We start from the raw sequence: 72,089 nt of genomic DNA on the forward strand, positions 1-72,089 counted from the left end.
GAGCATCTTAAATATTTTTAAGTAACTTATAGTGACCCCCCTCCCTTGCGCGCGCGCGTGCGTGCGTCCATGCGTGTGTGCTTGTACTAGTCCGGATTATTGCCGGTTTTATAGTGCTAGCCCACTGAAAACAATGCCGCAGTTTAACATGGATACCAACGCACACACATTATACTGACTTCTTGCCGCCCAGTCCTTATTTTATCCCCTCTAAATGGCCAGGTACAGAAACAACGAGTACCATCTTTTAACGTCTGTCGGTATGACGTGGTCGAGGATCGAACCACCGACCTTCCGCTCTTGGGCAGGCGCTCCCTTTCCACTAGACCATGCGCGGAGGCGGTCTAGGTTTCAGAATTTGGGTCAAGGTGACATTTATCTGCAATGCACATACACACCTACAATGATATTTTTAGCCCGAGACACATTTCCTCAAATTACCACAGCACAGATCCGAAATAAACACAAGCCCAAGCACCACGTGGACTTAGACACTTTCATGTACTTGCCATATAGTTTTTAAAATCGAGGCTCCCATGCATATGCTTGTGAAAGATCCATTCACAGTAAGTAGCATAATATCAAATAAACAAAACCCCCTTTTTGTTGTGTTAGAACGCTGCACTGTCCATGAAAACACCCCTAGGCACAAGCATTGTTTTGTACACCTAATGCGTAATTCATTGTTTTTCTAACACCAAGTCTTGCTATTTGTCACCGGACAAATGAAACAAAATTGGCTTCCAAAGCATGTTCATGGTTCGTTCCTCCCCTTAAAGTACTTAATGATAAATCTAAACTACTATTGCCATCTTAATTTTGAGTCTTCACCAGTGAACACGATGGGATGAGCCTCCCTCTTGAATTCAGCAATTTCCCCATATAAATACATAAGCTGAAAAAGTACCCTTTCCAATATTGAATTTGTTTTTTTGCTTGTTGTTTAACGCCAAACTCAGCAATAGTCCAGCTATATGACGGTCGGTAGCCTAGTGGTTAAAGCTTTCGCTCGTCACGCCGAAGACCCGGGTTCGAATCCCAACATGGGTACAAAGTGTGAAGCCCATTTCTGGTGTCCCCCGCCGTGATATTGCTGGAATATTGCTAAAAGCGGCGTAAAACCAAACTCACTCACTCACTCACTTACATTGTGGTGGTTCCGGTAGCTTTATCGACGAGGGAGAAGAAGTCTGTCAAAACCTCGATAACTATGTCAAAGACCCAGACTAGGTGCTGAATCAGACAAGGGACCCGGTCCACAAAGCGATCTCAGTGTTTCGATGACCGTCGGTTTATGTTAAAGAATGGGAGTGAAGACAGACGAAACTAAGATCGCTTTGTGGAATGGGACATCATCATTTCAGAAGCGAAACTGTAAATATTTTGTTCGTTCGTTTGTTGTTTGACGCCACACTCGACAATATTACAGCTCAGTGACGGCGGCCTGTTAATAATGGAGTCCGGACTAGACAGGCTAGTGCTTGATAATAACTATCCACGCCGTCGGGGTACGATGACACGTAACGAGGTCACCAAACCTGACCACCCGATCCACGTAGTCGTCTGTTGCTGGGATCGACCACAAGGCGCCTGGTGTATATCACGCAGACAAACGGTATCAGTTTACAGCGAGGTTGACGCCGTGCACTTTGATGACCTGTGGTTACATCAGGCAACAGCCTACACCACGTGACCCGCCCCCATAACCACAAGAGATAACGTGGGCTAACCAAAAGATTCCAGCGTCGTGCGTGTCTAAGTACACCTGGACTAACTCTAAGTCTCAGTTGCCATAATCTGATGACTGAAAGAGGCAGACAAAACCAACACGCCTAAAAAATATGTAACTTAAACAAGGTAGAAGAGAAAAAAACACTTTCTTTTGTACTGTCCGAATTATAGTTACGAAAAACAGCTGCTTCGTCAAACACTAGATTTATTATACTGTCGAAATGATAACAAAAATTTGAAGGTATCTTGAACTTAGCAAAATCTGTTATCTCTGACATGGTTATAAAAAGAACCCATCTTGTAGACAACATTTAGATATGACGTTAAATCTGTACTGCAACTATTGTGTCTTGCCAATACAGTATCCGCATTAAGTGTACGCTGCCAGTCACCTGATCTATATATATTAATCTGTACGTATCGTGAATGGAAGTAATACGTAATATCTCTTGCATTATGTAAATTATTTGTATATCTACCTTTGTCTATTATTAAATTTACTCCAAAATGTAGCTAGCTTGTACCCTCTGCTATGAGGTGTTCTGTACAATACACACTCTTGATTCTTGTTCGCAAGAATCAGATTTCAATCTAATACAAAGCTTTCAATGTAACTTAACATTTCAACGCGAAACGTTTACTCCCATGACAAAATATATAAAACCACGTTATTATAGCACAAAATATTTATGCACAAACGATTTTAAACTGGACCCATGAAGATCCGGGGTAGAATAGGTCTTCAGCAACCCATGCTTGCCGTAAAAAGCAACTATGCTTGTCGTAAGAGGCGACTAACGGGATCGGGTGGTCAGGCTCGCTGATTTGGTTGATGCATGTCATTGTATCCCAATTGCGTGGATCATGATGTCAATCACTGGATTGTGTGGTCCAGACTCGATTATTTACAGACCGCCGTCATATAGCTGGAATATTGCCGAGTGTGGCGTTAAACAACAAAACAGACAAATAAATGTTATGATTTCTCATCCATTGATTTGCCAACTAAACACGCAATGTTGCATGCATTTCCAATCACACAGATCTTGACTAACTAATGACACGTCGATGCAGCATAGTATTTGAACTTGGAGGCTATCGAGATAAAAGCTGACCTTTCGTCCAGCAGTCGGCGCCACTGTATCTGACGATTCGACCTTCACCTTCACCCACGTACCTTGGCTCGCATCAGGTGTGTACGTGATGGAGCAGGAGAAAGAACGTGCTCTATCGAATTCAGCCTTCTAGGAACAGTCATAGCATGTGTGTAGATGTTGTGTGTTGATATATGGGCGGTGGGTTAGCCTTGTGGTTATAGCGTTCTCTCCAAACGCGGAAGACCTGGGTCGTCGATTCCGCACATGAGTACAATGTGTGAAGCCCGATGTCCCCCGCCGTGACATTGTTGGAATGGTGTTAAAACGCGTAAAACCATACTCACTAACTCGTTCCAACAGGAAACGCCTTAAAACCGAAATCAAACGTATGTTGAACGTACTATGTCTTTCACCGAGGACATCATTCAGCCGCAACTCGAAGCATTAATGGTTCAGTGGTCTAATTCACTACAATTCGTTGCGTCCTTCAACCGCACCAGGATCCGCTGATTCTTGGTTCACCTGATGTAAATGCATGCGAACTTCGTCACTGGGAATTACACTCACATGAAATTGGAACGCCGTGCGAAAACTGAAAAAGAGTCTAAGACAGCTTAAGCCACTCCCACTCACTCACTCACTCACTCTCTTTATTGGACTGTACGCTCGAATGGCAAGTACGTTTGTTTATGTAAATAATCGTATACGCACACACGCACGCATGCACTCACACACGTATATGACATAAACATTAGTACTTGCAATTCGTGTATAGTCCAATATATTTATTAAATTTAATATACAAAATACAACACTGAAGCGTTATCCATCATTTCGTTCGTATCATCAGCGATCATCATTAATAATTCTCCTTGATGATACAAATGAAACTTGTCGGACATCGTATTCATAGTTGTGTTTTGTTTTTATCGGTTGTAATATTTAATTGAGACTTTGATGAGTACATTTAAATACATACAATAGTATACTATGTACATACTTTTAATATTTTATTAAAGTGAGTGAGTGAGGTTTTACACCGCTTTTAGCAATATTCCAGTAATATAAAGGCGTACCATTGTACCCATGTCGGGAATCGAACCCGGGTCTTCGGCGTGACGAGCGAACGCTTTAACCATTAGGCTACGCGACCGCCCCTGTTTTATTATATGCAATAAAACCTCATTTTAATACATCAAAAACTATTTTATAGGACTGTTACACTATACATATGACATGATAAAATAAAACCAACTGTTGAATATCACAGAGATTGATAAATATTTTTTTTCTCGACTCATGTTTTAATCAGCCTTGCACGTTCCCCGCATTAGACAGGACAATATAGCAAGGGTTACACACAGTAGACCGTACGTTCTCTTCATGGGTGGATCCAAGGGGGCGGGGGGTGGGATAGGCGGGGTCCCGGACACCACCTCACCCCCACCCCTTTTTGAAAACCAAATGCATGTTGTGACAGTAAAATTGACTGAGAGAGGATTTTGATACTTTGGACCCCTCCCTTTTAAAAATGCTGGATCGGCCCTTCGTCTTAATCGCTATTATTGGGTATTGCACGTTTGTCATTTGTCACCACTCGCCCCTTTCCGTAACCTGCAAGAAGACTCGTCCCCCTATCGATGAATGTTATGTGCGAAAATACGACAAACCAATCAGAATGCGCGTATAATTTCAAGTTCTTCGTCAAAGAATCCCTCAGAAATAATTTCTGTTTTTACATATGTCTTGCATCTAAAAATATACCCAAGACGCAGTTAAATGTGTTCAATCATACTGTATAATTTCGCATGTCCCGATGTGCTTTTAATTGCGTCTGAAATATAAATGATATATGGGGAAATGTATGTGAACCACTGCGCAACGAGTTGACAATTGTTTTAGGTATGCCCGTTTGCGCTGAGACGGAACCCGGTTGCAAAAATGGCCACGAGAGGGGCACGAATCGCTATTCGGCTTGTCCCGGAATAACACGAGTTGGTCACGAATGCACGTTTGTGTAGACTGGCTGCAGCTATACTATTCGCACGAAGTCACGGGGAATTTAAACCGTTAGTTCGTTCTAGTAACTCCGCGCGAATGCACCGAATGTTGAACTAGTAAATGCGAAAAGCAAGTCTATATCCTGTGTAATAATTGCCATACAAGAATGCACAAGCTCACCACAAACCTTGACACGCGACGTCCTTCACCTTGACATATACATCAACGGGAACATGTTGTAATGAACAGCTGTTGACCCTGAATATCATCACGTTCAGGGCCGAGCACCAAAACTAGAAACCAACACTTCTAAATAATCCGCCTGAATCTTCAGATTATAGTTCGCTCGCTGTTTCATAAAAGGCCTTCAACCGAGCTTAATAGCTTTCATTGAATGTTCAGTAATATATTGGCCCTGCCGGTGTTTACGATCAATTTTACATCGATATTCCAAATCCAGTTTTAGCACAGTTTCCGTTTTAGATAATCCTGTTTAGGCTTTCGTCTATATTTTTCAAGTGCGATGGCTTTCAATGAATATTCAGTAATAATTTGTCACAATCGGTGTTCACGATCAATTTAACATCGATATTGAAAAGTAAAAAAAAAGACAAATAATAAAACGCTATATTATCAATCATTGAGCGTTGTATTATTAACATAAATTAGTATGCAACATAAATAACTAGCGGTTTGAGATATGATGATTCATATGATTTGAATTTGAGCTTAAAGCCAATAGGATGTAAGAATGATAAATTATGCCACTGCGTAACATAAAACCCATTGGGAAGGACAACATTGTGCTGACAGTATATAATTTGGCCAGGGATAAAGCCAGGTCACTGCGATAAGCGTCATTTAAAAAAGACGGATTCAAGGTCTCTAGCAGTTTGTCTTGCAGAAAAGTATCATGGTTTTTTTCATTTACAGAGATTACTGGGCAAAACAAGTCCATATGCACTGCCAGAGGAAGAAAGCGTACAAACACCCATGTTTTTTTATTTGGGGCTTCAAATTAACAAAGAAGACATGATTTATCGATGGTGATGTATTTGAAACGGGTATCATAGGTGTTTTTGGGGGGCCGTAAGTTTGCCGTGTTTCAGTGACTGTTTTCAGCCAAATAACGTTTTGATAACGCTTGTAATCCCTTTGGTCTAATCCCATTTTCAAGTGTATTTTTTCCTGTGCTTTTACCTTTCCATTTCTTTCCTGTTAGTCCGCTATGCTTGCTGGGAGAGATATGGAAGGTGGGGTAGCCTAGAGGTTAAAGCGTTCGCTCGTCTCGATAAATGTTTGAAGCCCATTTCTGATGTCTGATGACATTGCTGGAATATTGTTAAAAACGGCGTAAAACTATACTCACTCACTAACTTGTCGAAAGAGACGGGGGCGGTGGGAAAGCCAAATGGTTAAAGCGTTGGCTCGTCACGCCGAAGGCCCGGGTTCGATTCCCCACATGGGTACAATATGTGAAGCCGATTTCTGGTGTCCCCCGCCATGATATTGCTGGAATATTGCTAAAAGCGGCGTAAAACCATACTCGCTCACTCACTCGAAAAAGACGATTAATAAGGATTGGATGTGACCTAACCGTCTGTCATCGTGCTTCGTCTGCATGGATCGTTGCCCATGTTATAAACCACCGGGCGGATGGTCGGTGATTCTGTCCCGTGGCTGCGTCATACTAAAACATAGTATTTGTTGTTATCCTGCCTGGCGCTCGGCATTAAGGGACTGGTCGGCTCGAAGTCAGTATACTATGAGGAGCGGTGGGGTAGACTTGTGGTTAAAGCGTTCGCTCTTCACGCCGGAGACCCGGGTTCGATTCCCCACATGGGCACAATGTGTGAAGCCCATTTCTGGTGTCTCCCGCCGTGATATTGCTGGAATATTGCTAAAAGCGGCGTAAAACCATACTCACTCACTCAGTATACTATGTCTTAGTGGGGTATTCATGTCAAACTGCTGCATGGTATCTCAGTGGTCTAGCTGCATAAAACCGGCAATAGTCCGAACTAGTACAAGCAGCCATCATTGAAATAGTTGGACTGAAAGCGAGGTTCAAATCCCTACATGGATGTATTGTTTGAAGCCCGGTTCTGTTGCCTCAGGTGGATTGGTGGTATATTGCTAAAAGCGGCGTAAAATCATACTCACTCACTCACTCAGAAATACCTGAAACACCGCGGACAAAAGTTAAACCGCATATATAATATTGCCTAGTAGGTATTGCCTTGTCCCGTGAGTGAGCATCTTCCCGAGTGTGTGTCTCTGCTTTGCATCCTCACTGCATTATTGTTGACTGGCGTTAACACTCTCACTCTAAATATAAGACTTTCTCCAACAACCGGCAATTTAATTAAAAGCCCTCATCAAAGTTTAATACTAATCAACAGCTCGATATTTAGAGTTGTATGACAATGCAATTCATTGATTTTGGAACCGGTTTAATTTCACATTATACTTGAAGCATTCGTCACCACTCGCCCCTTTCCGTCACCTGCAAGAAGACTCGTCCCCCTATCGATGAATGTTATGTGCGAAAATACGACAAACCAATCAGAATGCGCGTATGATTTCAAGTTCTTCGTCAAAGAATCCCTCAGAAATAATTTCTGTTTATACATATGTCTTGCATCTAAACATATACCCAAGACGCAGTTAAATGTGTTTAATCATACTGTATAATTTCGCATGTCCTGATGTGCTTTAAATTGCATCTGAAATATAAATAATATATTGGGAAATATATGTGAATCATTGCGCAACGAGTTGACACATTGTTTTAGGTATGCCCGTTTGCGCTAAGACGGAACCCGGTTGCACAAATGGCCACGAGAGGGGCACGAGTCGCCATTCGGCTTGTCCCGGAATAACACGAGTTGGTCACGAATGTACTTGAAGAAGACTGCGATGCACTTCGAGTAACTTTAAGATGTTGCTGTTAATGCTTCTCTCTGTGTGGCCAAATGCTGAAGCGGTTTTATCTGTAGTGATATGTTAATGTGCATAGCAATGCAGTTCTGGTACTCAGCTGCCCGACGTAAACAAACTAACCTTGACCTTTGTAGTTCATAGAAAAAAAGGACTGTTCTGAAGCTTATTTGTGGCAATCGACGCAAAGAGCAAGTGGTTCAAGGATTTGCAACTTGTGTTGTATTTTTGCATGCTATATCATTATTAAAGCTACGTCAAGGAATTTCACCATATGTAATGTAAAATCCACGACTAGTACTTTGATTGTCACCCAATCGCATTAAAATCAGATGTAAGTTTTTGCTATCGCGAAGCAAAGTTTATTGAAGGTAGCAAGAACTAAGATCTGATTTAAATGAGATTGGATTGTCACTTTAAGAGATCTCAAACCACATCTAGTCTCTAGAAATGAAACTGTTTTACAGAAACAAACGTTAAATTATCCGCATACAATATAATTAAGAGGAGCCAGGACACTCTCTTCATTTTCCCGAAACTACAGTAATCTAGACTTGATAACTATTATACCATTCTGGCATGGGCTGTATTGGATATAAAGTTCAGGGTCTGTATGACTGACTATCAAACCAATGGCGCCTCTTCTTTCTTGTGCATGTCTGATATATTGTTGAATAATGATACGTTTCCGTAGAGAAGGAGGGAGAGGGTGTGTATCTTGAATGTCACTGCTTAAAAACATATTCTTTCCCCTTATCGGTGCCAAACACTTTGCGGGGACACGGGTGGCCCAGTCGTCTAAGGCGCCGCGTTTGGCTGTGCAGAGTTGCGTCCCTTGGGCACGCCAGAAACCTATGATTGTGGGTTCGAATCCCGGTTCGCCCCGATTATGTTTCTAGGTTTGTCAGCAGCATACCCGTGCTCGTGGGTTTCACCTGCATCACTTCGGGCTTTCCTTCCACATTAAGCTGCCACGCCGAGATATGGATACTGGAATACTGTTAAAAGCGGCGTTAAACCCACCTTGCTTTCGGGCCCACGCATATTTCCAGGTCAAACAGTGGACCGACCCCAGGCAATTGTTTGGTTCAATGTCCTTCTTTGGAATAAGAAATAGATCACCCCTTAGTTGTTTTCTACAACTGGGAATAACATTTTATGCAGTTGTTGGTCCAAAAGATGTGAGCAGAGACCAATGCCGTCGGTCAGGACATACATTAATCCACGTGACAGCTAGTATTACGAGGTATATGACCTTGACATGACACTGGTTGACATCGTGATCAGAGACCAATGCCGTCGGTCAGGACATACATTAACCCACGTGGAAGCTAGTATTACGAGGTATTTCACCTTGACGAGACAGTGGTTGACCGCGAGCAGAGACCAATGCCGTCGACCAGGACATACATTAATCCACGAGACAGCTAGTATTACGAGGTATATGACCTACACAAGACACTGGTTGACATCGTGAGCAGAGACCAATGCCGTCGGTTAGGACATACATTAATCCACGTGGAAGCTAGTATTACGAGGTATATGACCTACACAAGACACTGGTTGATATCGTGAGCAGAGACCAATGCCGTCGGTCAGGACATACATTAATCCACGTGACAGCTAGTAGTACGAGGTATATGACCTACACAAGACACTGGTTGATATCGTGAGCAGAGACCAATGCCGTCGGTCAGGACATACATTAATCCACGTGGAAGCTAGTATTACGAGGTATATGACCTTGACGTGACACTGGTTGACATCGTGATCAGAGACTAACGCCGTCGGTCAGGACATACATTAACCCACGTGGAAGCTAGTATTACGAGGTATATGACCTTGACATGACACTGGTTGACATCGTGAGCAGAGACCAATGCCGTCGGTCAGGACATACATTAACCCACGTGGAAGCTAGTAATACGAGGTATATGACCTTGACGTGACACTGGTTGACATCGTGATCAGAGACCAACGCCGTCGGTCAGGACATACATTAACCCACGTGGAAGCTAGTATTACGAGGTATATGACCTTGACGTCACACTGGTTGACATCGTGATCAGAGACCAACGCCGTCGGTCAAGACATACATTAACCCACGTGACAGCTAGTATTACGAAGTATATGACCTTGACGAGACAGTGGTTGACATCGCGAGCAGAGACCTATGTCGTCGATCAGGACATACATTAATCCACGTGACAACTAGTATTACGAGGTGTATGACCTTGACATGACACTGGCTGACATCGTGATCAGAGACCAACGCCATCGGTCAGGACATATATTAATCCACGTGACAGCTAGCATTACGGTTATTTCACCTTGACGAGACAGTGGTTGACATCGCGAGCAGAGACCAATGTCGTCGGTCAGGACATACACTAATCCACGTGACAGCTAGTATTACGAGGTGTATGACCTTGACATGACACTGGTTGACATCGTCGGTCAGGACATACATTAACCCACGTGGAAGCTAGCATTACGGTTATTTCACCTTGACGAGACAGTGGTTGACATCGCGAGCAGAGACCAATGTCGTCGGTCAGGACATACATTAATCCACGTGACAGCTAGTATTACGAAGTATATGACCTTGACATGACACTGGTTGACATCGTGATCAGATACCAATGCCGTCGATCAGGGCATACATTAACCCACGTGGAAGCTAGTATTACGAGGTATTTCACCTTGACGAGACAGTGGTTGACATCGTGAGCAGAGACCAATGTCGTCGGTCAGGACATACATTAATCCACGTGACAGCTAGTATTACGAGGTATATGACCTTGACATGACACTGGTTGACATCGTGAGCAGAGACCAATGCCGTCGGTCAGGACATACATTAATCCACGTGACAGCTAGTATTACGAGGTATATGACCTTGACGTGACACTGGTTGACATCGTGAGCAGAGACCAATGCCGTCGGTCAGGACATACATTAATCCACGTGACAGCTAGTATTACGAGGTATATGACCTTGACATGACACTGGTTGACATCGTGAGCAGAGACCAATGCCGTCGGTCAGGACATACATTAATCCACGTGACAGCTAGTATTACGAGGTATATCACCTTGACAAGACACTGGTTGACATCGTGAGCAGAGACCAATGCCGTCGGTCAAGAAAAACAGTAATCCACGTGGCAGCTAGTATTACGAGGTATATGACTTTGACGAGACAGTGGTTGACATCGTGAGCAGAGACCAATGCCGTCGGTCAGGACATACATTAACCCACGTGGAAGCTAGTATTACGAGGTATTTCACCTTGACGAGACAGTGGTTGACCGCGAGCAGAGACCAATGCCGTCGGTCAGGACATATATTAACCCACGTGGAAGCTAGTATTACGAGGTATATGACCTACACAAGACACTGGTTAATATCGTGAGCAGAGACCGATGCCGTCGGTCAGGACATACATTAATCCACGTGACAGCTAGTAGTACGAGGTATATGACCTACACAAGACACTGGTTGATATCGTGAGCAGAGACCAATGCCGTCGGTCAGGACATACATTAACCCACGTGGAAGCTAGTATTACGAGGTATATGACCTTGACATGACACTGGTTGACATCGTGATCAGAGACCAACGCCGTCGGTCAGGACATACATTAATCCATGTGACAGCTAGTATTACGAGGTATATGACTTTGACGAGACAGTGGTTGACCGCGAGCAGAGACCAATGCCGTCGATCAGGACATACATTAATCCACGTGGAAGCTAGTATTACGAGGTATTTCACCTTGACGAGACAGTGGTTGACCGCGAGCAGAGACCAATGCCGTCGATCAGGACATACATTAATCCACGAGACAGCTAGTATTACGAGGTATATGACCTTGACATGACACTGGTTGACATCGTGATCAGAGACCAACGCCGTCGGTCAGGACATACATTAATCCACGTGGCAGCTAGTATTACGAGGTATATGACCTACACAAGACACTGGTTGATATCGTGAGCAGAGACCAATGCCGTCGGTCAGGACATACATTAATCCACGTGACAGCTAGTAGTACGAGGTATATGACCTACACAAGACACTGGTTGATATCGTGAGCAGAGACCAATGCCGTCGGTCAGGACATACATTAACCCACGTGGAAGCTAGTATTACGAGGTATATGACCTTGACATGACACTGGTTGACATCGTGATCAGAGACCAACGCCGTCGGTCAGGACATACATTAACCCACGTGACAGCTAGTATTACGAAGTATATGACCTTGACATGACAGTGGTTGACATCGCGAGCATAGACCTATGTCGTCGGTCAGGACATACATTAATCCACGTGACAGCTAGTATTACGAGGTGTATGACCTTGACATGACACTGGTTGACATCGTGATCAGATACCAACGCCGTCGGTCAGGACATACATTAACCCACGTGGAAGCTAGTATTACGAGGTATTTCACCTTGACGAGACAGTGGTTGACATCGTGAGCAGAGACCAATGCCGTCGATCAGGACATACATTAATCCACGTGACAGCTAGTATTACGAGGTATATGACCTTGACAAGACACTGGTTGACATCGTGAGCAGAGACCAATGCCGTCGATCAGGACATACATTAACCCACGTGGAAGCTAGTATTACGAAGTATTTCACCTTGACGAGACAGTGGTTGACATCGTGAGCAGAGACCAATGCCGTCGGTCAGGACATACATTAATCCACGTGACAGCTAGTATTACGAGGTATATGACCTTGACAAGACACTGGTTGACATCGTGAGCAGAGACCAATGCCGTCGATCAGGACATACATTAATCCACGTGACAGCTAGTATTACGAGGTATTTCACCTTGACGAGACAGTGGTTGACATCGCGAGCAGAGACCTATGTCGTCGGTCAGGACATACATTTATCCACGTGACGACTAGTATTACGAGGTATATGACCTTCACAAGGCACTGGTTGACATCGTGAGCAGAGACCAATGCCGTCGATCAGGACATACATTAATCCACGTGACAGCTAGCATTACGGTTATTTCACCTTGACGAGACAGTGGTTGACATCGCGAGCAGAGACCAATGTCGTCGGTCAGGACATACATTAATCCACGTGACAGCTAGTATTACGAAGCATATGACCTTGACATGACACTGGTTGACATCGTGAGCAGATACCAATGCCGTCGGTCAGGACATACATTAACCCACGTGGAAGCTAGTATTACGAGGTATTTCACCTTGACGAGACAGTGGTTAACATCGTGAGCAGAGACCAATGCCGTCGGTCAGGACATACATTAACCCACGTGGAAGCTAGTATTACGAGGTATATGACCTACACAAGACACTGGTTGATATCGTGAGCAGAGACCAATGCCGTCGGTCAGGACATACACTAATCCACGTGACAGCTAGTAGTACGAGGTATATGACCTACACAAGACACTGGTTGATATCGTGAGCAGAGACCAATGCCGTCGGTCAGGACATACATTAACCCACGTGGAAGCTAGTATTACGAGGTATATGACCTTGACGTGACACTGGTTGACATCGTGATCAGAGACCAACGCCGTCGGTCAGGACATACATTAATCCACGTGACAGCTAGTATTACGAGGTATATGACTTTGACGAGACAGTGGTTGACCGCGAGCAGAGACCAATGCCGTCGATCAGGACATACATTAATCCACGTGGAAGCTAGTATTACGAGGTATTTCACCTTGACGAGACAGTGGTTGACCGCGAGCAGAGACCAATGCCGTCGATCAGGACATACATTAATCCACGAGACAGCTAGTATTACGAGGTATATGACCTTGACATGACAGTGGTTGACATCGTGATCAGAGACCAACGCCGTCGGTCAGGACATACATTAATCCACGTGGCAGCTAGTATTACGAGGTATATGACCTACACAAGACACTGGTTGATATCGTGAGCAGAGACCAATGCCGTCGGTCAGGACATACATTAATCCACGTGACAGCTAGTAGTACGAGGTATATGACCTACACAAGACACTGGTTGATATCGTGAGCAGAGACCAATGCCGTCGGTCAGGACATACATTAACCCACGTGGAAGCTAGTATTACGAGGTATATGACCTTGACGTGACAGTGGTTGACATCGTGATCAGAGACCAACGCCGTCGGTCAGGACATACATTAACCCACGTGGAAGCTAGTATTACGAAGTATTTCACCTTGACGAGACAGTGGTTGACATCGTGAGCAGAGACCAATGCCGTCGGTCAGGACATACATTAATCCACGTGACAGCTAGTATTACGAGGTATATGACCTTGACAAGACACTGGTTGACATCGTGAGCAGAGACCAATGCCGTCGATCAGGACATACATTAATCCACGTGACAGCTAGTATTACGAGGTATTTCACCTTGACGAGACAGTGGTTGACATCGCGAGCAGAGACCTATGTCGTCGGTCAGGACATACATTTATCCACGTGACGGCTAGTATTACGAGGTATATGACCTTCACAAGGCACTGGTTGACATCGTGAGCAGAGACCAATGCCGTCGATCAGGACATACATTAATCCACGTGACAGCTAGCATTACGGTTATTTCACCTTGACGAGACAGTGGTTGACATCGCGAGCAGAGACCAATGTCGTCGGTCAGGACATACATTAATCCACGTGACAGCTAGTATTACGAAGCATATGACCTTGACATGACACTGGTTGACATCGTGAGCAGATACCAATGCCGTCGGTCAGGACATACATTAACCCACGTGGAAGCTAGTATTACGAGGTATTTCACCTTGACGAGACAGTGGTTAACATCGTGAGCAGAGACCAATGCCGTCGGTCAGGACATACATTAATCCACGTGACAGCTAGTATTACGAGGTATATGACCTTGACATGACACTGGTTGACATCGTGAGCAGAGACCAATGCCGTCGGTCAGGACATACATTAATCCACGTGACAGCTAGTATTACGAGGTATATGACCTTGACAAGACACTGGTTGACATCGTGAGCAGAGACCAATGCCGTCGGTCAAGAAAAACATTAATCCACGTGACAGCTAGTATTACGAGGTATATGACTTTGACGAGACAGTGGTTGACTTAGCGAGCAGAGACCAGTGTCGTCGGTCAGGACATACATTAATCAACGTGGCAGCTGATATTACGAGGTATATGACCTTGACAAGACAGTAGTTGACATCACGAGCAGTGACCAATGCCTTCGATCAGGACATACATTAATGCACGTGACAGCTAGCATTACGAGGTGTATGACCTTGACAAGACACTGGTTGACATCGTGAGCAGAGACCAATGCCTTCGATCAGGACATACATTAATCCACGTGGCACCTAGTATTACGAGGTATTTGACCTTGAATATGTAGTCTGGAGACCCAACTTCTGCACATTTCGCCAAATGCACAAAGTGGAAATAACAGCCCTTTAATTCGGAAGTTGGGAACACAGTTCTTTGGGCATTCTGGGTGGATGGTTCAAAGTCTGTGAAGATTGTTTCAGGCATCAGTTGCAGGGCAGTCATCTCGGTCGTCTTCTCGCTCAGTACAGTGAAGAAGCTTGTATATGTTTGTTGTTTTTTGTCTGGTAATAGGGTGTACACAAGGGGGAACATCTTGTCTTCAACAAATGCATGTATGGTGTAGATCTGACTGAAAAGTTGTGGACACGCCACGGGTCTTCGGCGTGACGAGCGAACGCTTTAACCACTAGGCTACCCGACCGCCCCAGACATAGATAAATTACCTGAAATTTCCTCTTGATAGATGGTGGGCACCGTTTTGGTCTCTTCTCTAACACGGATCTTCAGGTTGGCCATGAACTTTTCAACTTGGATCTTTGCATCGTCAGCAACGTGATTATGGATGTTCTTATAAGCTGTGATCACGCCGTTGTAGGTGTTGAGTGTGGCGTGACAGGTTTTCATACAGCATCGCCAGTAGACTCTATCTTCTTTCCTATTTTTAACCCTGAATTTATATCCACCATATACTAAATTCTCCCCGTCTTGACCGTTAGGAATGTAACTTAATGCTACTTGTGCGTTTGCAATGACTGCACTGCCAATTTGTGGGATTCATCACTAAATAGTTTCAATTATGGGAGCAAATTTCATATAATTACAAGTATTTGTCACGGAGTGACGAAATATCCCCCGCCTGTACACCATAGTCCCAAATATGAAGACAATCCAGCGATTAGTTCTTGAGATATTGTGGCAACACCGTTTTCCAACTCCAAAAACAGATTTGCCTGCTGTGACCTTGAAAATGCGGTCAAGGTCACCAAATCTGACAGGTGTATGCGGTGTCTGTATATACACTATAGTTCCAAATATGAAGACAATCCAGCGATTAGTTCTTGAGATATCGCGGCAACACCGTTTTCTAACTCCAAAAGCAGATTTGCCTGCTGTGACCTTTAAAATGGGATCAAGGTCACCAAAACCGACTGGTGTCTGCGGAGTCTGTATATACACCATAGTTCCAAATATGAAGACAATCCAGTGTTTAGTTCTTGAGATATCGCGACAACACCGTTTTCCAACTCTAAAAGCAGATTTGTTTGCTGTGACCTTGAAAATGGGATCAAGGTCACCAAAACCGACTGGTGTCTGCGGAGTCTGTATATACACCATAGTTCCAAATATGAAGACAATCCAGTGTTTAGTTCTTGAGATATCGCGGCAACACCGTTTTCCAACTCTAAAAGCAGATTTGTCTGCTGTGACCTTGAAAATGGGATCAAGGTCACCAAAACCGACTGGTGTCTGCGGAGTCTGTATATACACCATAGTTCCAAATATGAAGACAATCCAGTGTTTAGTTCTTGAGATATCGCGGCAACAAACAGGTGGGACGTACGGACGGACGTACGGACGTACGTACGGACGGTCGTGAATACTATATCCCCCGCTTCGCGCTTTCGCGCGGCGGGGGATAATAAAGTAGTGAACAAATTTCACAAGAGTGAACACTTGTGAGAACATTTCACTTATCACAAATTTATTTCAGCACATCAACTTCAAATGAAAAATTAAGTTGTTGTTTTTTTTCTGTGTGGATTATCATCAACATCTACTCTCATTTCACTGCGCAAAATATGACCATCCTTATTTAGCTGCTTCATCCCTAAATGGAAGGAGTGAGTGAGTGAGTTGGGTTTAACAACCGATTTGAACAGTATTTCAGTTTTATCATGGCATGTCAACTTATTGAGGGATGAACCCGACGTGGTGCAGGTGTTTGATGTTTACCACTTGGTGAAACCCATGAGAACAGGTATGTGGGTGAGAAACAAAGACACAAAGCCAGCGATCCGGGATTCGAACCCAGGATCAAAGGTTGTAAGGCCTATGGGACGCAACTCTGTACAGAGAAAACGCGCCTTTGATAAGTGGGCCACCCTGGCCTCCACAGACAAGAACCAAAGTAGGAAAGTACCTATTAAAACTGAAGAATCGTCGAAAAAATAATCAAGAGAAAACAAACACTTCCACACGTTTAATGTCGTTACGCAGTGTACATACGATTATACATCATTCACGCACCAGACTAACGCTCCTCCATGTCATCGGCCCTTGTGACGTCACTTCCTCTTACACTCAAGCACCATCGAAATAGGGTGTACCTAGATCATCACTAGCGGCACAAGCAATCATGTGCACGCGAGATCTCAGTCCAACAATTGGTAAATTCTATGTACAGTTAAATACAACAGAATTGAACATTTGTATAAAATACTATTGACATACATACATACATACAGTTTCAATACTGTAATCTTCCGTTAGAAAGACAACCCGCATAACAAAATGGCGACTACACAACGTTCTTTAAATGCCAAGCAACGTGCATGTGTTTTACCCGTAGATATAGTGAGACATGGATTCAAACCGCATACTGACAGAAGCATACCACAATCACAATCTCTGATCAGAGAGATGGACATTCATTGCCCATGTTCATAAAGCTCAATGAATCCGTTATTCGCTCCATGCCATCAATAGGACATCGCGTTTCATTCGTAAATATACTGAACAAAATATATTAGGGAACATAATTATCTTTAGGGTGATTTCTTTGAAGTGAAGACTGAGCACACGACAGCATTATAATATCCCCATACATATTCATGATCCCTAACTGTTTTGTTCAGTATGTTAGCTGAAAGTCAGGAATGAAACGCAACTTCTGCAGTTTTTTTACGTAATCTTCGCATCTCTACGCTGTTGTACCCAGACAAAACTGTCCCTGAACATGGATATTCTTTCAACTGTTATAACACGAATATGAGGTTAACATCCAGTCACCATACAATCATTCATAAGTACTAATACACCCAACTAACTTACCACCGAAACGTCTGATGGTTACGTTAAAACGTGTGGGTAGCCGCCATCTTGAAATACAACATATTTGTTCTCATTGTAACAAAGATTCCCGAAAGGAACGACAATCACAGATATTTGGAACAGGATTCTTGAGCTAGATCACTGGTGTACGTTAACAGAAACCCAAATATCTAAAAATAACAAATGGTGAAAAATATATCCGATTCATGTGAATGTGGGGTCGTAACATGCTGACGTGTCTTATTGGGTCATGTATCAAGACTAATCATTACACCATCTGGAATCCATATTGATAATTCCAATATCTCCCAATGTATCAAAAGTACTAAAACCTCTCTGTTCGTGCCATTCAAAAGGTAATATCACAGATGAGTTAGAGCTGTCTACAGCAATGGAAATGTACACATGGAAATGTTTCTATTCTAGATACACATAGAACGATGCTTCAACAAGGATCCACGTGTCCCTTCATGGCAGAGCTGCCTCGCAAATGAGCTGTGTGTAAAATCCTTTCTTTGGTTACGCAAATATTCCAAACCACATTAGTACTTTAAGTAGACATGCGAGAAGTCCATTTCAAATTAAGCCGAGAGACGTTACACAATGAGATCTCAGCTGTGTTTATGGCAGCTGTTCGTCGTAGCTTCTCACAAGCAGTGCTTGAATAATGGACTCTCACGGGCTTAATGCTCAAGCATCACAGCTGCGGCGCCACAAATGAAAGTTCTGGTTTATACAGAGTTATTTTTTCACCAGTATGGGGTTGTTGTATCGACATGATTCCAACAAGCGTACTCGGACCAGTTCGAATTGTGTTCAGGCCAGATACTGTGAGATACAAACTTGGGTTGCTGGACTTTTTTGTAATCTGCTGATACAATATGATAATTATTTCCACTGTTGCTGTCCCAGAACTGTGATTCGTCTGCTTCGTAACACACTGCGAATTCTATCACTTTACCCATGTCAAAGTTTGTAGGGACATTGAACTCAAACGAAAACGTGTCGTAGACACTATGATCTGCTGGGCTGGGGACGAACGAAGCTTTGGTGTCCTCGAAAGTCTCCCATGAGTCGAACGTAACTCTAACAAAGACGCTTTTATGAAAAGTAACATTTTTAACCTTCACGGTTCCTCCAACACGGTAGTCCCTTAATATCACATTTTCCAGAGACACAAACTCTTTTTCCAACCTGTCTCTGAACGCCAAATAGTCCGACGCTGGCTGATTAAAACAAAGTTTTAACGGAGGTTGTTCCGTCACTGCAGCTGACGCCCCTTGCGTCACTGAGGCGAGAACCTCAGGACGAATCCTTGGAGGCATATCAGACGCCTCTGTCATAACTCGCACTGTAGCGAGAGCCTTTCCTTGGTGGTCTGCGAATGACACTTTCTTCTTTAACCTTCCAGGAGAATGTGGACTGGCAGACCGTGGACTCGTCGGAGTCGAACTACCGGAAGTCGACGCTGAGGTATCGCTGTTTGTTTCCGGTTTGATAATAATGGGTTTAAGAGGAGCGTTGTTCCGTCTTTGACTCAAACTTGGTAATCGTGACTGGTGATAAAGTTCCCCGTCTGAGTGGCCGATGCGTTTGTCGTCTGGGTGGAAGGCATATGTCAACAGCTCCAGGCTGGAAGCTGGGGGGCTGGATGACAACAGGTAGGTAGTGAAGTCAACAGGCATCCTGTGTCCTGTGCCACGAGGGCTCGTTATTTCCAACATCTGCACTTCTGAAACAAACAAGACACACGGTGAATGAATGGTCTGTATTTCACTGAACGTCAGTGTCATTAATAAACAAACTCGTGTTATTCCGGGACAAGCCGAATAGCGACTCGTGCCCCTCTCGTGGCCATTTTTGCGACCGGGTTCCGTCTTAGCGCAAACGGGCATACCTAAAACAATTGTCAACTCGTTGCGTAATCATTCACACATTTTCCCAATATATTATATATATTTCAGATGCAATTTAAAGCACATCGGGACGTGCGGAATTATACAGTATGATTGAACACATTTAACTGTGTCTCTGGTATATTTTTAGATGCAAGACATATTTAAAATCAAACATTATTTCTGAGGGATTCTTTGACGAAGAATTTGAAATCATACGCGCATTCTGATTGGTTTGTCGTATTTTCGCACATAACATTCATCGATAGAGGGACGAGTCTTCTTGCAGGTTACGGAAAGGGGCGAGTGGTGACGAATGCGTCAGTGTCTGTTGTGAATTATGAAACTAATACGACCACTAAAGAGTTCGAACTTTCTGCATGAGTGAGTGAGGGTAAGGATTACGCCGGTTTTAGCACTATTCCAGTAATATGCTGGAAGGGGGCGGCAAACATTAGCTTCACATATTGAATTTCTGGAAACGAAGAATCTGAAACGTACGAACAGACCAACGAAAATGTTCGAGTTGGAGACCAGGGAGTTATTGCATGGTATTAGGTTATATTACATGTTATTATGTGTTATTGCATATGTAATATCGTGTGTTGTATCCCAAGTCAGACTGACCTTTGTAGTAATCGTAATGTCATTACACAACCAAATATGTTTCGGTCAACATTTCCGCTTTCATGTAGTCTCATTTTAATATCAAATCCCGTTCTTGTCATCCGGGTACGAGAATCGTCAGTTTAGGATATTAAAAAAAATATTTAAACGAATTCGATTTTCTTTGGTACAAGTGACGCCTTGGTTCGTTACTGTCCAAATACATGGTTAGGTTAATGTAACAGGATTCAAGGTAAGCGGCGTATTGGCGTAAAATACCCATAAGAAATGTTCATTACATTACATTTTCATTTTGAGATGCTTGCGTACAAATACGCATGAAAACATAAAAGAAACAATTGTACGAGTAAGATGTTTTTTTCTTCTTTGTTTTTTTAACGCCGCACTCAGCAATAATCCAGCTATAGGACGGCGGTCTGTAAATAATCGAGTCTTGACCAGACAATCAAGAATCGATCCACACAATTGGGATACATGCATCAACCAAGTCAACGAGCCTGACCACTCAATCCAGTTAGTCGCATAGTTGTAAGAGGCGACTAGCGGGATCGGGGGAAACTAACTATCCCAATTGCGTAGATCGATGCTCATGATGTCAATCTCTGGCTTGTCTGGTTCAGACTCGATTATTTACAGACCGCCGTCACATAGCTGGAATATTGCCGAGTGCGGCTTTAAACAAACAAAACGAGTATAAACTCCGCACTTGGAATATAATCACTAATAAAAAAAATAAAAAAATATATGTAACGGAGAATTGTAATAAAACAATACATAGATCGAATGTTAATCTATGAAGCAAATGTGGTCATTATACAGGTAGTTTTAAACATCAGACAATAAACATGTTTATATATAACCATACAAACTGTGTCTACTATCACGGGAATACGAGGGATATCGCAGCCAGTCATTGACGCTTATTCACACCACTATGAAATGTCCGTTCAATACAGACGGAAATCCGAGACCAGGTCATAGAACCCGCTGACCGCTAGTTGACCCCAACACGACTAGGCCTTCCAACTGCCCGGGGCAGAGGGAGTTTACCTAGTAGACCAAACAAATCACACTATCTCGTGATGTAACTTGAGCCATGAAACTAGCATGACAGGTGCTCGTTGTATGTACTATAGGCCATCCTTATATAGGACAGGGCGTCCTTCATAAGTATCCACTTAGAGAGGCCAAACTACACGCTCCAGATGGCGAGGCCGTACGCACACGCTGCCATCATGCTATCATGGAGCCGGGTCATTATGCCATCAGCTGATACACCCATGAACTATTTCTGTGTACCATTGTTATCGTTTTTTAACATGCAACATATGGTCTTGTCACAGCCTAAACCTGCTGAAAGCTGCTTACAGTTGTCTGACATTATAAATTAATTCACCCTTTTTAATGCTAAAAATATTTGTTTCGGGAAACGTTAACAGGCGATTTGTCTCTCTTACGGACACGAGCGCATATATTTAACATTCAAGGGGTTTTATAATTACTGACTGACTGAGTATGGTTTTACGCCGCTTTTAGCAATATTCCAGCAATATCACGGCGGGGGACACCAGAAATGGGCTTCACACATTGTACTCATGTCGGGAATCGAACCCGGGTCTTCGGCGTGACGAGCGAAGTTTTATAATTAGCGAGGTATTATACTACCAGTTACATAAGACAGGTGGGTTTAGCTCATCCGTGGTAATCAAATATGGTCTGTTATGGGCTGTCGTAATTCTAGATACATTGAATGTCTTATCGGGAACTTGATAGGGCAGTTACAATGCAGGTCCCTCGAGGGACGGGCTGTGACCTTTGTTTGTTGTCTAACCCTGCACTCAGAAATATCCCAGCTATATGGACGACAGTCTGTAAAAAATCGAGGCTGGGCAAGACACCAGTGATTGACACCATGAGCATCGATCTACGCAATTTGAATGCGATGACATGCATTAACCACGTCAGCGAGCCTGACCACTCCATCCCTATAGCCTCTTACGACAAGCCTGGGTTGGTTGAGACCTATAACCTTCGAGACAGTCTGGTTCCACTTTGGTCTATCAAACACTTCTCACACAGAGATGAGTTAACCTGAAAATCCTTATATAACATAAATTCTATGGAATACAAGCTTTACATACTTAATACACGAAGTGGGGGATCGTGAATATTTTAGGGGTATTTTTTTGTAGACTGATCTCACACTTTCACATAAAAAAATATCCCCATGATCCCTAAACTTTTCTGGTACAGAAAATAATTTAACTCTGTGTATTATTGATCTGTATATGCTGTAGTGGTGGAGAGTGGCGACATATCGGAAACGTGTCGATGTTTACAATGATAGCGGAATTAAGACTTCCTTAATTTGACAGTCAGTGACGTCAACTAATTTCCCCAAAAATAATTCAATGTGGCAGTTTTCTCTTCATGTTCTAACTCATAACATATAATCCATACATCAGTATTATTCATACGCTTCCATGTGGTTTGAAACCGTTATCGCCCTATATGCATACCTGCAGACTGTTTCAAAATGATAAGACTCATCAAATACATAAACTCAGGTCTGTGGTTTGTCTTTAAGGAAAGAGTCGGTGTAAAATGGCTGTCTACAGTAGTGCATTTTAAACAAGCATTGTGAGTAAGAATGTAACGTCACATCGGCTATATTTGAGCAGAGACATTCAAATCCATTTCACAGTCCCTTATTTGAGTGAGTGAGTGAGTATGGTTTTACGCCGCTTTTACGCCGCTTTTAGCAATATTCCAGCAATATCACGGCGGGGGACACCAGAAATGGGCTTCACACATTGTACCCATGTCGGGAATATGTTATGCGAGACAAGGTGAAATAACTATTATCCCCTCGAAACCTAAATCAAGGGTTGCTCCAGCATTTATGATAGGAAGGGGTCCAAAATATCACAAAATCCCCTCTCAGTCAATTTATAATAGGAAGGGGTCCAAAATATCACAATATCCTCTCTCAGTCAATTGTACTGCCTACAACATACCACATTAAAAAAAAGTGTGTGTGTGTTGGGGGGCCTGAACTCCCCTCTGGATCCGCCTACGTAAATATCCCCATACCTATTCACCCCCCACCCCATAAGTGCTAAAAACATCCCCCCGACCATGAGAGCTGCAGCTGATACACGCATGGGTGAGCTGTGGCTGTCAGAGGAGCCAACAAGAGGCCGCGCCGCCACATCTCATTATCATATATATATCACAATTACGATGAACATGTATCCATATGACGTGACATCAGGGAAAAGTACATCGTTGAAGAAACAAAAGAATCACATTTGAATGAGGTCTGATGTACCAATATATCAAATACATCCTAAAACATGAGAAGCTGATTGCATTGGTATTTGCAATATTTCACAAACAACCGGAACATATATGAGGTATTGATTCCACGATCGGGCGATAAGTATCATATCGCCCACGACATCATCGAGATTTGTTTGAATAACCACAATCAGTTAACCTTCCTTACCTGTTTTGCCTCCGATGTAAAATTACGTGTGTGCCAGTTGCTCGCTACCTCCCCAATGACAGCTCGAACGATTCAACATGTAGGAAAGCCGGTACCCCAACCATTCACTGTCAAGGCCGTCTGATGTCATTTCTACATGTTCACGTGCACGGGTTAAGGTCATCCAATGAAAACGCAGCTCTTATATTCGTAGCCCAATCAGAGAGCCGCTCACAGGTCTGCCCACCACATGACGAGATGAGGTAAATAATCATTCGTTGGGGAAGGCTGCGCTTCGCTTCCTGACTATTCAGTGCGAGATCACGCTTATGGGGTATGGGACATATTGTCGCACCTATATCCCCACGCGTTCAATGAACGGCAGGTGATAGTTAATGCTTCATCATAATGGGCCATAATACTGACCATCGTATACATAATGAGACGAACATATACGTATTTATAGGCCTATGTATATACTATAGAGCCTTTGACAAACTTAGCTGACACCGCACGTTATGTAACACGAAATCTGCACTATAAAAGATATACAATATATCATCAGTGTCAATATTATACATATCAGGTCCGTCGACTATAATGGTAAAATTACAGCGCTTTAACATTAGAAAGACGTGTGACTCAATTTTAACTGAAGAAACTACGTTTAATTGAGGGAGTTATATGCATATGTCGAGGATCACGCTGTAGGTTTACGAAGTCGTGTTTACATAAACATGTTAAACGAGAGCTTGTTGTCAAATTGCATTGATATGATTCGAGGCATTGAATGGTTGATTGATAATATGCACTTCTCGAAGCGAGGAGTCAAAACATTTGATTACTCCACGCATTTGTGTGTGTGTGTGTTTACATGCATGCACGGTGCACATTCTTAAAACGCGCGTAAACAAAATATATTTTCGGGCATTTTGTACCACCCCACCCCCCTACCCGCGATATTTTTGGAGAGGTCATGTGCAGGTCATCTGTTTTACATATTGATATGATGCATGTAATATCGCCTATGATACCTGTATCAAATGCACCTACATCGAAAAAACATTTCTTGTCTGTTTCAGTTTTAGCCTCCATCACAAATGGGTGCATATCTTCATTTGCCCGTCAGGCTATTTGATGAATTATTTTATGAACTATTCAAATGTAAACAATCGACAAATGATGTAAAAAAAGTTTTTTTCACATTTTTCTAATTATTTTAAAATCTACGCACCATCATTCCAGAATGTCCACGAGTTAATAAGTTGATTAACATCTGAATATACCGTTTCTTCGCTCATTCAGAAACTCCAGATTAAAAATGTCATCCTTTTATTGGAGCACATCACCTGGCTGAAAACATGGAACAGACAGAAACACGCTTGTTACACGAACAGTTTTATCTGAAGCACGTCACATTGTTCGACCGAACAGATAAACTATACACGTTCTGGTGTTGCGGAGCCGGCATGTTGTTACTTAATGGATAATGCTCTATATTAACTGCGTCCGATTCACTCTTTAAATGCTACAAAACAGGTACTGCAGCTTTAATGCCAGTGGCAGTTTATATATCGGCCAAATGAGAAAGAAATAAGATACATAGTTACAATGATGCATTATTCATGATTAGGAGATAGAGCGATGTCACAATGCTTGTTCTGTCGCTGAGCTATCCATGCAAGGAAACCCCAGACTGCCTACCATTGCCAGTTGAAAACCCCCGGATCAACAGTCGTAGGTGTATGAGTTACGTCCCCTTGAATATATGTACGTACATAAGCACCTAGAGGCATTCCAAACCAAGTTTGCGTTCAACTCTGGAAGTCCCCAGTGAACCACGCTGACATGGTATTACCAAATTCATGTTTAGTTGACCAATGTCAGCAGATGTTAAATGATTTACGTCATACTTTTGTTGACCATAGTTACATACACTGTACCCAACTGTGGGGCCTTTTTGTAATAGGAGCCTCTAAGTAACCCCTCCTTTGATGATGTCGGATAGAACTGTACTGAGCACCATCATACAATCTATTCATTTTCACTATTAACACACACACAAATTGACGTTTTCAACCAAACAAACTTTTTCACCACTTCCAACAAACTATTCATTTGGGTGAGTGAGTGAGTGAGTGGGTTGGGTTTAACGCCGCTTTTAACAGTATTCCAGTTATATCACGGCGTGTCAGCTTAATGTGGGAGGAAAGCCCGAAGTGATGCAGGTCTCAGACGTTTATCACTTCGGTGAAACCCACGAGCACGGGTATGGTGCTGACAAACCTAGAAACATTATCGGGGCGAACCGGGATTCGAACCCACAATCATAGGTTTCTGGCGTGCCCAAGGGACGCAACTCTGCACAGCGAATCGCGGCGCCTTAGACGACTGGGCCACCCCTGCCCCCTCATTTGGGTGAACACACAATGCCATTTAGAAAGTGGTCAAATGTAACAAATGTTATAATTGGGATAACACCTTCTGAGTAAAGTACAGATTCTCGTACTTTGTGGGTTCGAATCCCGGACGGGACTCAACCCCAAAAAGTACGAGAATCTGTACTCTACTCAGAAAGTGTTATCCGAATTATAACATTTGTTATATTCATTTGGGGTATATTTCTAAACAAGCTATTCATTTAAAAAAGCTCTTTCTCTTTCATTTAAAAAAATCAGGATTCAAGTGTACTTTATATTCAGTGAGTGAATGTATTTTCAATGCAAACTCTTTCACCTTCCTCTCTTAATTACATGTTCTCGTTCAAATAAAAACTTTGTATTTTTAAAGTGTTATTTTTTAATTCCCCTTAGCTGATAATCTTGCTTGTGTCACGTGACGAATCGTAAAACACCGTTCGCGGGCAAACGTGAGCTGTTGACTGATATGCAAGTCTGCAGTCTAAACAAATGTTGCATTAGTTTAAATATGCTGTGATCAATATTTGCTGCTTGCACCGACCTGCTCTGCACCCAACCTATGCAGTGCAGTTGCACGATGCACGAATACGGTTGACAGGCACACATGCGGGAATATGTCTTGGAGAAAAGAGCTAGCTGTGTTTTGAGGAGAGACATGCCATGTAAACGTCTCGAATGCTATTTATTGGTTGCGCAAGGCGAGGATACATAAAACCAGTTCGTTTAATTGAATAACACGACATGTCAATACATTTTAGAAAGACGAAAAGATATAAGATGTCTGAATACTTTAGGAGAGTGTGATTCTCTTGAAACTGAGGGTTACGAATTTGAATTTTTGCGGGGATGGTCATTAAAACTTGTTTCCTAACAAATGTGTGCACTATTATATGAGCGAGTGAATGCTGCTTTATGCCGCACTATACACTGTTCCAGCGTAAACTGTAACTATTTCAGCTTGGAGCAGACAAGTCATATCGTAACATGTGCATCCATCCACGCTGACAGGGGATACGAAGACAATCAGACAGGTCCCATTGTGGCCACTCGATACTCATTTAGTCAGTGCCTACGATAAGCATGGGGTAGGCCCTATTGTGGATATTCTGCATATATGTCGGGGGATCTCCGCGGGGTGCACCATTTGTATATTTTTATTATCTTTATTTCTTTTTCAATATTTATATTTAATTAATGTTTTTTTGTTGTGAATTATTCCGACTGTCAATAAAGTATCGTATGGTTCACAATGGGGGTTTGATTAATACTGTATATTCTATCTGTCAGGGAGAACCCGCGTTTTTCAGAATCATTAACCAGCTAGTTCACCAGTATACTGCTCCCATCAGCTCAATGGCCTGTCTGTGCTGATGTGTATTCTCTGGGCTTACCAGAAACGTTAGTCCTGCACCATGACCATGGAATATATTTATTTTATGAAAAAAATAATCTAGAAATGCATACAAAAGCAAGTCTAGCCAGCTCAAGCTAAATCAGTATTGGGAATTTTTTTAATTTTTAGAGTCAAAAAGGATATTGTGGTATATAAGATTTCAGAGACTAAATGTTAGTATACAGAAACGTATAATAAGCGTATTACGCGTAATACCATATTAGTAATAATTATGTTTCTAGGTTTTTCAGCAGGATACCCCTGCTCGTGGGTTTCACCAAAGTGGTTAACGTCTAAAGGGGCATTCATTTCGGCCTTTCTTCCAAAATCAAGATATTTGTAACACACTAATTTCACATTAGAGTTAACAGTGGTAGACAAATTGAAAGCCTATCCGATGCATTTTATCGGTGTTTAATTCAGTCCGTTTCAAATTTAAGTGAGGTGAGGTGAAATTGGGTTTAACGTCGCGTCCAAAATTATTGCACCCATATAACGACGTGTGTGTGTGTGGCTGCTTGTACAAGTCCGGACTAATGCCAATTTATAGTGCTAGCTCACTTAGATACCATGCCGCAGTTTAACATGAATACCCCACTCAGACACACTATACTGACTCCGAGCCGACCAGTCCTTGCTGCTGAGCGCCAGACAGGGTAACAACAAGTACCATCTTTTAACGTCTTTTGGTATGACGCGGCCGGGGATCGAACCCCGGACCTTCGGCTCTCCGGGCGAACGCTCTACCACTAGACCACGGAGGAGGTCTCAAATTTAACACCGAGCTGCGAAACTCAAGGCATTTTATCGGATTTTAATGCATTTTCAAGTCAAATTCAATTTTTTAACCGAACTGCCAGATTCAAGGCAATTTCTAGATATTTTATCCCATTTTATAATCCTTTCAAGGACGATTCCAATCTAAAACCAGCAAGCCATATTAAAGTCTGACCTGGTACAAGCAAACCAATATGCGACAGTATAAGCACCGACCCAGAGGAATCGCCCACTCGAGCTAAGTCCCCGCCCCAAACAAGCATGTGGTCTCGATGTCCCAAACACTAGGGGCTGGGGTAGGTCACCTCGGTATACACCCTGTTAACTCGTGTCGGGGCACGCCGAGCAGCGCACGTTCAAGGGAATAATAATATAAAGTGTAAACATAAAAAAACGTCTTCCTGAAGAGGCGAGACATGAACTTTCGACAGGGAAGGACTATTTGGTCAAAATTCAAGGACGTAAGTCCGGTTCGCAATGACATTTAGATTATCTATACTTTCAATACAGATTTCCTTAAATGAATCATTTGTGTGTTTTATAAAGGGTTTTGTCAACAAAAGGGGTCGCGGACTAACTGTCAGTCCGTGAGAAAAAGAAATACTTGCTCAGTCTGCTGCTCCAAGGTTTATGATGTATATAACACAAACACTTGATAATTACCGTTATTACAGAGATAACAGCAACCCATACATGTTTGCCGTAAAATGCGACTATGCTTGTCGTAAGAGGCGACTAACGGGATCGGGTGGTCAGGCTCGCTGACTTGGTTGATGCATGTCATCGTATCCAAAATGCGTGGTTTGATGCTCCTGATGTCAATCACTGGATTGTCTGGTCCAGACTCGAATATTTACAGACCGCCGTCCTACACCTGGAATATTGCTATAAAAAACAACAAACAAACAAACAAACACAACAGAGATAATGTGTCGATTTCACACTTAGCATTTGTGAAGCCCACTATGGTAAGCCTATGCTAAAGTATGGGAGTTACGATCATCTTAGCGCTAAGATCGCTTTGTGCAAGCGGGCCCTGGTGTCTCCCGCTGTAATATTGCTGGAATATTGCTGTAATATTGCTGGAATATTGCTGGAATATTGCTACAGACGACGTAAAACTATACCCACTCAATCACTTAGCATTAATTACAACGTCTGTACATTGGCTGAAAATACATACATACGTTTATGGATTTATATAGCGCTAGGATCTAGTTACATATAACTACTCAAAGGCGCTGTCAAGTGTGAACATATCCGAAAGACATGTGGACATGTTGAAGGCTTCATTGAATAGATCTAGATTTAAAAGTACACAGTTCTGCAGCTGATCTTACATAAAGTGGGAGCTTGTTCCAAAGGCTAGGTCCCTCAGCTTGAAATAACCGATCGCCAAAACTTAATGTCTCAGTACGTGGAGGTACAGTATAGACATGAACTGGTCAGATGACGGAGGGGACGCGATGGTTAGTATTCCTGTTCAAGATCGGACATATATGCTGGAGCTGCGTTGATAAAATGCATTGACCATTAAAACAAGTATTTCATGGCGGACCCACTAGCGATTGGACGCTAATGTCACTCCTTGAAATAGATTGGTTGTTGGTTTGGTTGGTTCGTTTGTTGTTTACCGCCGCACTCAGCAGTATTCCAGCTATATGACGGCGGTCTGTAAATAATCGAGTCTGGACCAGGTAATCCAGTGATTGACATCATGAGCATCGATCCACACAATTGGGATCGATGACATGCATCAACCAAGTCAGCGAGCCTGACCACCCGATCCCGTTAGTCGCCTTTTACGACAAGCATAGTCGCCTTTTACGGCAAGCATGGGTTGCTGAAGACCTATTCTGAAATAGATACCAGAACAAGATGCACAGTCTCCCTATATACACTGAAATATTATCCAGGAAATACAGTTCAAGACACTTATATACCATTTTAAGTATCAGCTGTGTGTTCAGAAAGGACTAAACCATGTCAGTGTTAGAAAATTGTATCTCATCAACGCAAATCATCAATTGTAAATCTTGTATTTTGTTTGTTATGAAACGCGAACCAAGGTCAGTGGTCTTCCGATAATTATACATCCGCGCATACATCTGCGCAGCCATTAATTCAGTGAGTACCGGCAAGTTGGCAGATGTTCAAAATCAATGAAGTCATGGACAGGTGACAGCTAATTTTAGATAAGTCGCTCAACTGTTTGTGCATTTATCAGTATTATATGATTACATGTTAAGAACAGCATGTCAACGCTTTAAAGGAGAAGCCTTGTTATCCTAAACTGATTGTCGTTACTTTACCAAACGTTAAAAGGATTAAAATAGACCAGTTATCTCAAATGTGGTGGCAAAGATAACTTTAGCTACGCGGAATTAATTACTTGACGTATTTATCACGCGCCACCTATAAGCATATTGACCTTTGAATATGTAAACCGTTCGGTATGCCAGAGTCCTCTTTTGTGTTTTTATTAGAGATATATAGGATCGTATTATAATGTTCTGACTGATAAAGAACGCTTAAAATTAAATCCACTGAAAGCTTCGTTACACAGCCGTGCAACGCTTATATCATACTGCGGCTGGGCCCAAGCTATTATGTAAGGCCTGTAATTGCACCCCGTGGGGTTCTGGGTAAGAATTGGTCTGGAATATTGTTGAGTTGCGGCGTAAAACAACACACACAGTAAACGAGAGAGAGAGAGAGAGAGAGAGAGAGAGAGAGAGAGAGAGAGAGAGAGAGAGAGAGAGAGAGAGGATCATTCAATATCTGGGTGTGGTTGTGACCACGTATTTCTGTTACTGGCTGTATCACACCACCAGGGCAACTTGATAGAGTAATATTCGAAAAGTCCTTGGCAAGTCAACCCACACTTTGTTCGTAATTGAAGATATTCTCTGGGCACCTTTCCTTTTATATTTTAACCCAAATGTCTTGAAATTTCACTAAACATGCGTCTGGGAGGATTCCAATCTCAGATTTTAGAACGATTTGATTCGAGAACGACAGACTTCAGTTCTTATTATCTGCGTGACCCCTCAATATTGGAGCTGAGAGGACACCTTTCTCGACATGTTTTTGTTTATCTCTAAGTAATGTGTCATCTCATATCATACTCATGGGATATAGAAACGGAACCGACTTCTTTGCGGATGTATCATATGATATACCAGTAAGTTTTCTTTGTCCTCATCCCAGGTGATAACGCGATATTATTACCTACATAATATATCACGTTGTGTCATCGTTAATCATCACTTTCCCGTTTTCGTAACTTCTGGGTCATTGTCGATGAAGGCCAATTACGTGCGTGTGAACACGTAAGCTGTACCGTTGACACTGGCGTTGTTTTCATGACCAAAGAGGTCGAGACTTCAGGAATCAGTTACGGAAGACAGTGCATCTGTCGGAAAGGGATAAGTGATGCGGGTTAGCTGTTGCTGCTGAAGCTGCTTCAGGTTATAGTTCCGCATCAGACACGTGCATGACGTTATCGGTTATAAAGTACCCCACCCAGCTCACATCATGTATCGCCCCGATTATGTTTCTAGGTTTGTCAGCACCATACCCGTGCTCGTGGGTTTCACCAAAGTGGTAAACGCCTGAGATCTGCATCACTTGTGGCTTTCCTCCCACATTTAGCTGACATGCCGTGATATAACTGGAATACTGTTAAAAGCGGCGTTATACCAAACTGACTCACTCACTCACATCGTGTCTGTTCTGGTCATCTACATCGGGGTTTTACGTCAGTATCACAATAGCACATATGGGGGAATGAGGGGATTAATTTAAACTATGAGCCTAAATATTCTGAAAAAAGCATCTTGCTATAATGTGTTTTTGTGCCAGACAATTTTTTTCAACTGGACTGAGGTATATTTTTTAAAGTATTTCCATTGACACTCCCCAGAATATCAAATGGCTGGTCCTGGTCTGTACAAATACAGCCCATGCAAGTCTATAATGTTTGGCAAGTCTAGATTTCTGCAGTATCAGGAAATGAAGAGAAGAGTCTCTGGGCTCCTTTTATTTATTTTTTAAAGATAATTTAACAACTGGTTTTTTTCTGTACGATATGTTCATTTCAGAGACTAGATGTTGGTCTCGGTTGGTCCCTAAGCACCCCTTTAAACTGAAACACTGTATATCGCCCTTCAAATGGAGCACATCAGATTGCGACGCCTCATTGCGATGCTCATTTGGTGAGAATCACGTAACAAAGGTGAGATTAGCTGAAGCGATCTTCTTGAGCGAGCACGTGACTTGTGGCTTATGGCACGGGGTATGACTGGTCAAGTGCATTATGTTACCTGCATTGATAACGACTGTCTTCAGATGTTAGGAGATGTAGGTCATTTGAACATAGTGGGTAAGAATAAGTTAGGTGGGTTGTTGCACATGAAAGAACGAACTTCCCATTTGAAAAATAATATATAGAATATATATATAGATATAGATCACCAAACTTGGTTAAGTAAATTACAAACATTTTCCAAACTAACAATGTATTCACAAATTAAACCATGCATTGTATTAGAAAAATATTTAACATCAATACCTGTTAGAGTATATCAATTAGCTCTTAGTTCTTTCCGTTGTTCCAGCCATAACCTAATGCTTGAAGAAGATAGAAAAATTGGTCTTTCTAGAGATGAACTCGTATGTCCATTTTGTGCAGTCCGTGTAATTGAAACTGAGTATAATTTCTGCATTGAATGTCAATTTTACTCAGATCTGAGAAATAGTCTTATACCCAAGTATTACCATTCACAACCTTCATTTGATAAATTTTGCACTCTTATGTCTTGCCAAAATGAACATGTTATTAATAATTTAGCTAAATATATTTTTCTTGCTCTCAAGAAACGACAACAGTTTTTCAAATGTATGCAATAATTCCATTGTTTCACTATGCATAAAACGTATATTATCTGGCGCGTTCTTTTGTTGTAATCCACTGTATCCATATTGTTTAATGGGCCGGTGGCCTCTTTACTGAAATAAACTCACAAACTCACTCATTTGAAAAATAATCCTGTCTGTAGACATCGTCTCCTACATGGTTTTTTTTGGCACATGGCCTAGTCAATACCGTCTAAACTGCCGGGGAAAAGAAGGTATACGCCCATGTTTGATGGTGGCTTAACATGAAACAGACAAGACATGGCTATTCGATGGTGATGTATAAGATACGGGTATCGTAGAATTGTTTCGGACCTTAAAGGTGAGGTGGTGAGGTGAAATGGGGTTTAACGTCGCGTCCAAGATTATTGCACTTATATAGCGACGTGCATGTACGTGTGTGTGTTTGTGTGGCTGCTTGTACTAGTCCGGACTGATGCCGATTTATAGTGCTAGCTCACTGAGATACCATGCCGCAGTTTAACATGAATACCCCACTCAGACACAGTATACTGACTCCGAGCCGGCTAGTCCTTTTAATGCCGAGCGCAAGACAGGGTAACAACAAGTACCATATTTTAACGTCTTTTGGTATGACGCGGCCGGGGATCGAACCCTGGACCTTCCGCTCTCCGGGCGGACGCTCTACCACTAGACCACGGAGGCGGTCCAAACCTTAAAGGGACACAGATCTACAGCAATTCCCCGGGACTGGTTGTTTCCTTTATCTGGATTGTGATTGAATAATTATGAAATGCCAAATGGGAACCTTTGTCAGGTAATTATACCTGTAATAAATTCATTAATGACGACAAATACACATGTGTAGGGTTATACCAGGATATATGGACAAGAAGGGAGAAGCAATCGTATTATTCACGCAATCCGAAATCTGAAAATTCTTTCACTGCAGGGATATTTTATCATTCATTAAACTACATGTATAACTATCAGGGGTATTTCCAAAAAACGACATCCGGTGAACCTTCGCCATTTTCTTTCTATTTGTTTAGGTTAAAGAAATTAATTAACATGCACCCTTTGTGAGATCGAAATCTTCATAGATAACGGGTAACAGTGTTCAGAAATGTATTGCCTTAAAGTTTATTTACGTTGTCTTTACCATGGACCTATATAACCTATATAGGTCCATGTCTTTACAGACGGTAGCCCAGTCTCTTGTCACGGTCAGTCGCGCTAGAGAGCAAATCGACTGACGCGGCAGCTTGTGAGCCCAAGCGGACAGTAATAGAAAGCCTGCAAGCAGCCAGAGTGAGTGAGTATGGTTTTACGCCGCTTTTAGCAATATTCCAGCAATATCACAGCGGGGTACACCAGAAATGGGCTTCACACATTGTACCCATGTCGGGAATTGAACCCGGGTCTTCGGCGTGACGAGGCAAGAAGCCAGAGATATGTGCCCCTTTAAGTTTGCAGTGTTTGAGCGACGTTTGAGCCAAAGCCTGCTTAGTTACCTTTTGATGACGTTTGTAGTTTTCTGATCAAATCCAATTGTCAAGTGTATACTTTCTTTTACCCGACAGTTTAGTTTTTTAATTTCAATAGAGAAGAGCTCGCTTATTCAACATTTGGTATAAAAGAGCTATTAAACATAATTTACGGTACAATAAAAGCGCTATTAAACTCAATATATGGCATATAAGGGCTACTGAATTCACTATATAAGAGCTTTTGAATTTTATATATGGTATGTGAGAGCTACTGAAGCCAAAATATTATGCATAAGAGCTATTGAACTCAATCTATAGTAAATAAGATTTGCATTTATCAATCACTGGTTTGTCTCCCAGGCCCGAGAGAAAGAAATTAAAAAGGAGTCCAACTCAAGAATGATTTGGCAAGTCTAGATTGTCTCAGCTCAGCTTGAAATTAAGGTTTGTTCTGGGCTCCATTTTTCTGGGATTAATAATGCCAGTCTAATCAAGCGCCTATATTTGATTCCGTGAAGATTCCGGGGTAGAATAGGTCTTCAGCAACCCCTACTTGCCGTAAAAGGCGACTATGCTTGTCGTAAAAGGCGACTAACGGGATCGGGTGGTCAGGCTCGCTGACTTGGTTGATACATGTCATCGATCACAATTGCGTGGATCGATGCTCATGCTGTCAATCACTGGATTGTCTGGTCCAGACTCGATTATTTACAGACCGCCGTCATATAGCTGGAACATTGCTGAGTGCGGCGTTAAACAACTAACAAACAGCAAAGCCTATACATTTAGATAGTCACAGTCAGATACGGAGGGTGAGGTAGCCTGGTGGTTAAAGCGTTCGCTTATCATGCCGAAAATCCCGGTTCATGTCCCTACATGGGTACAATGTGTGAAGCCCATTTCTTGTGTCCCCCGCCGTGATATTGCTGGAATATTGCTAAAAATATTACGCGGCGTAAAAGCATACTCGCTCACATTTAGATAGATGTATGGCAAGAAGGTCATGCAGATAAACAGAGAGTGAGTTGACGACTTGAGCGTTCTTGTAAGTTACATAACAACACCGACACTTCCGGGCTTCCCTAAGCCGGCGTAGACAGAGACGTCAACAATATCCGGAAGAATGTCGTGCCAGAGGAGGTCACACTGTTTACTCAATGTCACATTGAATGACTTTAACTTAATTTCACCCCAGAGAGGACCTCATATATGCTTCCGAAAATTGTACATTTAAGTATTTAAGACTGCATCATATTTTGCTGACACCCCCCCCCCCCCCCCCCCCCACACACACACACTTTAAAGTACAAAAATTCCAGGCCCCCAAAATACATGAAGCATCCCCCCAAAAATAAATAAATTAATAAAATAAATAAATAAATATAAAATCAATAAATGAAATAAAAAACAAATAAAACAAAATATATTGCCGATCTGTACACAAATTTCAATTTTATTAAAATAACATATTATTTTCATCAGTGAGTGAGAGAGTTTTTTTACGCCGCATTTAGTAATATTCTAGTAATCTAGTAATACCACAGCGGTGACACCAGAAACGGGCTCCGCACATTGAACATATGTGGAGAATGGAACCCGGCGTGACAAGCGCACGCTTTAACTACTAGGCTACCCCAACCCCCTCTAGTTCATAAGAATAATCACAAGATACAGATCGTTGTCCAATTATCTTTCTCTGCGGTAAAATATTCCGAGTATTATCATGCCGTATGTATATTATAGGCGGTTCTGAAATAATTATGGTCCTCGGGTTTCTGCATTGTGTATATAGTATACAGTGTATATTGTTCACCTGCGCTCGTCCAATCAAACCAAGACGACTTATGTAGTGCACGCATGATCACACGACAGATGAACTACGCGTTTATTGTGATGTTAAACAACCGCCCCAGGGAGAGAGACTGCTATTGAGATTCCGACACAGATCCCCAGTGTAAATCACACGGAGCCCTCTACAACAGGTATATAATTATGGCATATGATGACGGACGGGGTAGTATATACTTAAAAGAGGATGCAGGATTTGTCCAGATTTATATGACCACTCTATATAGTATATGCCTAACTTCGTCTGTGAGTGGGGACGGTCGGGTAGCCTAGTGGTTAAAGCGTTCGCTCGTTACGCCGAATGTGTGAAGCCCATTTGTGGTGTCCCCCGTCACTCATCTGTTTGTCTGTGAGTGAATCGTCATTTTTTCGACGGCACAAAACCACGTATCACAGCGGCGTGTAATTAACTTTGCTGTTTAACGCAACACTGAGCAATAGTCCAGCTATATGACTGCGGGGGGGTGGGGGTGGGGGTGGGGGGTGGGGGGGGGGGGGGGGGGGTGGGGGGGGGGTGGGGTGGTAGCCTAGTGGTTAAAGCGTTCGCTCGTCACGCAGAAGACCCGGATTCCTTCCCGACATGGGTACAATGTGTGAAACCCATTTCTGGTGTCCCCCGCCGTAGTATTGCTGGAATATTGCTAAAAGCGGCGTAAAGCCATACTCACCCACTATATGACTGCGGGCTGTAGATAATCGAGTCTGGACCAGACAATCTCGTGACTGATATTGTTAGTAACGATCCACGCCATCGTGGTACGTTGACAACCAAGTCAGCGAGCCTGGCCACCTGATCCATTAAGTCGTCTCTTACGAACGGCATAGCAAGGTTGCTAGGGACCAATTCTTACCAGGGTCATTGCATCATCATTTCGGTTTGGCTGGGCAGGATACATTTGATTAATGGAATAAAAAGTAATCAATCCCTGATATAAAAAAGTAACAAATATTACATAAATTGGAAAAATAAAAAAATAAAAAAAACATCTGGATATTAGTTTTATATTTCATTGACACTGTACATCCTCTTTATCCGGAGGTTGAATAGGCCGATGGTTGTGATCACAACTATTTCAATATATTATATACTTCAGAGTGAAAGACTGAGTGTTCTGAAGTTGAGGAAAGTGGTATTTTCATTGCAGTAAACATAACACTTAATATTTCACTGCAGTGAACATAACACTTGATATTTCACTGCAGTGAACTTCACCCTTCCCTTTATCGAAAGTATACACACTGTTGACGTCCTTTTTACGCAAGTTCCACATTGACAAGATAAAATAATGACAGATGGTCATTTATGGAGTTAATATCTCTTCTTGCCGTTTGTTATTCTCTCGAAAATGTTTCGTAATAAACTGTAAATTTCTCATTTAACTCGTTAATCAAGACTGTTCGTTTCGCAAAGCGCCATTTTGTTTCTTGACCAGCGTGCATTCTTTCGCTTCCCACAGCGGTCTCCTAGTTTTCAAGAATGTTTTTTGTGAAAGTTGATTTTGTATATAATCAAACCTAAATTTAGGATAAAGAGTTTACGTAAACCTAAATATTTTTGGATACTTTTGTTAATATTGTTTAAGATTTTGCAAACGCGAAACTACTTTTTAAGTCGCAAATTCAAGGGGTGGTGAACCGTCCCTGTGTGTTAGGTAGGGAGAATTTACGTTTAAAGGTTTTACATTTGTAATGAAAAAAAAAAAATTCCTGTAGACACCAACACAAAAAGTTTATAATAAATAGAATATTCTCGTGAAATATCATGTTTTTCTCTCATTCGGTGACAAGCGGTCATTCACCTTTTAACAAACATGCCCAATTAATGATGGAGTTTCTGTAATATAATGATAATGTAAGGTAATGAAATTGGCTTTCACTGTGTACCGTTATGTCGACATCACCTGCAATCAATTCGAAGATCTGCCCCCAGGCACTTGCACTGTAATGGTAAGCACGCGACAGCTGACAAAATGGGTGTACTTAACACGTCAATCAACCGTCAAGTGAGTCTATCAAATGTGACAGATTGAGCTGTAGAGATAGCGGGAAAGTAGTTAATTATGCCTGGAAGGGCATGTTATGCGAATAACGCATTTCTCAGGCTGATTTATGTTTGCTTTTACTTTCAAATTAAATCTTTATATAGGACGTCTGCATTGTTTGAATGTTCATCAATAAATATTGATGAAAAATATAGCAAGAAACATGATTCCCCCCCCCCCCCCCCCCACACACACACACACACACACACACACACATACACACATCCAACCTGCAAACCAAAGAGACAAAAAAAGAAATCGCCGGAAAGAACCTACCTATATACCCACGTCCATAACTACCGACCAGAGTCATGTTGTGTCTTGAGCTACGTGTTTCGTTCGTATTATCAAGGGAATAAAGTTACACTGATTGTGACGTCATGCGATAATTACATTGATTATGACGTCATCAACAGCGGTGGACGGCGCAAGTGTACTTTACATTTATTGAGCAAAATAACTCTGCACTTTTGATGTAACATTATTGTCTTATTTAATGTCGGAATGCATTTATCAATAAACTATTTTTCTTTTAAAGTTCTTTTCCGTTTGTCGGTTGTGGACATCTTATGAAAAAGAAAAATGGTAAATTTGATTTCCTTTTCCCACATGTGTCGAAATGTGCACTTGTGAATCTATCTTGTTCTGTGTGTTTTATTTGTTGCTACTGCACTCGGATTCGAGCTAAAACATATTCCGATTGTCCAAAATATTGTTTTTTGCACCTGTGCAGGTAATTTAGATCAGTGTTACTGAACTACCCTCCGCGACAGGTCCCAGAGTTGCCTCTGTAGCACTTGAATGAGCACTTGCATCTGGGCTCATCTTCCCGAAGTGAGTGAGTTAAGTGAGTTAAGTGACTATAAAAGTCCAGTTTCCACTCTTGCCGAACTAGGCTAGAATTCCTGGGCTCGAACGTGGCGCCACCAGTGGATATTACGAGTTATGTCCCTTCTAAGCCTCTCCTATGGACCAATCAGATTCCACCTCTCGTATCACTTGCATTTGTTTCAAACAAAATGGCGGCGCCCAGTCAAGACGATCTGATCGATAATCAAGATCTAGCTTGTGATAAAACGGGTCTAACATCGCGAAGTGCATCAAATCACGTGAGCACCTTGATGAAAAACATGAAAAGACTTGGGAAATATCTGTTGACAACGAGTTGGCGGTGCACATGCTTTCCAAATCATACAATCCACCGAAATCTGCACGACAGTTTTCTAACCGGATTTCGATTTCGGAACACGATTGTGATTGGACTATGCATAAACTCATTTGTCCAGCCAAAATGTAACTCCATAAAACAAGCCTAGTTCGGCAAGGGTGGAAACTGGACTTTTGTAAGTCAGTTAACTCCCTTGCCTCGGGAAGATGATCTTGGCTGGGATTCTATCGAAACAAACAAATTATCCCCGAAATTTCTTGAAAAAGATAACTATGCTTCAGGTTGTTGAAAAAAAAGAAAGAAATTGCCTGCAACAAAAATGACATTGTAGCAAGGTGTATTTCTAAAAAAACACACATTCAGGCTCAAAGATTTAAAAAAAAATTAAAATCTTCTTTTTTTTCAGTTGTAGGTGAAAACGTATCTAATCTCCCCAGGGTTACATCGTCGAGTTAACGGTGTGTAGAATATCTTGCTTTTAGTGTTCGTGACTATGTTTAATAACTGTTGCCTAAACCTATGTTTTGTATTGTAGCCGCTATCAACTGTTGAACACACTATGCAGAATGGAGGTTCATGGTCAGGTGAGTAAGGCGCATTTATCTCATGCGTAAAGGTTTGTTTGTTGTTAACGCCGCACTCGGTAATATTCCAACTATATGATGGCGGTCTATAAATAAATCGACTCTGGACCAGACAATACAGTGATTGACATCATGAGCATAGATTTACGCAATTGGGATATGATGCCATGCATCAACCAAGTCAGCGAGCCCGACCACCCGATCCCGTTAGTCGCCTTTTACGACAAGCATAAGTTGCTGAAGACGAATTCTAACCCGGATCTTCACGGGTCTCGTAAATTTAGAATAGAGATGGAGAGACTGACAATGAGATTGATATACATACCTCTACATATGTTCTGTATTTAACAACTCTCGGAAATGAATAAATATAGAATCCTCCCGAGCGTCTTGTAATATCCAATTTATATCAACACGAGTCGATAAAAGTTTAAAATTCAGAGGCTTGCATGTTTGCTAGATTCCACTCGGCTATACAAGCATAAACCTTAGTCACCGTGACTTGGCAGTTAACACAGAATGCCTAGTATACCCGATCTTAGAAGAAACATAATTTCAATTTCACTCGGCTACACACGTATAAACCTTAGTCACTATGACTCGACAGTTAACGCAGAACGCCTATATCCAACCTTAGAAGAAATATAATTAAATGCACTTTTAAAAATACAAAATCGAAGGCGCCTACCTGACCATTCTGTACGCGGAACATCTTATACAGTGGTTATGAAAACGACTAAAAACACAATTGGCACGTTCTTACCTGGGGGGTCAGCCAATGGCTGTAGGAATCCCGTGTTTACCAACAAACCGAGCTGGCCTGTACTGTTACAGTATTGATCTATATAGAGCCGGGTCAGGTTGAGGTAACGAGGACAGTGGCCGTGCATAAGTCGCTGAACACGTTAGGGCCGCATGGGTCTTTATACGTGTACAGTTATATATATATATATATCAAGCAGACAATCTCTTTGTCGGGGAAAACCCGTTTATCGTGGAATGGGAGTAAACAAAAGTAAAGCTTGTATAAAAGATATTAATGTTGAAAAAAAGCATGTGTTGTGTGGAGGAGAAAAAAAATGCAGGAAAAAAACATTGTTATTCTTCAACCCCCCCCCCCCCCCACACACCCCCACACACACCGGTACATACCCATGAGTCGTTGATGCGGAGTTTTGTTAATGCAGACCGTTCGGATTAACGAGGTTTCACAGTATATAAAAATGCACCCTTTAACTGTTAACTTTAACAGTGCCATAGTGCGCACGCAAGCACGCACGCAAGCACGCACGCAAGCACGCACGTTAGCACACACACACACACACACACACAATGCTGACATGTTCGACTATCAATCCGATACCCGAAAGGCATATAGTACCGTAACTTACAAAACATTGACGGCAACGAAAAACTCGCATTCCGCGGTCAGAAACAACAGCGCTCATAACCATCTAAGAGGAATTACAAATACCTGCCAAAAGCAGTGTTGTACTTATTGCCAAAATCCTTCTGAACTTAAGCATAAGCACATGATCGGATCAGATATTCGATGATTGAGCGGATTAATCGATATCTGATCAATATAACGTCTAGAAATCACTGAACGATTAAGCCGTTCTCTTTGAACTTGGTATGAATGTTACAGCGGCGTCACCTCCGGCCGCGATAAACATACGTAAGTATTGGTATTGGCCAGGTTTGTTTACATGGCGTGGTATTTGTAGGAACATAGATTAGGTGACCGAGCGCGGATAATTGGGGGGTGGATGATCACTCAGGAAAGTCCACTTTGGTGGGTCACTTCTTAAATTTGCCAGAAATCCAAAGTTTGAAGTGTTAATGTGAGGGGGTGGGTGTTGTCGTATTTTGAATTGTCGCCTTTATAATGTCAGGCGGTGTTTACATGACATAACAAAACAGTCTTTTACGTAAACATTTTTCGTGTCATTGGGGTCAATGATAATATTTATATTGTCTTCATAAATGGAGTTCAGCAACCCAGGCTTGACGTAAAAAGCGACTATGCTTGTCGTAAGAGGCGACTAACGGGATCGGTGGTCAGGCTTGCTGACTTGGTTGATGCATGTCATCGTATCCAGGGTTAGGTCTTGTAACACGCCGTGTCAACTTGATGTGGGAAGAATAATATGATTTGGATAATATCTGTTGACGCTAAGTTGTCGGTACACATGATCCTGCACATTCGTCACCACTCGCCCCTTTCCGTAACCTGCAAGAAGACTCGTCCCCCTATCGATGAATGTTATGTGCGAAAATACGACAAACCAATCAGAATGCGCGTATGATTTCAAGTTCTTCGTCAAAGAATCCCTCAGAAATAATTTCTGTTTTTACATATGTCTTGCATCTAAACATATACCCAAGACGCAGTTAAATGTGTTTAATGATACTGTATAATTTCGCATGTCCTGATGTGCTTTAATTGCATCTGAAATATAAATAATATATTGGGAAATATATGTGAATCATTGCGCAACGAGTTGACACATTGTTTTAGGTATGCCCGTTTGCGCTAAGACGGAACCCGGTTGCACAAATGGCCACGAGAGGGGCACGAGTCGCTATTCGGCTTGTCCCGGAATAACACGAGTTGGTCACGAATGGATCCTGCAATCAACCGAAATCTGCACGGCAATTCTTGTACCGGATGTCCATTTCGTTACGCGATTTGGAATGGAACTCCATACATCCATACATCCAGCCTAGTTCGGCAGGGCTGGAAAAACTAGACGATTAAAGTCAGTTGACTCCCTTGCCTCGGGAAGATGGGCTACCCAACGCCCCGCTTACATTTTGAAATAGTTAAAAAAAAAAAAAAAAAAAAAAATATTAATCAAAATGTACTATAGTCTGTTCCTTCAGTCGTCTTTATAGTCTTCAGATGTCATGATATTTGGTTAGCCTGCAGGTGACCCGGCTATGAACATGAAAAGTGATGAGTTGGTTCGATGTTGTTGGATTGCTTGTTGCTTCAGTTTTTGAGGATTTGATCATAATCTGGGTTTGATCATAATGATCAAACTGTTCTACACTTACAATATGTTCTGTACACATTGTCGTACTGACATGCTTGTGTTCGATCTGTGTTTGATAAGCGTTATAAACGTATAAGACAAAAGGTACTGTAACATGCGTGCTTACGTTCTAATTTTCCCCAGCTGCGGTCCTGGGTTTGGTGCGGATATTGCCCTGTCCAATGCTGACGTCATGTCGGCCTAGATCTGGACCTACACACTGCAGTTCGTTGTATATGGTTTACTACAACGTAACGTTCACGTGGAAATCTAATATTTGCCAGATTCGAGAAATGATTAAAACATTTTTTTATTATATTTTATAATAAGTGAAGAATGATAATTTTATTGTGATTTCAGCCGAGTCTCGCACAACGAAGTCTCCCGTAATTACTATTTATAGTCACGGTTTGTACAGAGTTACGCCCCTTAGGCGATCCAGAACCCTATGATCGTGGGTTCGTATCCGAGATGCGTCTAATAGGGTTTCAAGGTTTGCCAGCACCATATTCTCGTGGGTTTCACCAAAATGGTGAACGTCAAAGGCCTCCACCACAAGTGGCGTAGAACCAAACCCACTCACCAACTCTTGAAGAGTGAGTCAGTATGGATTTACGCCGCGTTTAGCAATATTACAGCAATATCATGGCGAAATGGGCTTCATACATTGTACACATGCGAGGAATCGAACCCGGGCCTTCGGCGTGACGAGCGAACGCTTTAACCACAAGGCTACCCCACCGCCCCAACTCTTTAATAGAAACTGATAATGTCCAGAGTCGTAAAACTACCATCTATAACTCTAACGTGATGTTGCAATGTAAACTAATTCAATGTGGCTTTGTAAAGTTGGTATGGTTGTTTTGGCCCGTGTTCTTACTTCAGGGGAACATATGACATCACTCTTGGCACACAAACATGTATTTGGCGCGGGCCCAGCACAAGGGAGAGAGTAACCTCTAGAGCGACACAGTATTACTTTGTTGAAGCGAAAACCTAACATACCGGACAGTGATCGGGAAATAAATTCACGGACACCACGAAGATGGTCGGCACAGATACCATGCCAAAACTCGCCACACACACCCTGCAGATTCCCCACAAACATCCAGCAGGGACTCGCCACAAACACCATTTGAGAGACTCGCCACAGATTATACTTTTCAGAGATTCGCCACATATACCATGCAAAGACTCGGAAGAGCCACGATTCAGATACATTCGTGACGAACTCGTGTTATTCCGGGACAAGCCGAATAGCTACTCGTGCCCCTCTCTTGGCCGTTTTTGCGTCTGGGTTCCGTCTAAGCGCAAAAGGGCATAAGTAAAAGAACTCGTTGCGTAGTGATTCACGTATATTTCCCCCATGTCATATGAATTCTAGATGCTATTTAAAACACCTCGGGACTTACGGTATTTTTTACAGTATGACTGAACACATTTAACTGTACCTAGGGTATATATTTTTAGATTATTCCCGAGTGATTCTTTGATCGAAGTACTTGATGTCATGCACGCATTCTGATTGGTTTGTCGTATTTTTGCACATAACTTTCGTCGATAGGGGGGCGAGTCTTCTTGAAGGTTACGGAAAGGGGCGAGTGGTGACGAATGGATTCAGATACTCGCCACTGACACAATGCAGAGACTCGCCACAAACGTCACATCAACAATTCCATGTTGTCAGAATCACGTTGCTGATTATACCAAAACAAACCCGAGGTAACTCATTCCACGCGTGCTTCCCTTTAAAACACTATTATCATGCCATCCTATGGCAGAAGCACATAGATAACCAGCGTTAGCGGAGTTTCCACCGTCCGAACACATGCGGGGAACGCCCTTGTCATTACGTTCATGCCAGGCAGATAATCAATGCTACCTACGTAATTCTCTACATAAATAGCATGTTGCATTAATCCTATGATCAGCGCCGAAGCAGAAAGCGAAATCATTGAACCTGCGTGTTTAGAATTAATTACTTTAGGATATTTTTACTCAACTAATCGATTGTTATTTACATCAGAGAGGACCCCTGAAGATCCAGGGTAGGATGGGTCTTCAGCAACCCATGCTTGCCGTAAAAAGCGACTTTGCTTGGCGTAATAAACTATAAGGAGACTACGGGATCAGTGGTCAGGCTCGCTGACTTGGTTGATGCATGTCTTCGAATCCCAATTGCGTGGAGCGATGCTCATGATATCAATCACTGGATTGTCTGGTCCAGACTCGAATATTTACAGACCGCCGTCCTACACCTGGAATATTGCTTTAAAAAACCAACAAACAAACAAACACAACAGAGATAATGTGTCGATTTCACCCTTAGCATTTGTGAAGCCCACTATGGTAAGCCTATGCTGAAGTATGGGAGTTACGATCATCTTGTCTGGTCCAGACTATTATTTACAGACCGCCGTCATACAGCTGGAATATTGCTAAGTGCGGCGTAAAACAACAAACAAACAAAACAAACAAATCACCAGAGAGCCTCGTTATTTGGGTAGGCTGAGCTTACTGTTTGAATGTTACACTTGAGTGATGCTAAAGGTTAAATACTCCCATTGTGCAACCATAACGGGGTTTCTGGATTCCTGTTAAAATGAAAATGGAAAAAATAACCCGGCTTTCATTTCCACTCCCGTAACTCTCAATGTCTCTTTAACACGCCGTGGTTATATCGAGAGGTAACCTTTACTTGTGTATGAGCAATGGGTTCCCTTAAGCATCGAACATCGAGTTTTCAATATCGCACTCCCATGGGTCACACTGACATAATCGACTCATAATTTGATGCCACCTTTATATGCCATTTGTCATCGTTATACGGCGATCTGGGCACTCTGTTTGCAGACAGCCGTTTCTCATTAACGATGACGTTGGGGCACCATAAAGGGGCTTCACACGTTGTACCCTTGTGGGGAATTGGGAGGATCAGTGGAAAAAATGGGTGGATCGGTTTGAGATTAGATGTGAAGAGAGCGGGTGGAAGGGTCAGTTCGCAGCTAGCCCCAAAACGAACCAGGGTTTGGGTGTGTAGATACCGGGAATGAGTTTAGAGTAGATACGGGGTTGAGTTTAGAGGAGATGCGGGGATGTATTTAGAGTAGATACGGGGTTGAGGTTAGAGTAGACACGGGGATGAGTTTAGAGAAGATTCTGGGAATGAGTTCAGAGTAGACATGGGGATGAGTTTAGTAGATACGGGGTTGAGGTTAGAGGAGATACGGGGATGTATTTAGAGTAGAAACGGGGTTGAGGTTAGAGAAGATTCCAGGAATGAGGTTAGAATAGACACGGGGATGTATTTAGAGTAGAAACGGGGTTGAGGTTAGAGTAGATACGGGGATGTATTTAGAGAAGATACGGGGTTGAGGTTAGAGTAGACACGGGGATGAGTTTAGAGAAGATTCCGGAAATGAGTTTAGAGTAGACATGGGGATGTATTTAGAGTAGATACGGGGTTGAGGTTAGAGTAGACACGGGGTTGAGTTTAGAGGAGATACGGGGATGTATTTAGAGTAGAAACGGGGTTGAGGTTAGAGTAGACACGAGGATGAGTTTAGAGAAGATTCCGGGAATGAGTTTAGAGTAGACACGGGGATGAGTTTAGAGTAGAAACGGGGTTGGGGTTAGAGTAGACACGGGGATGTGTTTGGAGTAGAAACGGGGTTGAGGTTAGAGTAGACACGGGGATGTGTTTAGAGTAGAAACGGGGTTGAGGTTAGAGTAGACACAGGGATGAGTTTAGAGTAGACACGGGGTTGAGTTTAGAGTAGAAACGGGGTTGAGGTTAGAGTAGACACGGGGATGTGTTTAGAATAGATACGGGGTTGAGGTTAGAGTAGACACGGGGATGTGTTTAGAGTAGAAACGGGGATGAGTTTAGAGTAGGTATGGAGATGTTTAGTGTAGATACGGGAATGGGTTCAGAGTTGATACGGGGGTGCGTTAAGGGTAGACAAGGGGATTACTTTAGAGTAGATACGGGGTTGAGTTTAGAGTAGACATAGGGATGAGTTTAGAGTAGACACGGGGTTGAGTTTAGAGCAGACCCGGGGATGAGTTTAAAGTAGACACGGGGTTGAGTTTAGAGCAGACCCGGGGATGAGTTTAAAGTAGACACCGGGTTGAGTTTGGAGTAGAGGGGAGGTTGAGTTAGAGGTAAGGGAGGGGTTGAGTTTGAGGTATGTGTGTGGGCGGGATAGGGGTAGGGGAAGTTTGGAGTAAGGAGAGTAGCTGTACAGGGGTCGAGAGGGGTGGAGTGAGTGTAGCTGATAGCTGAGTTGCTATCACCGTGTACAGGTATACCCGCTTTACACGGGTATTCTGCAACACTTCAATGCATTCTATACAACATACACCAACACCATTCACTCTAACCCGACTGTATAGTGCACTCAGGGAGAAACATGAGTTGAGACCCATCGGAATGTTGATGCTTACATACCGTTAAGCTTATATGCTTATAATAATTCGAGGGCTTCATTCCTGACGTGTATAGCGACTGTACTCATACCATAACAGCATAATTGCATTGACTTGTATGTGACGCAACACAGTATGACAGTCCGTGGTTAGAGAGAGAGAGAGAGAGAGAGAGAGAGAGAGAGAGAGAGAGAGAGAGAGAGAGAGAGAGAGAGAGTGAGTGAGTTGGGTTTAACCTCGCTTTAACTGTTTTACAGTTATATCGCTGCGTGTCAGCTTAATGCGGGAGGAAAGCCCGAAGTGATGCAGGTCTTAGACGTTTACCACTTCGGTGAAACCCACGAGCACGGGTATGGTGCTGACAAACCTAGAAACATTATCGGGGCGAACCGGGATTTGAACCCACAATCATAGGTTTCTGGCGTGCCCAAGGGACGTAACTCTGCACAGCGAATCGCGGCGCCTTTGACGACTGGGCCGCCCGTGCCCCCGGTTGGAGAGAGAGAGAGTAGGATAGGACAAACAGAGGACGGGAAAATGGGAAACGGAGATAGTGTACGCAAAAAAATAAGGATTTTGAATGTTCCAACAATACGTCAATCCCCGACTACTTGATAGGGGATAGCCGTTATTACCGGTGATCAGTCAAATGTAATGCGGCTTGTTCAGATATATCTATTCTTACATGCACGCTCTTCGCGGACTGTGAAAACTGCATGGTCATATCTTTCCGGTAATTTAAACTGCATTCCAAAAATTTAAAAGTCAATGGTGTATTTAGAAAGAACTAATATCGCTATGTGAACGTGTATATTATAATATCAGGCAATAAACAGCATCATTTTATGTGCTTACAGAAACAAATATGTTATTCAGTTATAGAGATAAGTGATGGTATACTTATGATCCCCCCATATCGCAGTCTAAGAAATAATATCGTGGACACATTTATCTTTCTACCAAATAATATCGTGGACATATTCCTCTGTCAACCAAATAATATCGTGGACACATTCCTCTGTCTACCAAATAATATCATGGACACATTTCTCTGTCAACCAAATAATATCGTGGACATATTCCTCTGTCTACCAAATAATATCGTGAACATATTCCTCTGTCTACCAAATAATATCATGGACATATTCCTCTGTCTACAAAATAAGACCGTGGACATATTCCTCTGTCTACCAAATAATATCGTGGAGATATATTATTATTTGTTAGACAGAGAAATGTGTCCACGATATTATGTGGTAGACTGAGGAATATGTCCACGATATTATGTGGTAGACAGAGGAATATGTCCAAGGTATTATTTGATAGACAGAAATGTGTCCACGATATTATTTTGTAGACAGAGAAATGTGTCAACGATATTATTTGTTAGACAGAGGAATATGTCCTCTGTCTACCAAAAAATATCGTGGACATATTCGTCTGTCTGCGAAATAATATCGTGGACACATTTCTCTGTCTACAAAATAATATCATGGACACATTTCTATGTCAACCAAATAATATCGTGGACACATTTCTATGTCTAACAAATAATATGGTGGACACATTTCTGTCTATCAAATAATATCTTGGAGATATTTCTCTGTCTACGAAATGAAAACTTGAAAAATAAATTCTGTCCACCAGATACTAGCTTGGACATATTCTAAAACTCTTCAACCATGGACATATTCTAAAACTCTTCAACCATGGATATATTCTAAAACTCTTCAACCATGGGCATATTCTAAAACTCTTCAACCATGGACATATTCTAAAACTCTTCAACCATGGGCATATTCTAAAACTCTTCAACCATGGACATATTCTAAAACTCTTCAACCATGGACATATTCTAAAACTCTTCAACCATGGACATATTCTAAAACTCTTCAACCATGGACATATTCTAAAACTCTTCAACCATGGACATATTCTAAAACTCTTCAACCATGGGCATATTCTAAAACTCTTCAACCATGGACATATTCTAAAACTCTTCAACCATGGACATATTCTAAAACTCTTCAACCATGGGCATATTCTAAAACTCTTCAACCATGGACATATTCTAAAACTCTTCAACCATGGACATATTCTAAAACTCTTCAACCATGGACATATTCTAAAACTCTTCAACCATGGACATATTCTAAAACTCTTCAACCATGGACATATTCTAAAACTCTTCAACCATGGGCATATTCTAAAACTCTTCAACCATGGACATATTCTAAAACTCTTCAACCATGGACATATTCTAAAACTCTTCAACCATGGACATATTCTAAAACTCTTCAACCATGGACATATTCTAAAACTCTTCAACCATGGACATATTCTAAAACTCTTCAACCATGGACATATTCTAAAACTCTTCAACCAATCTGACCAGGGCCACATACCAAAACGTTCATGTGCACTTCTTAAAGAAAAAAAACCCAATTTCTTCAAACGGCAGAAGATGACAAGCAATATAAAAAGATATCAACAACGTAATCGACCTGACACGCACACAAACACTGGGCCTACCTTCCTCCATCCTGTAGGAGCGTCAACACACAGATCAATAGATATCCTCGTTCGGCGTAACATCCGAAGAAGCGTGAACTCAGTGGTAGTATGACCTAGGAAAAGTCCGCTACGACCTAGAAAACATCCAAGGGTACGATTTGCCGCTCCAGTATTGGTATTCAACCAATTATATCTGTTTATTTCGCCACGCGAAGGGAACCAATGCAGGCATATTCTCCGTTCCGCTCACTGAGCCAGTAATTGAAGTGTATGGAGTATAATAATATCACCGTTCCGCTCACCGAGCCAGTAAAAAAATAACTGTACACTGTTGTATATCTCAGTGTATGGAGTACTATATATACCCCTCGATAGGATTGTGTTTCGTAAACACATCAACATGTTCACGGTCAACAAATTGTCAATTTGCTGTACGTGCAAGTATTCACGCATTTCCTGTTCTGATCATCAGGGGAATCGAACCGGGCATTCGGCGTAACGAGCGAACGCTTTAACCACAAGGCTACCCGACCGCCCCTTTTATCTACAAGGAATATAGTGAAACCTCGTGAATACGGACGATACAGTTTCCCGGAGAAATTGTTCGGATTACCACATATTCATTGTTATGGAATAACTTCCTTGTATACACGAAGTCGTTCAGAAGCGTCATGTAAGCGTGTATCATTACGGTAGTCACGTCATTGTGACCGAAAATATACGCATTTGTTATACTGATTTGAAGTTATTTAGTATGTGATGTCTTAGTATGTCATGTATTGGTATGCGGTGTATTAGTATGTGATATATTAGTATGCGGTGTATTAGTATGTGATATATTAGTATGCGGTGTATTAGTATGTGATATATTAGTATGCGGTGTATTAGTATGTGATATATTAGTATACGGTGTATTAGTATGTGATATATTAGTATGCGGTGTATTAGTATGTGATATATTAGTATGCGGTGTATTAGTATGTGATATATTAGTATGCGGTGTATTAGTATGTGATATATTAGTATGTGGTGTATTAGTATGTGATATGTTAGTATGCAGTGTATTAGTATGTGATATATTAGTATGCGGTGTACTAGTATGTGATGTATTAGTATGCGGTGTATTAGTATGTGATATATTAGTATGCGGTGTATTGGTATGTGATATATTAGTATGCAGTGTATCAGTATGATATATTAGTATGCGGTGTATTAGTATGTGATATATTAGTATGCGGTGTATTAGTATGTGATATATTAGTATGCGGTGTATTAGTATGTGATATATTAGTATGCGGTGTATTAGTATGTGATATATTAGTATGCGGTGTATTAGCATGTGATATATTAGTATACGGTGTATTAGTATGTGATATGTTAGTATGCGGTGTAATAGTATGCGATATATTAGTACGCGATGTATTGGTATGTGATATATTAGTATGCGGTGTATTAGTATGTGATATATTAGTATGCGGTGTATTAGTATGTGATATATTAGTATGCGGTGTATTAGTATGTGATATATTAGTATGCGGTGTATTAGTATGTGATATATTAGTATGCAGTGTATTAGTATGATTTATTAGTATGCGGTGTATTAGTATGTGATATATTAGGATGCGGTGTATTAGTATGTGATATATTAGTATGCGGTGTATTAGCATGTGATATATTAGTATGCGGTGTATTAGCATGTGATATATTAGTACGCGATGTATTGGTACGTGATATATTAGTATGCGGTGTATTAGTATGTGATTATCGTTCCACTAACATATATTAGTATGTTATGTATGCATGAATGAGTATGTGCGCGTGTGCGACATGATGTTTTTACCTCCAGTTGCATGTGTTCCGTCCCTCCCTTCAAATGAGTGAGTGGGTGAGTGGTGTTTAACGCCAGTCAGCAATATCCCAGCTGTATCACGACTTGTAACTAATCGCGTGTGGACCAGAGGAACCACTGGTTAAACAATGCTCCCACCCAATAACCCCCACGGCGTTACAAATACAAATGATGTTTCTGTTTAGTGACAGTGCAGCTTGTGATGGTGTCCTTATACCACGTGACCCAAGCTATGGTACAAACAACGCAGTTTACAGTCATTGAATGCAGGCCAAATTCCTACTGCTTACATATTCCTCGTCCGTCCAAGGCCTGGCTATTACAAGCCTTATGATGTGTTCGTCAGATGGAGTATTAGTGTGCTATAGGTTAAGTCGCTACACTGCGCTTAAGACAATCGCGAGCTTGCGTTTATACAAGTATTACAACAGAGAGGCTTTACTTGTTCATGTCCGTGCGTCCGTCAGTGAGTGTGTTTTTCAGTTCTTTTTTGGTTCACGCCCCCCCCCCCCCCCCCCCCCCCCCCGACACGCACGCACACACAATTTCCGATCTAGGTTTTCGCTACTTTGCTAAGCGGTAGGGAAAAGAGCACTATCATCTGATTTTAATGAGACAGGACACTCCCTTGCACACCACTAACCTATCTCCTTACCCCGGTTTAAAAGCCAAAGACCCACCTCTATTAAATGTCTGCATTCTATTAGTTTAACGTTGGGGCGGTGTATATATATACTTGCGTGTGACAAGCGTGGTTGCTAAAGACCAATTCTAACTCGGATCTTCACGTTGGTTATTTCTTTGTTGTTTAACGCCACACTCAGCAATATTTCAGCTATATATGACAGCGGTCTGTAAATAGTCGAGCCTGTACCAGACAATCCAGTGATTGACATCATGAGCATCGATCCACGCAATTGGGATACCATGACACGCATCAACCAAGTAAGCGAGCCTAACCACACGACCCCGTTAGTCGCCTCTTACGAAAAGCATATAGCTGGAATATTGCTGAGTGCGGCGTTTAACAAGGATACCATTAACAGACACCGTTTCTACTTTAAGAGAAGCTTTTTCGGATTATAGTTCCACACGAGCAACTTATTACCCACTCGGCGTAAAACATGTCTGGCACCCACTTTAATCATTTATTTTATGTTTTTATCTCATCGTCTAGCAAAGAAACCCTTGAGTCAGTCCCGAGCCGAATTATACTTTTCGAAAAAAAAACCGAGTTTCCGTCGCTCGTGGGCCGATTCTTCGATCATATCGACCCCTGGATTGCAGGGACATTTGAGTCATGCCAATTGCAATCAAATGTGAATGGTCGAAACACACTGCTGATTTTTCTTCATTAAAGTACAACTGTCTGACGAATAACACAGGCCGTCGTTAAAAACAATATGTTGGCGTTAAGTGCGGGGTGTACTCAGATAATAGTACCCAGGGAGTGTTTTGCAAGGAAAAACGATCTCTACCCACAAACATGTTTAAGTATTTCTCCTGTTCACCTTCAACGTAGCGCATGTGAACTTGCGAAAGAAATAGGGCGACATTGTGTTTGTGTTTACCCAATCCAAGGTCACAACCTTCGTGTTGCCATACGAACCCATGCCAGGTAAAAATAATACAAATAAATATATTCATAACCTGAAGAAAATATCATGTACCGGGTACCTTGATGTATGGGTCATGAACCTGGTACCTTGATGTATGGAGTCATGTACCCTGATGTATGGAGTCATGTACCTTGATATATGGAGTCACGAACCTTGATGTATGGAGTCATGTACCTTGATGTATAGAGTCATGTACCTTGATGTATAGAGTCATGTACCTTGATGTATGGAGTCATGTACCGGGTCCTTGATGTATGGAGTCATGAACTTTGATGTATGGAGTCATGTGCCGGGTACCTTGATGTATGGAGTCTTGTACCCTGATGTATGGAGTCATGTACCTTGATATATGGAGTCACGAAACTTGATGTTTGGAGTCATGTACCTTGATGAATAGAGTTATGTATCTTGATGTATAGAGTCATGTACCTTGATGTATGGAGTCATGTACCGGGTCCTTGATGTATGGAGTCATGAACTTTGATGTATGGAGTCATGTGTCGGGTACCTTGATGTATGGAGCCAAGTATACCTTGTACCTTGATTTGTCTATGAATGTTCCTATCACACATTAAATGACCAGATTAAACCAAATCTTTCAGAGGCTACATAGCCAGTCCGACTAGACTATTTGTATCATCTGGGCCGGTTTTGCGACCTGCATTTAAATTTAAAACAGAAATTCCTTACCTTTAAGCATGAATAAATACCCCATGTGTGGCTGTGTTTATACGTACGCTGAGCCAGAGGCCGCACTAGCTGTCTGATGAGTACGGTCGAAACTGCACGTAGGCAGTATTTTACTATCGCCATAATAACTGGTGTGCATAATTCCGCGACAGAACTGCCTAGGCTCGCGTAGTCCTATTTCTGTGATCAACAAATACACGTCAACTTGCTATGACAGGCGGTAACCGTCCTTGAAGAGATTAATTGAGAAAATTGCTTATAAGCCGTACACTGCTTTTGTTTCTGATTTTATTTTTGCTATATCACATTTATCGGTTAAGAGTGTATCACCCTCCTTAAGATGGTGAACTCTAGATTTGGATCCTTTACCCTTTATCCATTGCACCATATTCCAAACCTTAGATATTGGTGTACGGGTATTTATTTTAGAGACATAGTTTTGCTATAATTGGCGTTTATTTTGTTTAAATGCACGGCGAGCTTTTGCATTTGACATTTTAAATTTATTTTAATTATGGACAGTTGGGTGGCGGCGAAAATATTTCTCTGCCTTTTCCCTCGCTTTTCTAGCTTTTCTACATTCGGTGTTGAACCATGGTTTACGTATATGTGGAATTGTAGATGTTTGTGTGTGTGTGTGTGTGTGTCTGTGTGTGTGTGTGTGTGTGTGTGTGTGTGTGTGTGTGTGTGCGCCTTTGTATGTGTGCGTGCGGCTTTGTGTGTGCGTGTGCGTGTGCGTGTGCGTGTGCTTGTGCAAACGCTGTGACCCATCAATAAAATGGCCGAGTGTCGGGCATTGTGTAATGTATGTCTTTTCAACTTGCCATTTTCCGTCTAGAATTGTGATCGATCATATATGCTAATAATGGCATTTGTGGCCATCTATTTCCTGGTAATTAGTTTCGTGACGGTTCAGTATAGCGCGTTCACAGTCGCCTCAACCAGGACGTATTTGAACAGAAGGATGTGTGTAGTATATAGGTGTGCGGTGGCTTCGTGCCTTAACGCATGGAGTTGTGTACATCTCATGTACCCGATACCTTGACATGTGGAGTCATGTACCCGATACCCTGATATGTTGAGTCATGTACCCTGATGTGTGGAGTCATGTACCTTGATGTATGGAGTCATGTACCTTGATGTATGGAGTCATGTACCCTGATGTATGGAGTCATGGATCTTGATGTATGGAGTCATGTACCCTGATGTATGGAGTCATGTACCCTGATGTATGGAGTCATGTACCCTGATGTATGGAGTCATGTACCCTGATGGATAGAGTCATGTACCCTGATGTATGGAGTCATGTACCCTGATGTATGGAGTCATGTACCCTGATGTATGGAGTCATGTACCCTGATGTATGGAGTCATGTACCTTGATATATGGAGTCACGAAACTTGATGTTTGGAGTCATAAACCTTGATGTATGGAGTCAGGTACCCTGATGTGTGGAGTCATGTACCCTGATGTATGGAGTCATGAACCTTGATGTATGGAGTCATGAACCCTGATGTATGGAGTCATGTGCCGGGTACCTTGATGTATGGAGTCATGTGCAGGGTACCTTGTTGTATGGAGTCAGGTACCGGGTACCTTGTTGTATGGAGCAGTGTATTGGGTACCTTGTTGTATGGAGCCATGTATTGGGTATCTTGTTGTATGGAGCCATGTGCCGGGTACCTTGTTGTATGGAGCCATGTATCGGCTACCTTGTTGTATGGAGCCATGTACCGGGTACCTTGTTGTATGGAGCCATGTATTGGGTATCTTGTTGTATGGAGCCATGTGCCGGGTACCTTGTTGTATGGAGCCATGTATTGGGTACCTTGTTGTATGGAGCCATGTATTGGGTACCTTGTTGTATGGAGCCATGTATTGGGTACCTTGTTGTATGGAGCCATGTATTGGGTACCTTGTTGTATGGAGCCATGTGCCGGGTACCTTGTTGTATGGAGCCATGTATTGGGTACCTTGATGTATGGAGTCATGTGCCGGGTACCTTGTTGTATGGAGCCATGTATTGGGTACCTTGATGTATGGAGTCATGTGCCGGGTACCTTGTTGTATGGAGCCATGTACCGGGTACCTTGTTGTATGGAGCCATGTACCGGGTACCTTGTTGTATGGAGCCATGTACCGGGTACCGTGTTGTATGGAGCCATGTACCGGGTATCTTGTTGTATGGAGCCATGTGCCGGGTACCTTGTTGTATGGAGCCATGTACCGGGTACCTTGTTGTACGGAGCCATGTACCGGGTACCTTGTTGTATGGAGCCATGTATTGGGTACCTTGTTGTATGGAGCCATGTACCGGGTACCTTGTTGTTTGGAGCCATGTATTGGGTACCTTGATGTATGGAGTCATGTGCCGGGTACCTTGTTGTATGGAGCCATGTACCGGGTACCTTGTTGTATGGAGCCATGTATTGGGTACCTTGATGTATGGAGCCATGTACCGGGTACCTTGTTGTATGGAGCCATGTATTGGGTACCTTGTTGTATGGAGCCATGTACCGGGTACCTTGTTGTATGGAGCCATGTACCGGGTATCTTGTTGTATGGAGCCATGTATTGGGTACCTTGTTGTATGGAGCCATGTACCGGGTACCTTGTTGTATGGAGCCATGTACCGGGTACCTTGTTGTATGGAGCCATGTACCGGGTACCTTGTCATATGGAGCCATGTATTGGGTACCTTGATGTATGGAGCCATGTACCGTGTACCTTGTTGTATGGAGCAGTGTTTTGGGTACCTTGTTGTATGGAGCCATGTATTGGGTACCTTGATGTATGGAGCCATGTACCGGGTACCTTGTTGTATGGAGTCATGTATTGGGTATCTTGTTGTATGGAGTCATGTGCCGGGTACCTTGTTGTATGGAGCCATGTACCGGGTACCTTGTTGTATGGAGTCATGTATTGGGTACCTTGTTGTATGGAGCCATGTGCAGGGTACCTTGTTGTACGGAGCCATGTGCCGGGTATCTTGTTGTATGGAGCCATATACCGGGTACCTTGTTGTACGGAGTCATGTATTGGGTACCTGGATGATTGAGCCATGTACCGGGTATTTTGTTGTATGGAGCCATTTATTGGGTACCTTGATGTATGGAGCCATGTATTGGGTACCTTGTTGTATGGAGCCATGTACCGGGTACCTTGTTGTATGGAGCCATGTACCGGGTACCTTGTTGTATGGAGTCATGTATTGGGTACCTTGTTGTATGGATCCATGTACCGGGTATCTTGTTGTTTGGAGCCATATACCGGGTACCTTGTTGTACGGAGTCATGTATTGGGTACCTGGATGATTGAGCCATGTATTGGGTACCTTGATGTATGAAGTCATGTACCGGGTACCTTGATGTATGTAAATACTTTGATGTATGGCGCCATGTAAGGGGTACCTGATATGGCGTTCTTTGGCTGGACTATGGTAGTGTCGAACGGGCCTGGATTGTGTCGGGTGGGGCTGGTTAATGTCGGGTGGGACTGGATAGTGACGGGTAGGACTGGCTGGTATGGCTGACAAAGTTTGCAACGTTTCGGATATGTAACGATATTTTGGTGGTGTATTGAAGCACTGATGTTACTTAATCATATGTTGTGATGAAGAGATATGCCTAAGGCTTTATTGGGTAAGTACTTATGGTGTGGTTAGGCTGCCATTCTACGTCAAACTTGTACCGACTGACACAGACAACCATTTAAGTCATTGTACTGACGGATATTGACAGCAGTAGACACATCTATACACGAGTATGTTGTTGCATCGCTGGTTCAGACGCAGTGACGCGAGTCGAGCAGTCTGTTCGGTGTAGATGAGGATTTATTTATAACATCAACAGAGAGTTGAACGTGCTAGTCGGTGGATTTGTATCGATATTCACAGTGACTAGAAGTTAATGAACAAAACATGACATCTCTTCACATTAGAAAAAGCATAGCATCGGATGTAGTAGGATAATGTCGGACAGGTAGGATAGCATCGGATGTAGTAGGAAAGTGTCGGACAGGTAGGATAGCATCGGATGTAGTAGGATAGTGTGGGGCAGCTAGGATAGCATCGGATGTAGTAGGATAGTGTCGGACGGGTAGGATAGCATCGGATGTAGTAGAATAGTGTCGGACGGATAGGATAGCATCGGATGTAGTAGAATAGTGTGGGACAGGTAGGATATCATCGGATGTAGTAGGAAAGTGTCGGACAGGTAGGATAGCATCGGATGTAGTAGGATAGTGTCGGACAGGTAGGATAGCATCGGATGTAGTAGGATAGTGTCGGACAGCTAGGATAGCATCGGATGTAGTAGGATAGTGTGGGGCAGCTAGGATAGCATCGGATGTAGTAGGATAGTGTCGGACAGGTAGGATATCATCGGATGTAGTAGGAAAGTGTCGGACAGGTAGGATAGTATCGGATGTAGTAGGATAGTGTGGGACAGGTAGGATAGCATCGGATGTAGTAGAATAGTGTGGGACAGGTAGGATAGCATCGAATGTAGTAGGAAAGTGTCGGACAGGTAGGATAGTATCGGATGTAGAAGAATAGTGAGGCACAGGTAGGATAGTATCGGATGTAGTAGGATAGTGTGGGACAGGTAGGATATCATCGGATGTAGTAGGATAGCATCGCAAGTAGTAGGATAGTGTGGGGCAGCTAGGATAGCATCGCAAGTAGTAGGATAGTGTGGGGCAGCTAGGATAGCATCGGATGTAGTAGGATAGCATCGCAAGTAGTAGGATAGTGTGGGGCAGCTAGGATAGCATCGCAAGTAGTAGGATAGTGTGGGGCAGCTAGGATAGCATCGGATGTAGTAGGATAGTGTCGGACAGGTAGGATAGCATCGGATGTAGTAGGATAGTGTCGGACAGGTAGGATAGCATCGGATGTAGTAGAATAGTGTGGGACAGGTAGGATAGCATCGAATGTAGTAGGATAGCATCAGGTGGGGAGGCATAGTGACGGGTGGGGTAGAATAGTATCGGGTATGACTTGATAGTATCTGTGGGGCTGGATAGTATTGGGTCGGGTAGGACCGTGTCGGATGGGAAAGGATAGTGTTCCTTGGGAGGCATAGTTACGGGTGGGATAGTACAGTGTCGAATAAGTTAGGATAGCGTCGGACGGGGCTGGATAGTGTCGGGTGGTAAGGATAGTGTCGGGTGGGGTAGGATAGTGTCGGGTGGGGTAGGATAGTGTCGGATTGGGTAGGATAGTTTTGTGCGGGGTAGGGTAGTGTCAGGTGGGGCTGGATTGGGTAGGATAGTGTCGTGCGGGGTAGGGTAGTGTCGGGTGGACTAGGAAATTGTCGGGTGTTGTTGCATTGCTGGTTCAGACGCAGTGGCGCGAGTCAAGCAGTCTGTTCGGTGTAGATGAGGATTTATTTATAACAGCAACAGATCCCGTTAGTCGGCTCTTGGGACAAGCATGACTTGCTGAAGACGAATTCAAACCTGGATCTTCATGTGTATAACGTTGTAATGAGCACTAGCAAAGTCTTGGTTTCTTCATTGTCATGGTAGACATAGACTAAGACTACATAAAGATTTGTCTTTATTGCGAGCCTTTGGTCAAAACATGTAGATCTGATGTTTGACTCAAACCACAGGTGACCCGTGAAGATTCGGGGTAGAATAGGTCTTCAGCAGCCCATGCTTGCCGTAAATGACGACTATGCATGTCGTAGAAGGCGACTAGCGGGATCGGGTGGTCAGGCTCGCTGACTTGGTTGATGTATGTCATTGTATCCCAATTGCGTGGATCGATGCTCATGATGTCTATCACTGGATTGTCTGGTCCAGACTGGGTTATTTACAGACCGCCGTCAAAAAGCTGGAATATTGCTGTGTGCAGCGTTAAATAACAAATATACAAAACAAACAACCAAACCACAGGTAAAACAAATACATTGGCGCGAATTCTTCAAAGTGCCAATGATATTTGATCTGCAAATATGCATGAGCGAATGAGCCTATTTCTCTTGTTATGTTCAAACTTAAAAATCAAAAGATTTGTAACACCATTTGGGATTTAAATCCTCAAAAAGCTAAAAAATACGTGTATTCCACTACTTTCTCTTGGAAAGCTTTTAGAGGGAAATTCTTCGTTATCTGTATTCAATCAGATATAAACTAATACTCTGATACTCCGTGGTCTAATGGATAGAGTATCTACCCGGGAGCGGAAGGTCGGTGGTTCGATCCCCGTCCACGTCATACTCAAAGACATTTAAAGTTAGTGAGTGAGTGAGTTGGGTTTTACGCCGCTTTTAACAATATTCCAAGTATATCGCGGCGTGTCAGCTTAATGTGGGAGGAAAGCCCGAAGTGATGCAGATCTAAGACGTTTACCACTTTGGTGAAACCCACGAGCACGGGTATGGTGCTGACAAACCTAGAAACATAATCGGGCGAACCGGGATTCGAACCCACAATCATAGGTTTCTGGCGTGCCCAAGGGACGCAACTCTGCACAGCGAATCGCGGCGCCTTAGACGACTGGGCCACCCGTGCCCCCTTAAAGTTAGTACTTGTTGTCACCCTGCCTGGCGCTCGGCATTAAGGGGATAAAACAAGGACTGGTCGGTTTGGAGTCGGTATACAGTGTCTGAGTGGCGTATCCATTACAGGATGGTATCTTTGGGCGAGAACTTTAAAACTAGCATTAGGCTCGACTAGCTCACGCATGCACACGCACAGTGCAATAATCTTGAAAGCGTTAAACCCTATTTCATCACACCTCACCCCTACGATACGATATAGTTGCAGTCCAGACTAATTGTATCTCTAAGTTGCTGGAGTCCACACACTCGACACGTATCAAAGCAGTCATTTCTGGACATAAAATGCGTTGCCTCGGATCAACACAGCCTGCCTCGGGCCAATATGTCTGACCTTGGACCTATGACAAGGCCAATATGAATTTACACAACTGATGAGCGCTTAAAATAGGATGGGAGTGGGGGAGGGGGTCCGTCTGGTATCCTACACGTCAGTCATCACAAAAAAATCAATCATTTGGGAAATAACCCCCCCCCCCCCCCCCCCCCCCGCACACACAGAGATGAAAAGAAACGCAGTAGGGCAGGTTGACCTCAACTGGATCTTCCTAAGCCAATCAACCAACAAAACCACAAAGGCTCCAATCTTATTATCGACCTCCTGTGAACAAACGTTGTTGTTGTTTTCTTGTGAATGAAAACAGTTGCCGCATCCGACAAACTATTGCCAAACCTAAGAAGGTCTCGAGGGTGGCCGACTAATTCCCTATTGACTGTACAAAGACGCAAATTGTCGCAAAGTCTATTTCGGGAAGGTACAAACACTCTACCTGTCCACTCGGGAACCTTCTGTCATTCATCAAAGTCCTACCTGTTGTATCAACAAGTTTTCACCTGATCGTGTCAAGGTTTGGTTAATACAAACACAGGTGATACAATGATCTAAGTCACCGGCGTGTTGATGGACAGGTACAACAGTCAGCCTGTTGCCATTCACACCTCAGTGTTTGTTCTTTGCAAACTATTTTTTTGCAATATTTTTTTTTACCTCAAAGAACAATAGCTTTTTGTATGTGAGCATCACGAAGTATAATGTGAAAAAACCGTATTGGAATAATAATTACATTAATTTAAAATCTTAATTTAAGTCGTGTTTGTCATTAATTAAATGGGTTTTTTTTATAAGTTTTATTGATGATTTATAATTAATAATAATCAAATCATCATAAGAATAGGATCTGCACACCCGCTCCAATCACCGAAAATCCATTGTCAGCCGTCAATACTATACAAAGACAGCCAGACTGTCCGATCCTTGCAGATATGTATTATTTCTTTATATCTTCAACCCGATCGTGATATCGATCTCTACAGCACCATGGGTTATTATTTTAGCTCAGTGAGTTCATATATCAATTTCAATTTTGTTTTATCTTGACAGGCCTTATACCATGTTTAGGACATTTTTTAGCTTCAATTTTTGGCCACATGATCTATTACATGTATATTTCCGTTCTTCAAGTGATTTAATTGAAAAAGTCATATAAAATCAACGACGCTTGCTACACGACGCTTTGATTGTTTAAGGCGCCGCGATTCGCTGTGCAGAGTTACGTCCCTTGGGCATGCCAGAAACCCATGGTTGTGGGTTCGAATCCCGGTTCGCCCTGATTATGTGTCTAGGTTTTACAGCACCATACGTTGATGGTGGCACGGGGGGGGGGGGTTGGGGGGGGGGGGGGGGGGGGGGGGCAGTCGTCTAAGGCGCCGCGATTCGCTGTGCAGAGTTGCGTCCCTTGCTCGGGGGTTTCACCGAAGTTGTTAACGTCTGAGACCTGCAGCACTTCGGGCTTTCCTCCCTCATTAAGCTGACACGCCTCGATAATCGATATAACTGGAATACTGTTAAAAGCGGCGTTAAACCCAGCTCACTCACTCACTGATTGTTCAGATGAAAGGTCGTTCTGACGTAACCGCGGTAATGGGTTCCCTCAGATCTTTGTTAAGCGGTAGCGAGAATTTTATTGAGATTTTAATTAGATTTTAATGAGATTTTAATGAGATCTTTTATTCCACCTCACTCACTGTGCACGGTGCATGTTGGCATGGTAACGGACTAATAGATTCCCAAATGAGACCCAGATCAATCGCCACGTATACGTCAGTAGGTGTTTACAGGTTCTAGGAGACACCATAACCCATTGGCCAAAGGGTTATGTCCGCCGGTCGCAGCCATTTCCGCCCTGTTAACGATGCTTGGACCGTCATTACCATACACGTGCATATCAATTTCAGTCGTGGATAACGTCAACGAACTGCGATAATTTGACCCATTATTGGGTACGGGTGGCCCCGTCGTCTAAGGCGCCGCAATTCGCTGTTCAGACTTGCGTCCCTTGGGCAAGCCATAAACAAATTATCGTGGGTTCGAATCCCGGTTCGCCCTTACTGTGTTTCTAGGTTTGTCAGCACCATACCTGTGCTCGTGGGTTTCACCAAAGTGGCAAACATATCCTCCCACATTGAGCTGACACAATATGACTGCAATACTGTTGAAAGCGGCGTTTAACCCAACTCACTCACTCACCCATTCTTAACACATTAAGCCGAGGTGATATAACAGACACGATGTGCGAAGCCGCGACAAACGCTGACGTCTCTATGCGGTCGAAAGAATTAGTGAGTATGATTTTATACCGCTGTTAGCACTAGTCCAGCAATATTACCGCGGGGGACCGTCCAGAAATGAGCTTCACGAATTGTTCCCACGCTGGAATTCGAACTGGCCATCCGTGTGAGGAGTGAGTGAGTGAGTATGGTTTTACGCCGCTTTTAGCCAAATTCCAGCAACATCACGGCCGGGGACACCAGAAATGGGCTTCACACATTGTACCCATGTCGGGAATCGAACCCGGGTCTTCAGCGTGACGAGCGAACACTTTAACCACTAAGCTACACCACTGCCCCCTGCCGGAAGATGAAGAATAGCAAAGGTATTATTACTCTCAGTTGGCCCAGTCGTCTAGGGCACTGCGATTCGCTGTGCAGAGTTGCGTCCCTTGGGCATGCCAGAAACCTATGATTGTGGGTTCGAATCCCGGTTCGTCCCGATTATGTTTCTAGGTTTGTCAGCACCACATCCATGGTCGTGGGTTTCACCGAAGTGGTAAACGTCTGCAACCTGCATCACTTCGGGCTTTCCTTACGCATTAAGCTGACACGCCGCGATATTACTGGAATACTGTTAAAAGCAGCGTAATTCCAACTCACTCACTCACTGTGATTGTGTGTGGTTGTATTTTTATTGAAGACTCAAGCAGCGTCAAAAGCGATGAGGTTATCTTGACTCAAGGGACCGGGTCATGGTATTGATCTCTACAGAACCCGATCGCGATATCGATCTCCAGACCACCGTGGATTGTTATTCTAAATGTCCAATTTCTTGAACATGCTATTAAAATATCACATGATATATATCATTTATATTGCCGCTCTTCAAGTGATTTAATACAAAATTGAAACCTAGATCTATGCATGCCATGTAAACTCCACGAAACTGACAGGCTAATGGGTTATAGGATATGCAAGATCTCTTCTTTCTGAGATGTTATTGGTCTGAATGTGTTCGTACGTCTAGTTATAACATGATTTCTATGTTTTCTAAAAGTTTATTGATCGTCTAGATGCGGCGAGGAAGAGGATACCAGACGGACCCCCTCCCCCACTCCAATCTTATTTTAACTGACTCAGGTAGGAAAGTAGGATTTTATCGTTTTTACTTTTTTAGCTGAAAAAGGTTACATATTTTGAACGTAATCGATCCCGATACCAAGGCCACTGGTCCAGACCCTATTATGTACAGGCCGCCGTCATGTTCAATATTGCTGAGTGCGGCGTTAAACAACAACAAATACCTCTCATGTCGTATGATTTCTGTTGTTTTCATGAATCACAGAGCCTTGCCGCCATGATAACCACTTTCATCTGCTTCAAACCTGTCGGTGACGTCAGCGAGCAATAATTCGCTTCAAAAATACTCACCGGATGTTGATTTCTCTCTATCGTCTGCCCGGAATTGGCATCTATTAATATTCACGATCAGGGCAGGTATGTATATATTTACTGGCCCTGAACATGTTTATTGAAGTTAGTTATCGTTTCTCCTGAAAGATGAGTGCTAATTATCTTGCCACATGCATGTCAGCTTTGCAGCCTAAAGGCCGACGCTTGGTAATATTTTCTTGTGATAAAACTAGAGAGGTGATGGTAGTATACATGTAGATACGTCCTTGTATATAAATACCTCTGTGAACGTGTTGCGGTTAGCGTGTAGGTGAAAAAGAGGTGGTTTAGACGGATGACGTGATGAGGGAAGTATCTTCCATCAAGACATGAGATGGAAGGGACCGGTCATTTATTATACGGGCGGTTTGTCAAAGGGAAGGGGGGGTGGGGGGTGGGGGGGGGGGGGGGGGGTCACGCCACAATATGACAGTCTCTGGGGGAGGGTCATAAATAATATAATACACTTATTTGGGGAGCGTCAGGAAAAAATGTAAATTTTACCATAAAACTTAAAAGCTTTGGATTTTGTCTTTTCAGAGAGGGTCGTGAAAAATGAATATGGACATGGGCGAGGTGAGGTGAAATGGGGTTTAACGCCGCGTCCAAGATTATTGCACTTATATAGCGACGTGCATGTGTGTGTGTGTGTGTGTGTGTGTGTGTGTGTGTGTGTGTCTGCTTGTACTAGTCTGGACTGATGCCACTGAGATACCATACACACAGTATACTGACTCCGAGCCGACCAGTCCTTGTTAGCTCCTGAATGTCGAGCGCCAGACAGGGTAACAACAAGTACCATCTTTTAACGTCTATTGGTAAACACGGAGGATCATCCAAAAATATGACAAGCCTTAGGGTAGGGTTGATATTTTCTCGGTATATAACTGCATCCAAATCATATTACCACGAGGCCATAAAGTTCATTCATGTTGGCGTGAAGCCATGTTTGCATCCACATTCAGGAACTCATTTTCTGGTCTGCTATTCAGAAAACGTGGATGCCGTCCAGTGTGTTTATGCCAAGTTTCTGTAACTGAGAAGTCGGTGTTTACGTCATGCCCTTTCATCATATGATGGTAGCCCAGTTAGCTGTGCAGAGTTGCGTCCCCTGTCCCTGACAGAAACCGGGGCTTCGTGCCCAGGATTCTCACCGAATATGTTGCAGGGCCCTGTTCCAATAAAGCGATCGTAGTGCTACGACTGTCGCAAGTCTGTGTTAAAGTACTGGAGTTACGACCACCTTAGCGCTACGATCGCTTTGTGGAACGGGACCCTGATGTGTCTGTTCCATAACTTTGCTTGTGCGTGATCGACTTAGACGTGCTTCATCCATGGCTGCTGACCCGTGAGGATCCGGATAGAAAATACAGAGCTGATAACGTTCATTACAATTTCTGAACGTTCACAATGCCCTACTGGCTCACCAAGGCCATGCGTGGTACTACTGGCTTCCAGGTTTATGAGGATGACTTGAGTAGCCAGAGTGATTTTTATTATTCTGAAATTTTGCACAAAATGTAAGACCTTATGAATACCGCCATTGCTACAGTAATATGTCTCGTCACGTGCCCATAATTAACTCTGTGTGTCATTACACATGTAAAACAATTACAACAAGGACGTTAGTCCATCACAGCCCCTCCTTTCTCTACCTACCCCAGGGACCGTTCATGTAACAACGGACTTAAGATGTCCTTACGTACATGAATGCCCAACCACCAAACACAATGTTTGATTTGTTTATTTGCTGTTTAAAGCCGCAGTCAACAACAGTCCGGTCTGTAAATAATCGAGTATGGATCCGACAATCAAGTGATTGACATCATGAGCATCAATCTACGCAATTGGAATACAATGTCATTGCTACCCGTGATGATCCGGGGTAGAATAGGTGTTCAGCAACCCATGATATCCGTAAAAGGCGACCATGCTTGTATTAAGGGGCGACTAACGGGATCGGGTGGTCAGGGTCGCTGATCTGGTGATGCATGTCGTTGTATCCCAACTGCGTAGATCGATGCTCATGATGTCAATCACGGACTCGATTATTTAAAGACCACTGTCATATAACTGGAATATTGCTGAGTGTTGCGTTGAACAACAAACAGACAAATTTAGCAATGTGCTATAAATGAAGTAGTGTTCGAAGCAGTGTTGCACCAAACTCACTCATGGGATAATGCATCAAATCAGGTGGCTGATGAATCATACTGCTTCTTCATAAAGGGCAGTGAGGAAGCCCAGTAGGTGGAACGTTCGTTCGTCACGCCGATGACCAGGGTTCGATTCCAACATAAATTCAACGAATGAAACTAATTATTGGTGTCCCCAATGTTGCTGGAAAAACCATAGATATGTTCTTTGGTAGTGCACACGTCTATCTTGATTGATACAGTCGTGTGTCAGTACCATGGGCATATTTTCCAATGCTGACCGGACCCGTGAAGATCCGGGGTAGAATAGGTCTTCAGCAACCCATTCTTGCCATAAAAGGCGACTATGCTTGTCGTAAAAGGCGACTAACGGAATCGGGTGGTCAGGCTCGCTGATTTGGTTGATGCAGGTCATCAATCCCAATTGCGTGGATCGATGCTCTTGATATCAATCACTGGACTGTCTGGTCCGCCGTCATATAGCTGGAATATTGCTGAGTGCGGCGTAAAACGACAAACCAAAAACCAGTGCTGACCGTACAGGTGTTGATTCGTGTAAGTGTGTCTGTAACACATTGTTATGTGGCGATGAGTACAATAAACAGGTGTTATATAGATCAAGTCAACACCACGTGCATACAAGGAAGATCGGGAAACGATGTACGCTATATATACGACCAGTCTGGCATTTATACTATACAGATGTAGGAGGTACCATGCCTTATGAGTCCGTCATGAAACAACTGGATATTTGCTGGTTGAAAATATGTTATAACCTGTACATTTAAAACAATTTCTTGTTCGTGAACTTAGCATAACGTTGATATGTATACTGGTATTGCCTTGCACCTTCTTCAAACAATTTTAGTACTGTAGGTAACTAGAGCATAACCAACGACCTACGAGGGATTACGGGCCATCTGTACCGAGTGAATTAACAGTGTAACCATCAAGGGGCCTGGCCGTCAGGTGGCTTTGCATACCGCTCAGTGCCACACTGTGATGACGTCGCATTTTCAAAATCTTCGCAAGCTCCGACGTTCATACAGTTTGGCCCTCACTCTATGAAGGTTCATACTCCAATGAACTCACACAAAGTGAAAGTCAATTCTTAAATATAGTCTCGACTCGATCCGCGTCTAGACTGACATTAACTTATATTTACATTACTATATTACACATCTTTATAATCCCCTTTCAATGATTGGCCAGTGAAAGTCTAATCTTAAATATAGTCTTGATTCGATCCGCGTCTAGACTGACATTTACAGTCTATGAATTTACCTCGGTATATATATATCTTATCTTAGATCTTTATAGTCACCTTTCAATGATTGGCCAACTGATCAATGGTGACTAACACATGTGTCACAGATTCATTAACAACTTCGGAAACCTCTCCCGTCACGTTTATCGTGTCGGCCATTTTGACGTCTTGTACTTGATATAAATGTATCACGACGCGCCGTCATTGTGACTAACTCACTAAGGTAGTTCTTAACGACCTGTCTCACCCAATAATGATATTATTTGAATACATCTCTTGTAAACAAACAACAGATGTTACCGTAAAGCAAATTGAGAATACATAGGCCCATGTCGCCTCTCTTTTTTGGGAACTATTTTATTCCTTGATACAGCCGTCAGTGTAAACATAACGTCACGCGTATAGATCAGGCGTTACTTGCCTCAAGGTATAAAATAGTGATATAAAATATTGATGTGAAAAAAATATTAGAATTGAGAATCGCTAAAATGCACATGTGCAAATATCGGAAAGTTATTATACTCATTCTATTTATATGGGTAATATTCACATATATGTAATGATGTTCATGATTATAAAATCACCACTGCAAAGATTAATTGTGTCTTTATATTGATATGTGGCTAATAACTTAAAAGGGAACCGACGTCTGTGTGATATAGCAGAGAAGCGCGTCATGTATCAATAGTGTATCTGTACTTATCTACCAAGTCATACGACTGATGATAACGCCTGACTGAGGAATGAATCCTTGCCCTCTGTCTTCTGAAAGCTGTAACTATACCGATTATAATTCAATCCTCACGACTACAACCGCGTCGACGTCAATCAGTTACCATGACAACGTGGACTAACTGCATGGGTGATAATCGCACTGTCCAGATTAACTTGGTATATGTCTGAGTAAGGACTGAACAATTCAATACATGTACTGTACTGCAACTGTAACTATCCTTGAAATCAGGATCGCCTCCGTGGTCTGCCGTAGAGCGTTTGCCCAGAGAGCGGAAGGTCCGGGGTTCGATCCCCGGCCCCGTCATACTAAAAGACGTTAAAATATGGTACTTTTCGTTACCCTGCCTGGCGCTCGGCATTAAAGGGCGACATCAAGAACACGTCGGCTCGAAGTCGGTATTCATGTTAAAGTGCGAAATGTCATCTCAGTATATAGGCTAGCACTATAAAATCAGCATGAGTGCCGACTGGCACAAGCTGCCACGCACACACACGTGCATGCACGTCGCTATATAAGTGCAACAATCGTGCACGCGACTTTAAACCCCATTTCACCTTTGAGTCAAGAATCAGGCTCGCAGTCTTTCGCTTGAAGTTCAAACATGGCAGAAGGTCGAGAATCGAGGTAACCTCTTTACTAATCTCACCATATTTCGCATCCGTAGTACTGTTTAAAATATGAGCTACACGACCTTAAAGCTTATATGATTGGGGTGATGATGGTTATAACTTTGATATTGCGCGAACCGTGAAGAACCGGGATAGAATAGGTCTTCAGCAACCCATGCTTGCCGTAGAAGGTGACTATGCTTGTCGTAAAAGGCGACTAACGGGATCGGGTGGTCAGGCTCGCTGATTTGGTTGATGCATGTCATCAATCCAAATTGCAAGGATTGATGCTCATGATATCAATCACTGGATTGTCTGGTCAAGACTCAATTATTTACAGACCGCCGTCATATAGCTGGAATATTGCTGAGTGCGGCGTTAAACAACAAACAAACAAACAAACAAACAAACAAATGATATAGCGCACACTCATTCAGGAGAGACAGATATATATCCGTAGTTCCGAGTTTCGAGTAGGTCATTTTATGTATTACTCACTGACATGTTAAGACCAAACGAGGAAAACAACGTATGAAATGCTAACCCTTCTTTGAGACTTCACTGAAGGCAGCCTATTGTTCGGATGATGCAGTTTAAATTAAATCAATTTGTGACGTCATGAACAATGGATGACGTATTATAATTTTCTCAACAATGAAGCAATGTTACATCTTACGTCAGTGGCTCGTCAAACGGTATACAAACTGACAATTGTCAGAATTAACACCAGGTCTTCACCGCTGCCTGACCCTTATGGGTAGGGGAAGAAGGATAAAGATTTTGCCAACTCGGCGTTGAATGACAAACAATAGCGGATCAGGTGTATGAGTCTGCAGACTGACAGGATAGCAATACTGACCACGATGTCGGGACATGACGTAACACCGAGCTGACGTGCGCTACTTCTCAGGGTGACGTACGTTGTAGGGGGAGGTGGTGTGGTATTGTACGTTACGTTGTAGGTCGATGTAATGTTGTATTGTACGTTACGTTGTAGGGGGAGGTGGTGTGGTATTGTACGTTACGTTGTAGGTCGATGTAATGTTGTATTGTACGTTACGTTGTAGGGGGAGGTGGTGTGGTAACATTGTAGGTCGAGGTGGTGTGGTATTGTACGTTACGTTGTAGGTCGATGTGGTGTGGTATTGTACGTTACGGTGTAGGTCGATGTGTTGTGGTACTGTACGTTACGTTGTAGGTCGATGTGGTGTGGTATTGCACGTTACATTGTAGGTCGATGTGGTGGGTGGTATTGCACGTTACGGTGTAGGTCGATATGGTGGGTGGTATTGCACGTTACGGGGTAGGTCGATGTGGTGTGGTATTGTACGTTACAGTGTAGGTCGATGTGATGAATGGTATTCCACGTTACGGAGTAGGTCGATGTGGTGAGTGGTATTGCACGTTACGGCGTAGGTCGAAGTGCTGGGTGGTATTGCACGTTACGGTGTAGTTCGATGTGGTGTGGTATTGCACGTTACGTTGTAGGTCGATGTGGTGGGTGGTATTGCACGTTACGATGTAGGTCGATGTGGTGTGGTATTGCACGTTACGTTGTAGGTCGATGTGGTGGGTGGTATTGCACGTTACGGTGTAGGTCGATATGGTGGGTGGTATTGCACGTTACGGTGTAGGTCGATATGGTGGGTGGTATTGCACGTTACGTTGTAGGTCGATGTGGTTGGTGGTATTGCACGTTACGGGGTAGGTCGGAGCTGTGAGTGGTATTGCACATTACGGTGTAGGTCGATGTGGTGGGTGGTATTGCACGTTACGGGGTAGGTCGATATGGTGGGTGGTATTGCACGTTACGGTGTAGGTCGATATGGTGGGTGGTATTGCACGTT

At 42.8% G+C, this 72,089-nt stretch overlaps 1 protein-coding gene across 2 annotated transcripts; it reads right to left on the reverse strand.

Moving 5' to 3' along the window:
* Positions 1-17,294: 17,294 nt before the first annotated feature.
* LOC124142025 (protein phosphatase 1 regulatory subunit 3B-like) lies at positions 17,295-50,792 on the reverse strand. Of its 2 annotated transcripts, none has more exons than XM_046510263.2 (2): positions 50,768-50,792; positions 17,295-19,892 (listed from the first exon to the last, which is right to left on the reverse strand). In XM_046510263.2, the coding sequence occupies exons 1-2, from the start codon at positions 50,775-50,777 to the stop codon at positions 18,910-18,912; spliced, it is 993 nt and encodes a 330-aa protein (XP_046366219.1). In that variant the 5' UTR covers positions 50,778-50,792; the 3' UTR covers positions 17,295-18,909. The 2 variants fall into 2 exon arrangements, with proteins under 2 accessions (XP_046366219.1, XP_046366220.1); XM_046510264.2 differs by lacking the exon at positions 50,768-50,792 and adding an exon at positions 24,191-24,338.
* Positions 50,793-72,089: the final 21,297 nt, after the last annotated feature.

This window comes from Haliotis rufescens, unplaced genomic scaffold, assembly GCF_023055435.1.
Source record: "Haliotis rufescens isolate VD_foot unplaced genomic scaffold, xgHalRufe1.0.p SCAF_12, whole genome shotgun sequence".
Taxonomy (NCBI): domain Eukaryota; kingdom Metazoa; phylum Mollusca; class Gastropoda; order Lepetellida; family Haliotidae; genus Haliotis; species Haliotis rufescens.